The sequence below is a fragment of the Chinchilla lanigera genome, unplaced genomic scaffold, assembly GCF_000276665.1.
Source record: "Chinchilla lanigera isolate Chin_1 unplaced genomic scaffold, ChiLan1.0 scaffold00141, whole genome shotgun sequence".
NCBI classification, from domain to species: Eukaryota; Metazoa; Chordata; class Mammalia; order Rodentia; family Chinchillidae; genus Chinchilla; species Chinchilla lanigera.
In genome coordinates, this window is record NW_004955542.1 from 1084426 (window position 1) to 1153859 (window position 69434).

General features: G+C 53.4%; 2 protein-coding genes and 1 long non-coding RNA gene across 3 annotated transcripts; 2 read left to right on the top strand and 1 right to left on the bottom strand.

Annotated features, from left to right (window-relative positions):
• Window positions 1–13075: 13075 nt before the first annotated feature.
• Window positions 13076–33285, bottom strand: LOC106147310. The gene is made up of 3 exons (XR_001232148.1): window positions 32955–33285; window positions 16053–16172; window positions 13076–15516 (listed from the first exon to the last, which is right to left on the bottom strand). It is a non-coding gene; the product is annotated as an uncharacterized LOC106147310 (long non-coding RNA).
• A 10325-nt stretch (window positions 33286–43610) lies between these two features.
• Window positions 43611–45020, top strand: Otos (otospiralin). Its single transcript, XM_005411167.2, has 4 exons — window positions 43611–43718; window positions 43864–43951; window positions 44081–44104; window positions 44622–45020. Exons 2-4 carry the CDS (start codon window positions 43894–43896, stop codon window positions 44804–44806), a joined length of 267 nt encoding a protein of 88 aa, XP_005411224.1. The 5' UTR covers window positions 43611–43718; window positions 43864–43893; the 3' UTR covers window positions 44807–45020.
• Window positions 45021–46684: 1664 nt separating this feature from the next.
• Window positions 46685–51446, top strand: Myeov2 (myeloma overexpressed 2). The gene is made up of 3 exons (XM_005411169.1): window positions 46685–46792; window positions 48649–48721; window positions 51179–51446. Exons 1-3 carry the CDS (start codon window positions 46730–46732, stop codon window positions 51214–51216), a joined length of 174 nt encoding a protein of 57 aa, XP_005411226.1. The 5' UTR covers window positions 46685–46729; the 3' UTR covers window positions 51217–51446.
• Window positions 51447–69434: the final 17988 nt, after the last annotated feature.

Below are 69434 nucleotides of genomic sequence, written 5' to 3' on the forward strand. Positions count from 1 at the left end.
CTCCTACTGCAGGCATGCCACCAAGAAAGGCACCAGAGACAGGTGTGGCTGCAGACGAAGCCTGGTGCAAGGTAGAATTCACTCCCTCCTGGCTCTCAGTGCCATGCGCACGCAGTAGGAGGGCATTTGGCTTTCTACACTCATACGTTCACTGTGCCAGGCTGTGTCTACAGAGCACACAGACAGACAGACAGACAGATGGAAGGCCGCAGGGCTGCATGGCACAGGCATTGTTTCTGCTCTTAACACAGGGGTCTCGAGACTCCAGCAGGCGGCTCGGGGCCTGCGTGGGGTCTTGCAGTGGAGGTGCTACTCTAGTGAAGTTTCACAGCCCGGAAGGGACCCAATTGCCTCTGATACACGAACATCACAGAGGATGAACATCACAGACCAAGGGAACAGAATGGACATAGGCTCAGAGGCTGGCGTGTCTCGGCCACTTCTGTGAGGAGCTGTGTGATCTGACAGGAGGACAGCACATCACAGAGGAAGGAGGGACTTTGCCCTGACCGTGTAGGAGAGACATGGAGAGGTCTGCCCTGGAGAAAACTTACCCTTAGAATGTGGGTATATGGGTAAAACACATGCATTTAACATATGTATTTATTTTTTCCTTCTCTTTTTGTTTTTTTGAGGCAGGGTCTCACTATGTAGCCCAGGATGGCCTCGAGCTCATGGCAATCCTTCTGCCTCAGCCTCCTGAGTGATGGGATTACAGGTGTCCACCATCATGCCTGGGTCGTTTACTTCCTTTTTAATCTCTTCTGAAACCACACTGACACGGTAATAAAGGAATTTTTCAAAATGTATAAACCTACACAGACCATGAGAGAAAACATCATAGGTAGATTCTTAAACCAGGAGAAGGGCTGGGCAGTCATCCCATAGCAATCTTTTTTTTTTTTTTTTGCTTGAATTCTATTTTATTTTTTTATTTTTTTATTTTTTATTTTAAAGATAAAAGGAGGGAAACATTAACAGACATACAACATTTTACAACATATCACAAGCACAATACAGACAATACAGAGTTACAAACAAAGTGGTAGGGAATTAACAATGGTGGTTGTATTACATATTGATATCTTCAAAGTGGCTTCTCATGAAAACAGATATAGACATGCAATACTGGTCAACCAAAGACTCATTGACAGTTTCTTTCAGCATAGAAATAGAAGACAGAAGAACAACCATGTTAACTATCCTGTATATACATACATACAAAATTTCTCCTTCTTTCCCTTCTCTTTTCCCACCCATAGCAATCTTTTAAAAAATGAAACCAACAAGTGGATTTTAAAATTTATGTGTAAATGTAAAGATCTGGAATACACAAAGCAATCCTGAAAAAGAGCAGAGTTAGGAGAACACATAATGTCTTGAGAGATTTACTCTTGGGCTGGGGGCGTAGCTCGGGAATAAAGCCCTGAGCAGCATTTGTGAGGGCCTTGGGTTCAATCCCCAGCATTAAAAAGAGAGGGAGCGCTACTATAAAGTTAGAATAATCATCAAAGTGTGATGTTAGCGTAAGAATTAACAGCTATATTTAGGGACAGAATTTAAAACCCAGAAATTGATTCCACTTTTTATAGGCATTTGATTTTCAACATAGTCAACATGGAAATTCAGTGGAAAAGTCTCTTGAACAAATGGTGCCAAAATAACTGAAATTCATAAGGAAAAAAATGGCCTTTGACCTCCATCTGCCAACCTTCTCGAGATTAATTTGGCCTGGTTTGTAGGCCTAAATGAGAGACAAAACCACAGTGCTTTTAGAGGAACCCATAGGAGGGTAGCTGCATAAACACGACCCAGATAAAGTTTTCTTAGATGAAGCACAGAAAGGAACAAGTATAAAAGAAAAAAAGATAAATTTTTGTTTTAAAAAGTTAAATTTGACTTTATAAAATTAAATATTTCTGCCTACTCAGAGGCAAATTTAAAGTGAACAGGCAGGCTACACACTGGGCAAAAATAATCACAAAATATACAGCTGACCAAGTGCTGGTATCCAGGATATATAAAGGACTACAACTCAAAAATAGGAAGACACCTGGCCTCAGAATAGGCAAACTACAGAGACCTCAGAGGGGGAAGGGGGCCGGACATCGAGTCACCAGGCACTCGGATGTAGAGTCTGCAGTCATGAACAGTACTCGGCCACTAGGGCGGCGACAACGTCCAGGACCAAGGCAAAACATGGGGGAGGAGAGGCTGTGGAGGAGTGGGTCACCCATTTGCTGCCTGTGGAAGTGTAAAATTGCACACCCACTGGGGGGAAATTTCTAGAAGTTTCTGGTCATATACACCTGTGCTATGACCCAACAATTCTCCTCCCTGGTGTTTCCCTAAGAGATATTAAAACACATGCTGACCCAAAGACACATCCAAAGACGTTCCCTACCATGTTATTCGGAGTGACAGAGGACAGAGGCGCTCTCGGTCGCCATCAGGGATGGATAAACAAACCTGCAATGGTCACATAAGGCAACTTCTCCCACCCCCCAAAGGAAATTGTTCGTCTATGCAACGCGGTCAGCTCCAAAGCGTGTGCGGGGGCAGGAGCTAGCTACAGCACACGTATCATCGGGGCTCAGGACAGTGAGCAGCAAGGAAAAGCCAAACCAAGGCCCTGAAAACGCCTGGGTGTGGTGTAGCTGATAGGATAGCAGGGAGGAGTCAGGAGGTACTGTTTCACTCACGAGCACAGCCCCATCTCAGAAAGGTTTGGGTGACACGGTGCATTCCTTTGTAAGATCTCAGTACATGTGCACTTAACACAAATGCGTCTCGTTTTATGTGAACTTTACTTCAACAGCAAAAAGTAACTAAAGTATTTAAGTCTTGAGAATGATGTGCATGCTGACGTGTTTTGGGAAAGTGTACTGATGTCTGTAATTTACTTTGAAATGGATCAAAAACAAGTTGGGTTAAGGGCTGGTAGAAGGTGGGCATGTGGGTAGAAGCATTTCTAGTAGAATCTTGGTGGCAGACATGGGTGTTTACTGAAAATTTTCATAATAAAATGTTGAAAACCAAAAGACAGCAGACAAGCAAGTTCTCTGAAAACAGTGCCTGGATGTGTGTTCTTGGTGACTGCGGGAGGAGGTGATCGGCTGGGGCAGAGTCAGGCTCTGGAGGATGTGGGGCCAGGGTGCAGGAGAACCTGAGAGAGGTAGAGGGGCCGGCGGGAAAGGGAGGGAAAGGCCAGATCTGGCGGGAAGCTGTGCTGAGGGTGGAGGGAAATTCTAGGAGGATCTCCAGAAGGTGACGATGCAAATCTGCCATGTTTGGATGGAAACTTAGATGGTTGGGAGAGACTGAGGCTGATTCGGTGGATATACATAGAAAATTTAACAAAGAAAAAGAGAACTCCATCAAAAGTAGAACAAAAAATGTGCATGAAAAGAAAGCAAAGTATCATGGACTCTTCGGCGTGTCTACGGGTAAAGCCGACAGCTCGGTACAGTGGAGGCACAACGTGCTGGTCCGGTCACGTGGAGTTAAACTGAGAGAATGGAAGGAGAGTAGAGTGTGTGCACATGTGTGTGAGTGTGCATGAGAGAAGAGCCAAAGTAGAGAGCACACGTGTGTGCGTGTGCAAGAGCACGGCTTCTTCGTCTCCCCTCGTGAATGCCAGCACGTAAAGCTGCACACTGAGCATCAAAAAGCAGCAACACACGCGAAGAGCAAAAGGGCCCGACGCTGCGCCTCTCGGACGAGTATTTTTCATTACTGTGACAAAGTGCCTGAGAACAAAGACGTGCTCTGCAGTTCTGGAGGCAGAAAGTCCAAGCAGCGGGCGCAGGCTCTGGAGGGCTCTGCTGGCTGTGTCCCCGCATGGTGGCTGGGGTCATGAAGGTGGAGAGCACGAAGAGGGATCACACAGCCAGGCAGGGAGCTGAGTGCACTGGTAACGGCTTCCTCTCTCTGGGACCAGCTCACGGTCCAGGCGACCGACCTCACTGCTCTTCTAGGGACCCAGCCACTGCCGCTAGCCCCCCTCAGATGAGCCCTGACCCCTTTTTCAGACATAGCTTGTGTTCCTGCCACACACGGGGACCCTGCTCCCACAGGAGGGGAGACAAGCCACACCCAGACCAGGGCCCCTGTGTGACAGGACACTGAGGAGGAGCAGTAACTGCTGTTTCTGTAAGACTTGTAGGACCATTTTCTCTAAACCACCTGCATCTTTGCCTTTGCTGCAGCTGGAAGCAGGCCACCTGGCTGCTGTGTCCCCTGTCTGCTCCTCTGAGGAAGTACAGATGGGGACAGAGAGCTGGGGGATGGCAACTGGTGACGGCCTTCTGTGTTGTGAGGCGCGGAGAAGTTGGGTGGATGGAACACCTGTGGGAGGCAGGTTCTGCGGAGGTGGAGACGCCTGGAGTTTGGGGATGTGAGGAAAGGACATTCAGCTATAAAGGGTTTGTTTACGTGAGTTCTGGAGTGTCCAGAATGCTGATGCTCTCATTTGAATTTTTGTGCCCCACTTCTTATGCTGAAATTTTAACGCCAAAGTGATGCTTTCAGTAGGTGGGGCCCCTGGGGTGCTGATCAGGTCAAAGGGTGAGCTGTCACCCCTTTTTCAGTGAGGACTGAGAGAAGATGGCCATCCACAACCCAGGAATCCCTCATGGACCCCAAGTCTTGGGTTTCCGGATTCCAGAGCTGTGAGAAACAAATGCTGTTGTCTTAAGCTACCCACCTTGGCATTTTGTCGTAGATGTTCTTTGTACTGCTCCTGTTGCTCTGAAGTTTTAACAATAATCAGGGATTTGGCACTGCTTTTGTACTCAGATATTTTAAAAATGAACTTGTAAAAGTTTCCTTACTCAGTGGGTTTTAGCTCTATGGAGACTCCATCCGGGTTCTTGCAGGAAGAACCGCCCCCTAGCTCCTGGTGGAGAGCTTCAGGCAGGCTCTGTGCAGGTGGACATGGAGGGACATGGAGAGACACGGTGGGGCACAGTGGGACGCCCATTCTTTGTTCTCTTCCCAATAGCTCCCTTTGCTGAGGCTCCATGGACACGTGAGGAAATGACCCATCACCCCAAGAAGCCCTCCTCCACACTAAATTATTTTCCAGCAAACAAGGAAGCAGTCTGGGTCACATCTAACACCCATTTTCCCAGTTCCCACACAGAGTGAAATTTCTGGAGCAAGTCACATGTGGCCAGCATGCTTACTTCCCACCGTAAACACTTCGGTAATTAGTACAAGTTCACCATCTATTACCTACAAACAAAACATTATAGTCATGAAAAAAATCCTGCTGTGTGCATTCTGGAAGTGGATCTCACAAGCACAAAGTGGGAGAGAGGATGCCAGGCACAAGGGAGGGAGCACCATTCGACCCCACACGGGTCCCTAAGAGCCCCGTACTGCTTAGGCAGAGGAATGGGCAGAGAGGCTCCTGCGCCCGGCCGCAGGGCTGGCAGGGCCGAAAACCTGCACATGGACGCTCAAAGCAGCATTAGTAGCTAACGAGTGGAAACAACCCAAATACTCACCAGGTGATGGACAGATAAACAAAATCTACCACTGGTCATGACCCAGCTGTGACAGGCACCAGGGCATGGATTCAGGAAGCAACAGGGTGAGCCCTGAGGACCTCTCCCGGCACGAGGACCACATCACATGCGGCAGGATCCCACGGACATGGGACAGGAGCAGGGACTCTAGAGACAGAGAAGGGGGTAGGGAACTGGGTGTGGGGTGAGGTGGAGGGTGCAGGGTGGCGAGGAATCCCAGGGTGGACTCTGGAGGCGTCTGCACAGCTCTGTGAATAGACCCAGAACCACTGAACCGTGCACTTTCAACCAGTGGATTATGTAGATGGGCATGGGGACGTGTCTCAGTAAAGCTGTTACCAGCCGCTCCAAATGTTTCCCCAGGATGAAGGCAGAGGCAGGGCTTTGCAGGGCTGCTGGCTGCTGGGTGAAACGCTGACACTGGAGATCCCGAGTGTGAGGCGGCTGGGTCCTGTGATGAGCCCAGACCTCGAGGCAGATGGAGCACTTCTCATGAACACATCCCTGGAGGACTCGGCAGGCTGGCCCACCTCCACGGCCCCATGGGGCCTGTGGAAACACATATTTCCCCAGTCTCGCAGCGGCGGGTGCTATGGTTTAGATGCAGAAAGTCTCCTCAGAACCTCCTATGCCTGGAGGCAGGGCTTTGGGAAGGAGAAAGGACCAAGGGAGCAGCAGCTGGCTGCTATTGGGAGGTGGGGTCTGGCCAGGGGAGGCGGGCACTGGGGTGCGACCTGGAAGGTGCATCTCTCTCCAACTCCTCCCTTGTCTCTGCTTCTTGAGTCCCAGGGCATCCTCAGCCCTCCTCCCCCTGGGCCTCTCCATGGGGCCCTTGCTGGCTTTAGTGCCTGCGAGTATGGATTGAAACCTCAAAAAAAAAGAAAAAGTGGGCTAGAATGAGCCTCTCCTCCTGGTGTCAGCCATTGTGTTTCAGGGATGAGAAAGTGACCATGATAGATTTTGGCAGCAGGATGGGTGTGGTCGCTGTGACTACCTGACCATGTGATCAGAAGCCTTTGGAACTGGCTCCTGGGGGGAGTTTGGAGGGGTTTGGAGACACCAACTAGAGAAGCCCTAGAATGCTGTAAGGTGAGATCCATGGGAGAGAAGGACTCCATTGGCAGTTGTACTCAAGACCATGTGCCTTATGCTCTGGCAGAAAATTACTCTCCTGAAACTTTGCAGGAGACAGATTAAGGATGGTGGACTAATTAATCTGGTAGATGAAATTTCAAGGCAGACCATTGTTTAGGCTGTAGCATGGGTCCTGCTTGCTGCTTTTAGCCAGATTTATTTTGAAAAGCAGGAACAAAAACCCATGGAAAAAGTTTTCAATTTCTTCCAAAAGGAAAGCACCTGCAAAGTTGGAGCAGAGGACCTTGTGGCTGCTGAAAAGATTAGCATTACAAAGAGGGCAAGCATGGGGCTGGGAATTTAGCTCAGTGGCACAATGCCTGCCTGGCAAGCTTAAGGTCATGAGTTTGATTCCTGGTACCGGAAAAACAAACAAACAAGCAAACAAAAAAACAAAAACAAAGAAGCCAAGCACTTCACATTGGATAATAGGAGAGATGGCTTGAGGGCATCGCAGGAAACAGCACCCCCGCCAAATGTTCTGGGGTGCAAAGGAGAAAGATTCTGCTTTGAGAGCAGAGCCCCAGGGTACCGGCTCAGGAAGGGCCACCTAAGCCCAGAAGGGAATGCGACAGAGACAGGTGGCATGGAGGCTGACCTGCAAGCTGGGCTTTGTGGCTCCAGAGATGCTGCACATTGCCTTCCTCGGCCTGCTGCCGGGGCCCTCTGTGTGCAGCCCGGTGTCTCTGAGTAGCCGCATGGCTTCTATGAGCTCCTCAGGCACTGTGGGGAGAAGGTTTGTTCTGCTCTGCTGCCAGCCTGGCTCTCCTGGTGCAGGCGTTTCTGGTCCCCTTGCCGCCCATCCCTGTCCAGCCCTGCAGGTCAGGGGAGCCAGGCCTCGGTGGAGGCCTGAGGTGAAGGAGAGGTGGGGGTCCCCACAGGCCCCGCCTCTGGGCATCTGAGGGGCAGTTTTGCTGAGCACCTGCTACCTGCACAGCCCTGGTGTGTGTGACTGATGTGTGGCGTTGGTCCTAAGGGACCATGGCTGCCTGTGGCAGCCACTCCCTCTTGGGTCCTTTTTATCCTAAGCAGGATCCATCGCTCTATGCATTTCCTGTGTTCTCAAAGTCCATCAGGGTTTCAAGCAGTAACAGCCACCCCAGTGGGGATTCTGATCTCTTTACGGAGGTCCTGATGTGCCAGCTGCTCTCCGAGAGTAGAACAGCCTCACCTGGCTCTGAAAAGCCTGCCCTGGGGCGGCCCTCTGCTGTGGGCTCTCGTAGAAGAGGAGCGGCCAATGTGCAGGACAAATCTCGGAGGGCGGCTCCGGGCCCCAGTGCCTCACAGCGGCAGGAAAGGAGCCTGAAGAGCTGGTGCCTGCTGTCTGCAGTTAGAGCTTGGCCCAAGTCACAGCGTGGCTGCCGATGCCCTTAGCAGGGACAGCTTGGCATCCTAGGACGGGCTGCCAGGCAGTGCCCCGGGGGCAGGACTGGGTCATCTAGAGATGAGCAGCTCTGTGAGGTGTGTGCAGACATGGGTGTGGGACTCCTGGCCTCCAGCCCCATGCGGAGGCTGCCCTAACTGCATACAGCAGCAGTGGGGAGCCCAGTAGGGCCCTGGGGGTCTCCAAAGAGGGAGCTGCTGGGCTCCTTGGCCAAGGGGGAGGTGGCACGTTTCCATCCCAGGTGAATCTGGGACCCTCAGGTGGAGGTAGGCTCTCTGCCTTGGAGGAAGGTAGCTGCAGGTGCAGCTTCAGGATTGCAGGCCCTGGGCCTCCCTTGATCCCACACACCTCTATCTGTGGGAGCAGATGGCTGGACCCAGGATGGACACAGGGACAGAGCAGCGTGCTTCTCTGCCTGGGCAGGACCCAGAGGGGACAGGGTCTGATCCTCCCCCTGCATGAGGCAGATCCTGGGCCCAGGGAGCCATTGCAGGGGTCAGGGCCAGGCGCTTCATGAGTTTGATTTGCCCCAGGAATGTTGAGGGCTCTTGCCTCAGACACACCCCTTCTCACATGTGGCACTTTTAGGGCGATCTAACAGTCAGAGGATGCAGGCCAGCAGTGACAGGACCAGGGCACTGTGCCTCCCCTCGGCCTGTAGCTCTGCTGGCCTCTTGTCCATGCTGTGTGGACGACTCTGCCCACAAAAGCGAAGTTCCTGGGTGGGGCGAGGGCACACAGTGGGTGAAGTGCAGGTTCCTGAGCCGGGTGACAGCACTTAGCCCCCCGGTCCCTGCGGGGAGGCGGAGAAAACTGAGCTCCCCTGTGGGGATGCGGCGCACTTGCATCTGAGTGCAGCCATGCCTGTGCGGCTGGGGGTCACTGCGTGTCCCACGGTCTGCCCGGTTCCAGCATGTGATTGTCATCCTTGCCTGTCACAGAGCAGGCAGGTTCCGGCATGCGATTGTCATCCTTGCCTGTCACAGCAGGCAGGTGAAAGGCAGGAGTATTCAGCGCACAGTCCCTTGGCTCGGGGAGGAGGGCGTTGGGATGATGGATGGATGGGGGTGCCGGGCTCAGTCCGTGCGTGTTCATGATCAGGGTCGTAAGAGGGGTGTGCGCACTCCGGCTCTGCCCCTCAGTTCTGGCCCCGCCTGGACGCTGGACTCCTCCCCAGCCGCCTCTCCTCTCTGGCTACCCTCTGCCCCATGCGGCTTGCAGGCCAGCTCTGCCACACAGGGCTGGAGTCTGGTGGCCCTGGGGTCAGGGCCGGGAGGACACTGGGCCCACGGGGGGCTGGGCCTCTGAGGGGTGGTACAGGTGCTGTGGCCCAGATGGAGGGGGCGTGGCTGGAGCTCCCGCATGGGCTGGCTGGGTCGCAGTGGCTGGGGCTCGAAGCCTCAGGCAGAAGTACCTTCTCCAGAGAGCCCCGGTGGTGGACCCCTGAGGGCCTGAGGGAAGGTCCATTTATGGCCAGGCTCTGGGAACTGTCCCCTCCTTCCCTGAGGCATGAAGCTTCTGGGCCCCTGTTGAGAAGTCCTGTGGAAGGACTCTCTCCTTCCTCTAAAAGTCCCCTGGACCACTGCTGACTGTGCTCTAGAATTCCCCAAATTTCTATCCTGTCCCAAGACAAGGCCTCAACTCTCAGCTGAGGGTGGAAGGGAGGACCCAGGCTGGGGTGGGTTTCAGGAAGACTGTCCTCAAATGGGGGTGACACGGCTGCTGGTCATCCAGCAGTGCCTGTTTAAGGGGCAGAAGTGCAGGGGCCCTGAAGGTAGCGGAGGCCTCTCCGGCCTGCACAGGCACTCCCGTGCCCACAGTCCTTGGGGCCTGGCAGGGGTGTCACTGCTCAAGTGGCACCGGGCCCAGGCTGCGCCTGAGCGCCTGTGCCTCTGAGGACCACAGGCACCATTGATAGACTCACCACCCAGAGAACCTGGACCCAGCTCTGAAGCTCGGCAGCCTGAGTCATCCCCAGGGGGGATGTGGGCTGCCCGGCCAGGTGAGGTGGCAGCAGAAAGCCGCGTCTGGTCCTGCACAGCGCTTTGGAGCAAGGCAGGCCTGGGGCAGTTGCAGAGACCCCAGGACTGTCCCTGGGCAAGAGGGCAGTGGGCACTGTCCCCAAGAGAGTAATGATCCGCCCAGCGGCCGTCGCCCCTGGGACCTCATCCGCAGCTCTCCGAGGTGGCCCGGGGTCTCCTGGGAATGAAGGAGGCTACTCACTCTAGGACCGATCCCGGCACTGGGGCTGGGGTTGTAATCCGCGTGTATGAAGTGCAGCTTCCTCTAAATCCCAGGTTGAACTCCAGGAGGGATAAGCACATGTATAGGCTTATGAATTACGGATGTGAACTACATCTCATGCTGTGTATCAGCTGCTTGTGAATTATACAGATATAATTTATGTATAAATTATACATCACATTTATATATACATAGTCTTTTATCCATATTTATGTCTCATGTACTTATATATTAATATACTTACCCTGCCCTTCTGCTTTCTGGTTTCCCTTAATAATTGATGCTGAAATCCTTCCACGCAGGGCGTGCGGGCCCCCTGAGTCTTCTTGGTGGCTGAGCCGCAGGCTGCAGGGAGGGTGTCCTGCTGTTTGCACACCTGCTGCACCCTCCGAGGGCACCTGGCTCCTGCCCAGTGTCAGTGCTGTGGTGTCCTCCAGTGAACGCACACTTTTCTCCTGCCTTCTTAGCATAGGGACTTCACAGATTTCTTACCCTTTAACCATCCTTGAATTCTCTGAGAGCATCATGCAAGGATTTTTTTCCCAATGGACTAATAGTTTCTACTTCCTAATATTTTGCTTGACCTGTGCATATCAAAAGCATAGCTTTTTTACCCCCTATAATGTGCCTGGCAGATTTTAGTAGAGTGCTGTTTGGGCTGCAAAACCCCCCATGGTTTTCTATTCCCAGTGAGGTGAGTGTGTCCCCACTGTGCTTGCATCAGACCACAGGAGGAGACCACTGAGACCCCTCACTGTCCCCTCAGCAGGACTCGGGTCTGCTCTGGACGTGTTCCTGTCACATCATGACTGCACGTCCACACCGTGCGTTATAGATGATGGTCTGTAAAACGAACATGTATGCGTAGACTGGGGAGCAAGGTGGAAAATGTTGAGACACCTCCCGTGCACCACGTGAGGTATCTTAGTAAATATCTTCTGGGTCCTTAAACAAGTGTATTTTCTGTCCGTGGGATTTGTACCTGACACACAACGTTTAATTCTTTTTTTTTTTTCCTGGTACCGGAAATCGAACTCACGACCTTGCACTTGCCAGGCAGGTGCTGTGCCACTGAGCTAAATCCCCAGCCTCAATTCTCATTCATTTTATCCTGCTCATATACTGTGTTCTGAGTTATTTTAATCCACTTGATGCAGTAAGTACTGTACCGAGGGACCCCTTCCACTGCTGTTGGGTTTCTGTGGATTTTCTAGGCCTTGTAGAGGTGGAATTGGGCATCTGTCACCTGATACCCAGCCCGTGAGGCCCCAGCACAGGTGAGCACACTCTGAGAAGTGACAGTGGGGCATGAGGACCGGGTTATAGTGGCCTCACCGTGGGGCAGGATTCACAGACATCTCCCTGGCCTGAAGGCGTCCTGAGTCCTGCACTGTCCACTCTGCACTAAATACAAAGGAGAGGCCAAGATTAGAACCTTCCGGCCTCGGCGCCACTGCTGCTCCATTAACAGTCATCAACCATTTTGCACAGTTGGAAGAGCTGCCAGCCAGGCAACTCTCAAAGCAGCACACCAAAGTAAGAAGAGGAGAGGCCGGGCCGGCTCACCGGCAGGTGGGGCAACGGGTCTCCGCAGCGTCCCCCTGGCGGGGCCAGCAGGGCGGGAGCAGGGCTGTGAGCCAGCTGTGCTGGGCAGCAGAGGGGAAGGGCTGACCTTGGCGTCCTCCTGACCAGAGCTTGGGGCCTGTGGTACAGGAAGCCCTGGGTAGGAAGGCGGCACCCGCTGGCCATCAGCTGTCCCAGCAGCCAGGGATGTGGCCCTGGGGCTGTCACCAGGCTGAGCCTGGCATTCTGCTGACACAGGGTGCAGGGGCCTGTAAGCAGGTGTCCAGACCCCGACCAGCCAGACAGGGCCAGCCCTGCACCAGAGGCGTGTCCCAGCGTCCCCTCGTGCTGTCCCCACCCCAGCTCCTGTGTAGGCATTGGACACCCCTCTCCGCACAGCCCAGACTGTCCTGTGTCTGGGATTTCACTTACAGGCGCAGAGCTGGGCCCAGGGGACTCTGGGACATGCACAGCCAAGCAGGGAGTGGGGAACAGGGAGGACAGAGGAGGGGGTCCCCGTGCTAATTAAGAGAAAGTCGGCTCCTTGGTGGGGAGTGGGAGAGGTGTCAAAGCGAAGGATTCTGCCTGAGTTATCGCCAATCTAATTTTTATGTGATTAACAGTGCACAGCGAGACTAATAAGATTCCAGGCGCATCTCCGACTAGCATGGCCCCTCTCCTGTAGGTCGCGTGTCCCCAGGGACGCCCCAGTTCTGTCCTGACACCAGGACCACAGCTGTGGCTGAGGGCAGAGGGGGCAGGGCCAGGTGGCTCCAGGAGGATGAGGGGCCCGAGCATGCTGGGCAGGCAGTGCTGGCCATGGCCAGCTTCTCCTTTGTTAGTGTCCATGAGGCCCTTGTGTTGTGGTTTGTGTCTAGATGTCCCCTGAAGCCTCAGAAGTCAGGTGGGTTTTTAGGGGTGGTTGAATCTAGTGTGTGATTGATTCACGGTCCAACGCTGGCATTAGGGGTGTGAGTGCTACACCCACCCTCGAGTGGCAGCCTGCCCGTCTGCCCGAATAAACTGCTCTCTTCTTGCTTGCTCTTGCTGTCCTCTGCCGCTGTGCACTCTTGCGCCTCTGCCTTGGAGCCAGCTGATTATGAAATGAAACCTCTGCAAACTAAGTAAGTTAAATAAACCTTTGTCCCTTTAACTTTGGGCATTGGGTATTTTGTGTCAGCCACAAGAAAAGTAACTAAGACACCTGGCTACCATGGCTTACAATTTAATAGCTCCTTTGCGGAGCAGGCTTATTGTATTTACAAACAATACTTATTCACTATAACTTTTAGAAAGTCATAGCTTCAGAAAATGCAAGAGAAAGAGATAACAGAATCACCAGAATCTCACCATCCCAAGAGGACCGCGCACATTTCCCTGCGGAGTGTGGCTGGACAGACACCAGCTCTCCCTAAGATCCTGCTCTGCTCTCAGTATCTGCTGGGCCCAGGGAGGCTCCGCAGGTGGAGTGGATGGGACTGGCCCTTGCGAAGTGGGTTTCCCACCCTTGTTCCACAGGAGAAGAGGGCTGGCTGGGACAGAAGGCAGCAGATGGCCGGGGGCAGAGACCCAGGCACTGGGTCCTGCGGTACTGCTGAGCTGGCTCACAGAGCCCCAGCTCTGTGCTGGATACTGCAGAGCCCTGCTGGGGGCAGAAGCTGCTCCTCTAAGTGTCGCTGTGAGGCTAAGGTGGGGTCATCTCTGGGGACAGAGCAAAGTCTGTCACCCTGGGCTGAGGAGGATGGCTCTGAGGGAGGGACAGCGCTGGGCTGGGTGGCCCGGGCCTCCCCACTGCTGACCACTAGGGTTTGCACAAGCCACGCGTGTGGGGTCCCAGGGCAAGGCTGGGGAGTGTGAGGAGCTGCATGTCACCTCACATTGTTGCGGAGTCATGCCCAGTTCCTTCTCACCAGCTGACTCGGAGTCTAGGGTGAGAGGAGGAGCCCATGGGTCACGGGGACCCTTGGTGATGCAGGGCGCAGCAAGGGTGCAAGGCAGCAGGGACACAGGACGCCCCTGACAGGTGCTCTTGGTGGAGGGGCTGCCCGGGCCAGGACACCCTCCCCTCAGTGTGACTCGCAGCATCGTCTCCAGTAGCACCAGACGCTGACAGCCACGGCTTTAAAATGGAGCTGGGCTGGCTGACCTAGAAGTGGCCAGGGCCACACTTGTGGTCACCTGCCCAGTACAGAAAGCCACACTGGGTTGGCACAATGCATTGGGCACCTTTCCTCCTCCACAGTGCCGTGCGAGTTGGGTACTGGGCTTGGTGAGAGACACTGTGCCCCTAGCTCTGAGGTCAAGTGTGGCCGGGGTCTGGGCAGGGTGCTGGTGGGCACAGAGAGGAGTTGGCCTAAAAGGGGGCCAGACAGCTGCAGGAGGCAGGTCGGGTCCTAAGGAGCCAGGAGGAGGGGAGGACCCAGGGGCCCCAAGTCGAGGGTGGGGCCACGCTAAAGCCTGGCTTCTGTTGAGGACACGGTGGGCTGGGTGGGTGGCTCCAGAGCAGCAGATGGATTTGCATTCCCACTGCCAGCAGGGCAGGCTGGGCGCCTGCTCCTCCCCAGCTAAGCTGAGGCCCTGAGCTTGAGCTGGTCCAATCAAGAGGGCCTCAGCCCGGGTCCCCTGGGTCTGCAGTGAGTGCTCCATCCACAGGTGTGTTGAGAGCCCCATCATACAGTAGTCCTTGCCCCACGCCACCCGACACCAGATGCACCTGGATGTCCCCAGAAGCAGCAGCAGAGCACAGTGGCCATCTCAAGTCCCAGCCTCAGAGAGGGATGCAGGACAGCAGTGTGCAGCACCCACATGGGGAGTAGAGGGTGCTTGCTGACTGGCTCCAGCACTTCTCCCGCCTTCCGCAGGCCACAGTCCCAAGTGAGGGTGCCAGCGGGACGTGCACCCTCTGGGAAGACCCTTCCCGTGGTTCCCAGCCTCTGGAGGCCCTGGCCTCCTGGATTGAGGCTGCAATCTGCTTCTGCCTGCCCTGGCTTCCCTGTGTCTCCCCTTCCCGCAGACACTTGTCCTTGGCTGAGGGACCACTGTAGACCTAAGGTGATTTCATCCCAAGATCCTCAGCCAATGACATCTGCAAAGGCCTTGTTTCCAAGCAAGGTCCTATCCTTCTGTTGCTGGTGGACACCACTATTCCACCCACTGCAGGGACTGCCTGGCCGGGAGAAGAGTCCTGCAGGGGATGGCCATAGCAGAGGAGATAGGACAGGAAGTGGGAGTTTCCTCTTCTTTTGGAGACATTTCTAATGCAGAAAATCGGAGAGGATATGGATAGAATCCTAAACTCATCAGAGTAATAGGCATGTAGAAGCCTGGCCTGCAGAGAAACCTATTTCAAACCCCCTAAATCCGGCCTGTCACGTTGGGTGAGTTTCCGGGAGGCTAAGCACGAATGCTAACACCACTTCCAGCACTTGCAACCCAATCTTAATTAAATCTGCCCCCACTGACTTGCTCTAAATGTGAATTTCCAGCAGAAGGTGTTATGAGAAATGTGTTCCCCCTCCTTACTTTAATCAGATTTCATGTTTTCTGGTGGACAGGCTGGTGGAATGAGAGCCTGCTCAGACAGGAGGCTGGAGGAGGCTTCCTGAATCCCTTCCCTGGTTCCACGAAGAAGAGGAGAGGTCTTTCGGAAGGCCATTCATCCTGTGGGTAAAGTCCGTAATCAGCCAAAGCGAGAGAGGAGATGGCCCCAGGTCACACAGTGCCAAAGGATCTGTTAAGCACAAACCAAAACCAAAATCCAGGTATCCCATGGGGGCATGAGGCCTCCCTTAGACACTTCTCAGAGAGCAGGCGAATTCTGGGGCCATCTGTGGGCAACTAAGCACTGTCAGCTACAAGGCCACTCTTCCCACTCCTGGCTGTCTGGCCTCAGCTCACAGCTGGCCCATGGTGGGACAACTGTCCTGGCTAAGTCGAGGCCACATGGGGGCTACACTGCGTGCTGGGGCAGACCAAGGCCAAGGGGCATGAGCATGCAGTGGGCAGTGCTGGCCCTGTGGAGGGACTGGCTCTGGGGTCAGCTGGGACACTCTCCTCCCAGGGCTCCTCCCGGCCTCGCTGCTCCCCGACCTCCCCATCCTGAGGAGCCTGAGAGCAGGATCCCGTCTCAGGCTCTGCTTGTGGCACCTGCCCCCGGCCATGCATTAGACCTTCAGCACACCTCCTAGGATACTCACCATGAAAACAGAGCCAGATCCCAAACCCCACGCCAAAACCAGAAACTGACAAGTGCTGGCGAGGATGTGGAGAAGTCGGAAGCTGTGCACGGTGGGTGGGAAGGTCTGACGGTGCCGCTGCTGTGGAGGACAGCATGGAGTTTCCCCAGGAGAAACAATTAATATGGTTGTGTGATCCACTGCTGAACCCTCACCCCAAAGCTGGATGTGGGGGCGCGAACCGGTGCTGGCATGCCCACGTGCACGGCAGCACCATTCGTAAGTGTGGAGAGCCTGCTGTGGATGGGGGAAGGCTGGACAGCGGGCGGCCGCCCTGCCACGGGTGTTATTCCACCTCAGCAAGCAGGGAAACCCGACCCAGCGACTGCGTGGGCAAGCCCTGGAGATGCCAGGCTGAGTGTGACACCTCTGCCATAAGGCTCACGTGTGATGCCACTGAGCCAAGCTCCTTGATCAAAGAAGCAGGGAACAGCATGGCGGTGGCCAGGCTGTGTTGACGGCACAGAGGTCGGTTCTGGAGTCAAAAGCGCTCTGGAGAGGGATGGTGCTGATGGCTCCCAGCAGTGTAAGCATGCTGAATGCCGCTGAAACGCATGCTTAAAACGGCAAAACTTACATGATTCACTTTTTACCACAGTTAGAAAAATTAAAACGCAGAAACATAAAATAAAGCTTCAATTCCACTTGCCCAACAAATGAGGCCAGTTAAAAAGGCTGGCACGTCGCCTGCTGCAGGGTTTGGCTCTGTGCGTAAGTCTGGGGCCACACTTCTGAGTAGACCCCAAGACAGACACATGCTCCTGGGCCCCAGCGTATACCTGCACGATCGCCAGTGGCTACAATGCTCCCAGGTGACCCAGACAGGAAGCGAGCTAGAATGGAACTCCCTCTCTGATAGCTCAGGGAGCTGCCCGGCAGAACACGGCAACAAACATGGGCAGCAGCTGCAGGTTTCAACAGGGGTGACTCTCCCATGCAGAACAAATATGGCATGAAGCCATTTACATCGAGTCCAAATATACTGCCCTACTGTTTAGGGGCACCAACCACAGTGGCAAGAGCTTAGAAAGCGAGGGCATGGTTATCTCAAAGGTGAAATGCTCAGAGGTTGGCAGACCACTGCCAGGAGCTCAATCTGTGGGGCGGGTGGGGCCGGGAGGTCCACCAGGGGCCTCTGACCCTCTCAAGGTATCTCCGTGCTGTTTGCTTTGTATCATGCTGCACCTTTGCATCTCATGGACTCTTCTGTATTTGTCATCTGAGCAATGAATTCTGCTAGGACAGTTTTGTCCCAAATGACTGCCCTGGCCGATGGCTTATCTTTATAGCTTTCATTTAAGAAACTCACACAGGTCTCTCTGCAGCAGATGCACAGCATGGTGACACATATCCGTAAAGGTTGCTGTGCTCTGGGGTCCACACAGGGTGAAGCCCAGGGCCCGTGGGACCTGCAGGGGCACACATGTGAGCTGCAGGCAGAGTGGCCTCTGAGGTGGCCCAAGGAGGCTGAGGCTCTGGGGACCAAGGGACAGCGGGGGTCTGGGCTTTCAGCTGATGCACAAGGGTCCACTCGATCCTTGGCACTGTTTCAAAAATGGTGTTTCAGGAAAACACAAAACTGGAATTTGCAAGAACATGGAAAGGCATGGCTTAATTCCTCCCCCACACGGATTTCCAGGAAGAGGAGCAGAGGGGCTGGCAGCTTGCAGTGACACGGTACGGAGGCAGTAGTGTTGGGGTCTCTCTTCCAGGCAGCAGATGTCACAGGTGCCGGCACGTGTGGGAGTGTCCCCTTCGCGTGGGAGTGGGTCTCCTGCCCTGTGGGAAGGGCTCCCACACCCAGCTCTGATGCTCGCTGAACAGACGAAGGGGGAAGAAGGGAGGTGGGAAGGGCAGCTGGCGCTTGCTCTGAGCTCTGCACCGGCAGGAAGGGAGGCTGAGAACAAACTGGGGCTGCCGTTGACAGGTGAGAACAAGAGATGAGGACAGTGGTGTGGGCTCCGCGTGGTCTGGGGCTCAGGAGGGGCCTTGGTCCCCTGCCCTTCCTCCCTCCCCTTGGCCTGGGCCAGCCGGCTCCCAGCTGGGACGTCGCCTGGTGGAAAGCCTTCCCCGCCCTTCCCAAGCCCATGGCACCCACACAGCACTGTGATCTCCGCAGTGCACGGAAGCTGCCCGTCTCCGCTCTGAAGTCTACAACTGGGACCCTGTTCTGCGGAAGTCACCGTCAGCGAGCGTGGGCCACGGGAGTGAATGCGTGAGTGCACAAAGGCCTGGTTTGGCCGCCTGGTGACTCCACCTACCTAGAATCCCTGCTGACCCTTCCTGGGAGGTGACCCAGAGCCTCTGTGAGGACCTTAGGCCCCCGGCAGGGGGTAGGGTGCTGCCTGCCTAACCTGCACCACAGCTCTCAAAGCCCCATCCGGTGTGTCTGGTCCAGTTTGCCCGAACACATTCTTAGAACTTTCGGTTCTCACTGAGTCGGAGAGAACACCCAAGAGCGGCTTCTTAAAGGCTGTGGTGCTCACTGGCGCGGTGGACCCACATCGTGGGGCGGAGTGCAGTTTCCAGGCTGCAGTCACAGCCTTGGCCCCTGTGTGTTCTTCTCTCCCCAGAGAGGCTCAAGGGCTGCCCTCCAGGACTGGAGGGAAGCAGGGCACCCAGAGCAGTGCTGGGTCTCCTAGCCAGCTTCCCTGACAGCCCAGCATGCTTGGGTCCTCCTGCTCCATCACTGGCCAGAAGCTCTGCTGTGAACATGAACTTGAGTCCTGGCAGCCTCTGTAGGGACAGGCATGGGAGACAGCCCTGCAGAGAGAGGAGCCAGTGCCTGTCCTGCACACTTTCACAGGGTTCTGAGGGGTGCTGGGGAAGCCCGCTCTGAGCTCTGACCGAGGTGCCCCCTTTCTTCCACCCTGCCTTTCTGCCCCCAAGCCACCCACATCCCCAGGCCTGGCCAGCTGCTGGACTGGCCTTGCTGAATGAAATCACCACTGAAACTTCCAGGCTGCTTGGAAGAGCCGCTGGACTCCTCTTAGCAGCTTTGCCGGGCTCTGGGGCTCTGCCCTCAGGGACAAGATGGGGACCTGGGGCTCAGGTCGGAAGTAGAAATCTTTCCCATCAGTAGTTAAACAGTAAAAACACCGTAAATGTGGAGATGCCAGCAGACATTTGCAAAAAGTCAACATTTATTTTGGGTAAAATGAAAGAGGACAAAATCTTAGCAAATGAGGGAGGGAGGGAACTTTCTTGGGGATGCATGAAACTGCCCTGCGGCAGCAGCGAGGGTCGCACTGGCACCGATCTGAGAAATAAGGGAACAGTGGGCAGAACAGCACCAGGCCCACAAACGTCTGAAAAGTGTCCGTGCCAATGCCGACACTCGGTCTGTCTTGTGGGAAACAGGCGAAGCGGAGGTATGTCCAGGTAGAAGCAGCCAGAGGCCATTCACTGCCGGAAAGTTGATCTACGCCTGCTGGAGACCACCAGGCAAGGCGAAAGCAAGGCACAGAGTTGTCCGCTCAGGCTCTGTGCTTCTAGAAGAGCACAGACACAAATCAAGCAGACGGGTGGTCAGAGATAAACCCGGCCCGCGCACAATGATCAGAGCTTGGGCGCCATCTCAGCGAATAACAGATAAATCATAATGAACCACTGAAATAAATCCAAGGAAGCCGAACTGTGGAAATGAGATTGATTGGGAAATTGCTCATAAATCTAACCCAAGAGGAACGATAGCCGGTTACAGAACAAACACGGGTGTGTAATTACAAGCATGGGAGCCTTGTTTGCAGAAGGAATATAGAACACACCCAGAAGCTGCTGGAAACTGGCATGGTTTAGATCTCAAATGCCCCCACCACCAGAGCCTCCTGTGTTCAGGGGGGCTTTGGGAAGGTGACAGAGCCATGGGGCGCTATTGACCCACGGATGGCTCGGGAGTTGATTGGCTGTTAGGAGGTGGGCCTGTGGGCGTGGCTGGGGGTTCCTCTCCCTCCTGGATCTCGCTTCCTTCTCCCCTTCCTGGGTGCTGTGGAATGAGCGGTATTTCTCCACGCGTGCCCTTCCTCTCTTCCTGCCTTGGAGCTGGCCAACCATGGACTGAACCATCAGCCAGTGACCCGAAAGTGACTAAGACAGGGAGTCTCTGGGGATGATGTTATGGGTGTGCTTTATTCTTTTTCCTAATTTGGTGGCTGAAATACAGATCTCACAGTCACCCCTCGTGTCAGGCCTCTGTGCCTCAGTGCCCTCAGCAGACAGATGCCCTTCCCCAGGGCTGACCTGGCACAAGGAGTGTGGAGGGAGGAAATGGGCTGCCTGGTGGCTTCCGAAGGTCCGTGGAGGGTCAGGGGCTTCGAGCTCACACAGAGTGGGGGGTCAGAGGGACATCCTGGCATACAATGGGCGGGAGAATTGCTGAATTGTGATCATGCCCAGACGTCAGCCAGGGACCTGGCACAGACTCCAGTGAAGGCCTGAGACCCATCTGGCAGTGAAACAGGTGAGTTTAAGTCAGATCCTGGGGCCCAAGTGGCCCATGGCCAATGGCAGTGGGTTCTCCACCTTGGAATATCCAGAGCAAAACCAGCGAAAGGGCCGTTACCCCATCCACCCTCCAACATGGCCACGGGCAGATGGGCCATGTCCTGCGGCTGGTGGGTGAGGGACAGGCCGAGGCAGGAGGCAGCAGGAAGCAGGCTGCAGTCTTGCTCCTTCAGGGTTAGATCGACCGCTGTTTCTTTCTTCTGCTTTGTTCTTACTGCAAAAACTGATACAGTAAGAAATCTAATTTCAAATTCTAGCCCAGATAGCGAGCCAGGGGTCTCGGTACTGTTCACCGCAGTGCCGTTTCCCGGGTGGCTCTCCCCCGGCTGCCGGCTTGCGGTCCTTCCCTATCAGAGGTTCTTTCCTGGGTTGACTTTGATCGGCTGTCCAGTGGTGCGCTGAGGTCACTGATGCCGTGCAAGGCCCCTTCTGGAGTGACCCGGATGCTGCGGCAGCACCGGGGTCCCCTCAGGACTTTCCTTGTGAAGCTGGAATGATTGCTTTAACCTGTATTTGCTTTACAGTGTTGCTTTGACACCCGTCTTCGAGTTCACTGGGGTAACAGCAGATTTGGCTAAGATGCTATGAGCAAATTCAGAGAAGGATGAACGTTTTTATTGATTTTGGAACATGCCTCTAGCACACCTATGCCTTTGCACTGTCTTGAAGTTGCTCTGTAGGGCTGAGGGAAGACTTCTCCCCTGACCTGCGGGTCCCTGGAAAGGCCCTACCCACTGTGACCCTGGCTCAGCGATCAGAGGGCTGGTGGGGGAAGGGTATTCCACCGGCACCTTGACTGTGACTGAGAGCAGAAGGGCCCAGGCCCTGCCAAGCCGGCTTCCTTCTGGGCCACCGTCTGTAAGCAGTGGACCCAGGAGCCCAGTGCGCTGGGCTGCCCTTCTCATCTCCACCCCTAACTGCTGCACTAACATCTCCAAAATTCCTGCTCCCCTCCCCATGCATCCCCCTTTGCCCAGCCCCCAGATTTCTGCTTTGCTCTGGGGAACAGGTCTGGGAGGCCCCTGTGGGCTGTGGCAGCAGCAGCAGCAGCTGGTGCCTCATTTCTGGAGAGGCGGTATGGGTGGCGTGGGGGGTGGGGCTCTGTACCAGTGGGGTCACCTCCCTGGAGGACTTGCTCCTGGGGTGGGGGGCTGGAAGCCACCGAAGGGTCCTGCATGGCAGAAGGTATGTGCAGAACCTCGTACCATAGCCCCATATATGCCACGGCCCCTCCCTCAAGGGCCCCCAACGCTGTTTCCACTTTGAGGTCTAGGAACCTGTGTAGCCATTGCTGCATTGCTACTTGTCCCAGAATTTAGCAGCTTAAAACACTGCACACTTGTTCTGTCACTGAGTCCGCAGGCACCTGGGGCTAAGGGCTCTCCGGCGGCTGCAGGGAGTTTTGTCAGGGGTGTGGTTTCATCCAAAGGCTCTCCTTGGAGGGAACCCCGCCCAACCTCCTGCCCACTCGCAGGACTCCAGTCCTCCAAGGCCTTTGACTGAAACCCCCTTAGTTCCTAGCTCTGTAGGGCCACTTAGGACCCAGCAGGAAATTTGCCAGAACAAGCAAGCGCCTGAGCAGAGGAGAACAACGGGGTCACCTTGGCATAGGCTCTTGGCTGAATGTGTGAAAGGTGTTGAAATCAGGATGGAGTCACCCGTGTCAACCCTAACAAAAAGTAAGCAAAGGCAGAGGTTACGAAGCAAGTGCTCCTGCAAGGGACCACTTCGTAGTGACTGTCGTGAAGAGCTCTGCTGGAGCCGCGCTGCCTTGCAGAGGGGCCACACGGCCTCGCCAGACACACGGCCTCGTCCGACGCACTTCTGCAGAGACGCCACCCGGGAGAGGCAGCTCCCACTCAGCCGACGCTGCCTTCCCTACAACCGTTGTGGTGAAGATGGCTGTTTCCCCGCATCTGATGCAGCTCTTCACGTTTCTCCCTTAGGGTCCCCGCCTCCACCTCCTGGAACATGACCACGTGTGCCCATGGCTACGCTGAGCTTGATTTTCCCTCCATTTTAGCCCTTTATTGCTCTCGGTTGACAGAAGCAAGTCAAGCCTGAGCATACCAGGGGTAGGGGCTTCCAGAGGGTGTGAGCCATGGGCGTCGGGGTTCAGCCTAACACCCCCCGCAGCAGTCCCGCTTAGCTTTGGAGGGGGTCCCTGATGGACGCTCTGCATGATGGGCTGGGCCTCCCCAACATCCTCCCCAGGCTCCTGTCTCAGAACCTGCTGCGGATCCCCCTTGGTGCTGGCAGTGCGACTGCGCCTTGGTGAAATTCTAGCGGAAGGATTTCCAGGGCTCACATTCCTCACCACAGCCACGCAGCAGGTGTGAAGATTTTCAGTTTTCTTTCTAATTAGGGTGGCATCCACTGGGGCAGACCTGCCAGGCCATTGTGAGGAGTGCCCGACAAGTCCAAAGTCCCAGGGAGACTTAATTAAGGATGTGAAAACACGTCGGGGGCCACAGTGATGACAGCCCCAGAGCAGCTGCTTGCAGGCACGAGGACAACCCAGCACATGTGTACCCAGGGCTGTGCGCCCGTTCCCCTCCCCTCCCCAACGCACTGCCTCTGCTGGCCCATGACACCCCGTTGTAGCCCCACCCATGCTCCCAGGCTGGTGATCCACCCCTGCTTCCCAGAGGCATCCTCTGGGTTGGATGCTGTCTCTGCTTGGTTCATCTCAGAAGCCGGGCTGGTGTCCAGGGCACTCCTTGCTGGACCAGGGCCCAGCTTAGGGTGAGGGAGGTGTGATGCCCCGGGTAGAGAGGGATGTGGTGAGGGCTGGGTGGAGCCCAGGTGCCCACCGGCAGGGGTGTCTGTGGTGAAAGGATGAACTGGAGGAGTCTGATGATGACGTTCCCCATGGCCCAGGAGCAGTCCCAGTGTGCAGGCTCTTTGGTCACCAGCTGCTTTTTCTTTGGTCACTGTGCAGGCTCTTTGGTCACCAGCTGTGACACTGGGATTGAATTTTGGTGCAGGATTAAAGATGTGTTACCCGCCCTAAGCAGCCTGGATAAGATATAAGGGATAGAAAGAGCTGTGGTCATCCCTTGTTCTTTACTACTTTCTACCTGCCATGAACTGTTTTTCCTCTGCAAAGTTACCCTGCTTTGCAGCCAGTTGATTATGGACTGAAACCTCTACAAATTGAGCTAAATAAACCTTTCCTTCTTTAACTTTGGGTGTCAGGTATTTTGTCCCAGCAATAAAGAAAAGAAACTAAGACACCAAACAAGGCCTTGAGTGCTGCCCTTGGGAATTGTGTGTTTCCACTGGGTCAGGAGGAGAAAAATCACGTTTCCCAGCATTGGCCCAGAGCCTCCTGTCCTGCCAGAGCTGGTGACATCTACAGCCCCAGGACGTGTTCCTGTAGCACAGTCCAGGACCAGAGCCAGGGAGAACTGCACTAGCACCTCAGGGCCCACTGCACAGCCCCTGCTGTCCCTCTGAGGTCACCCCTGGTGCCCTGATCCTGCTGGGATCCTGCAGGGGCTCTTTATACCACACTTTGTCTGCACTGCTGGAAACCACGTGAACTAGCTGGCTAAAAGTATGCCTGTTCCCAGGAGGCCCCAGGTGGGAAGGAACCAACCTCTGCTCCTCAGGGCTCCAGAGGGACAAAACTAACTTGAACCTCCTGGATTTCAGGGTCTGCCTGGGTTGTCCTCTCATCAGCCTCAAGTTGGCCTTACCCACTGTAAAGCCCAAGGTGCTCTGAGGCCCACAGCCACCCAGGAGTTTGGAGGCTGGGTCATGGTAGAGCTGGGGCCCTGGGGCAGAAATGCTCAGGGATCCTGACGGGGGTGGAATGGGGTGGTTCCAGGTGGTAGGCACTGTGGGGTGAGTGTCCCAAGCACCTACAGAAGCCCTTCACCAGAAGGGCCAGACAGGGCCACTGTTGCCCTGCCCTGCTTCCTGGCTGCCATGAACTACACAGCTGACCTCTGCCACACCCTTCTGCCATGATGTTCCTGCATTTGGAGCTGGCAGACCATGGACAGAGACCTCTGAAACCATAAGCCAAGATAAACCTCTCTTCCTTTGACAAAAGGAAAGAAAAGAAAGAGAGAGAAAGAGAGAAAGATAAGGCAGCCAGGAGAATTATATAGTCTACACAGAACAGGCCAAACCTAGGCTCGGGGAGGCAGGAGGACTTCCCAGTGTCCTCAGGCACTGACCGGCTCCTTCCATGGCACTGTAGCTGCTGCTGGTTTGGATCCTGTGTTCCCAGCCCCCTACTGGGCAGGGACCCCCTCCATGTTCGCAGGGTTGCACCCAGAAGTGTTCACAGATGGAATCACCGCACTGCACTCTCACCCACACACTGTGGGTGCACCACAGAAATGAGGCCTGGAAAACTGCCATAGGGATGGGTTCCCTGCGGGGTGAGGGGCGGGGCAACCCAGGGGAGAGCACATCGTTCCACCAGGGTGGGGGCAGTGGGGAAGGCTGGCACCAGATCTGCACTACCGAACATGGAGGAGTGAGAGCATGGGGGTCCACGAGAGAGGCAGGGCATCGGGCACGTGGGGTGGTGACCTCAGAAGACAAAGTGGGCTCGGAGAGGCCGGGTGACTGGCCTTTGAATACCAAAGAGGGTGGATAGGGTTCCCTCAAGGCTCTGCCTGGAACCTGGGAAAAAGGCCATGTTTGAAAACAGCCATAGCAGCTGTAATTGGTTACATAAGGTCATTGATCAGGGTGGGCTCTAATCTGTGACTTGAGTCCTTAGGAGAAGAGGGAAATTTGGGCACAGGTACAGAAGTCAGAGAACATGTGAAGACAGAGGCAGACATGGGGGCGATGTTTTCACTTGGCTCCACAGCTCCCAAGAACTGCCAGGACCTGGGAAGAGCCATGAGGGCCCTCCCTGCACCCCCAGAGGGAGCTGGGACCCCTGACACCTTGACTTCAGACTCCTGGCATCCAGCACTGTGAGAGGATGAAGTTTGGTTGTTTTCAGCAACTCAGCTTGTGGCAAGTCCTCACTGCAGCCCCAGGAAACAAACCTAGTGCCAAGGTGGGGTATCCAGAGAGAATCACACCCAGAAGATGATGGGGTACTGGACAGGCAGCCAGATGGAACCCCAGTCCCTCTGTCACCTAACCCAGGCAGTTGCAATCCTATTTTTCAGAAGTCACTCTACAGCGTGTGGGTCTCACATACACACACACACACACAGGTGGGGTACCCCAGCAGTACCACTACAGGCCATCTTGCAGGTGGTTCTAGGGTCGCAGGAAGTGGGTGATACATAGATCAGGGTGTCCATACAGTGATCTCAGGGAGCAGGAGACACATTTCTTCTTAAACAGGAAGAAAAAAAAAAAAGAAAGTGCACAGAAAAGAGAATCAATGTAACTCTGTCCGCAATCTTTTCTTCAGTCAATATTTTATGGATTCTGGTTTTATGTGGTTCTTGCTGGTAGGAACTGCTTTCCATAAATCTTTGCATTACCCATCAGAGTGCCAGCAGTTCCAGCCCATGCCTGGGAGAAAACATTTGTCCCGGCTGGAGCATGTGGGATGGGGTCTGCACCTTCAGGGGCGCAGGGGTGGGGAGCTTCCCCTGCCCTGGACCTGAGAAAGGAACTCGCTCCATCCTGCAGGGCTTCTCCTGGGCTGTAGGTGGCGCTATTAAAAGCCAGGCCAGCACCGAGTGCTCTTGTTTCCTGGACACTCCTACCTTGGGGTGCACCTCACAGTCCCAGCTCATCCTGGAACCTCATCCTGTGAGCCTGGAGCTAGTTCAGCAGCACAGAATCCAGGTGGCTGCACCTGGGAAAGGTTTCTTAGCCCCAAGCCCACCTATGTGGGTATCTTTGGGTGTCTTGGTACAAAAGACTCCGTCTAATTGGGACTAAACCTTTGCAAGACCTTAGAAGTCAGGCCATGCCCGTGTGTGCCGTCTTCTTTCCCAGGGGTCCCATCCCATGGCGACCACCTAACAAAGGAGACCCCAGAGCTGTCCAGTCAAGGGCCCAGCCTCCTCACTTCTCTCGGGGTCGGCCTTGTGTTCTGAGGAAAGCACCCGGCATCCTCCCAACTGGTTGGCCAGGCTCCCCCGTGAAGATGCTGGGCACGAAGTTATTCCAGAGGAGCAGGGGTGGAAGAGAAGGGAAAGTCTCCACACGTATTTCTTGCTATTCACATTCTTCTCCTATGAAAAGCTCTGAGGAGAATGAAGAAGGTGAAAAGCCTAAAGGCACTAGCTGTTCTGAAACAGCAGCCATCCTTGGAATGACTGTCTGTGCCCGGAGTTGATTAATATCATTCTGGAACCCTGTGGTGCCGCCTCCACCCTCAGTGGATGTGGTGCCCAGGCTCCGAAGCCCAGCTTTCCTCCACACACACTTCTCTGGTCTGTGGTTGCTCCTCGCTCCCCAAGGCTTCTCCACATGAAGTGGGCATCTCCCTGGTCATTCGCTGAAGCCCTACTGCAGTGGCTGGAAATGCTTCCAAGGAGCCAGCCAATGGCTCAAGATCCTTTCAAGGCCACCTGGAACCATCAGCAGGGATTAGGAAGATCAATCCAAATATATAAACTTCTGGGGGTGTAGCTCAGGGGTAGAGCATTTGACTGCAAATACATAAACTTCTGCCTTTTCTCACTAGCTGACAGGTGGCAAGATAAGGAGAAAGATGTATCTATAGACAACTGCGTGGAAGGTTCTAGAAGGGCATGGTTTCACATCTCTACATGGTAGTGAGACAGCTGAGGTAGAAAAGACCCAAGAGATGCTTCCTTTCTGCAATCAGTGGGCAGTACGTGATCTGCCCAGGTGTGAATGTCTGAGGAAAGGACTGGGGACACCTCTCATCTGCCCCTAGAATTCAGGTCCCTTGGACATAGGACCATTTTGTCTTGTCCTTGACATCCCACCCAGGAGCTCTTGGGGTCCCTCCACTCTGTCCAGACATTGACAGATACCAGTGGAAGCACCTTGCATGTAGATGCTTTGGAGGATGAAGAAGTTGCTCTCTGGGGAGGACAGGAGAGCTGGATACCAGCTGCGTGTCTGACTTATTTGCTCTTCTGTCATGTGGTGGCTTTGCCGCCATGAGGGGGAGTGAGAGCAGAGGGAAGGGCAGAGCCAGGGTGAGATCGGTGAGGCCGGCTGGGGCAGAGTCCCCTCGTGGGCTCCCACGGTGCCCAACAGAGCCTTCGTCACAGGTGTCACTTGGCTGAAGGGGCCACTAGGCCCCGTGTTTTGGCAACTGCAAACAGAAGTCATTGTGCAGAGACCACGCATACAGAGGACACCGCAGGAAGGGGAAGGCCAAAGAAGAAAACAACAGAATTTTTTTCTAGGGAAAAGCTTGGTATCTAAGAAAACACAAGTCTTCCTAGTGCTACTAGGAAGAGAGCTGAGATGGCCTGGGAAACTGAGGGTCCTCACACACTTTGTGGGAGCTTGAGCTGTGTGCGCTTTCTGGAAGATGAGCGCTATAACAAAACAGAAAGACGTGGAGAGCTGTGCGCACCTCAGAGAAACACGCAGATGCCACGCCACAGCAAGTGCATGGAGATATTTGCTGCAGCGTTATGTATGATACGGGCAGAGGTGGAGGGGTCTTGTAGCCATTTCAATACTCATGTCTTTCAGTATAAAAACCAAGTAAACAGAAAACCAGCAAAGACTTAGAGCACTTGAATGTATCAGAAAACTCTACTTGGCTTATGATGCTCCACCCAACAAGAGAATGAACACTTTTTTCATGCGTGTGTTTGAACCATATTTGGGGCCACAAAACAAGGCTCAAATGTAAAAGGATTCAAGAAATACAATGCATAAACATTTCCTAACAAAAACAGTATTAAAGTAGCACTCAGTAACAGAAGGATATCTGCAAATACACAAATATTAGAAATTAAATAAAACACTTTTAAATAACTCAGGAATCAAAGAAGAGAATCAAAAGGAACATAAAGAAATTTTGAACTAAGTGGAGATGAAAATATGGCATGTTAAACATTGTAGGATACTGCTAAAGAAGGACTTTTTATCAGAAAATTCTGTATTAGGAAAGAAGAAAGGTTTTAGATCAATGACCCCATCTTCCACATTAAAAACTAGAAAAAGAAAACGGAACTAACCCAGCACAAGTAGAAGAAAGGAAAGAACCCAGATTTCAGTGGAAATCAATGAAATAGAAAACAAAAAATTTAGAGAAAATCCATAAAGCCAAAAAGCTAATTCTTAGTCTAGATCAATAAAAGAGGTAAATCACTGGCCTGATCATCAGGGCAAAAGGGAGAAGATACAAGTTACAAATATCAGGAACGAGAGGTGACATTATGATAGATTCAATAGACATCCAAAGCACAGTAAAGAAATATCATGAGCAACTTTTTTCTGAGAACTATGACTCCTTAGAGGAAAGGAGCAAGATCTTGAAATTGCCGGTCTCACTTAGTGCAAAAGTACAGACCTGAACGACCATGTGTCTGGGTAAAAAATTGAATTTTAGGTAAAAGCTTTCCCACCAAGAAAACTCAAGGTCCACATGTCTTCACTGATGAATTTAGCCAAACAAGACCTTTTTACAACCATATATACAACATATATACAACAACTATAACCAGTACTATCTTCCACACAAGCTTCCAGAATACTAAAAGGAGCACGCTCAAGTCATTCTACGAAGCCCATGTTTCCCTGCTACTAAAATCAGACATAAGAAAGTGACAGACAAACTACTGTCTCTCATAAACATAAATGCCACAATCTCAAATTTGTGCCAATTTGATCCAATAATCCATAAGAAAGATAGGTCACTATCACCAAGTGTGGTTTATCACCAAGTAGGTTGCTTTAACATTTGAAAATTAATAATTTGAATAAGAAAAACTAACCATACGATAATCTCAATAGATGCTGAAAGTGCGTTTGACAGACCTGGTATCCATGCTCATTAAAACTTGCAGCAAGTTGGTAATACAACCCCACCTGCTAAAGGAAATCTACAAAAAATAGCGAACATCATATCTCATGGTGAAAAACTAAATGTTTTCTAACTAAGACTAGCAATGAGGCAAGGATGCTGTCCCTTCTACTTCTACACAGCATTGCCTGGAGACTCCTCAGTGCACTTAGTCTAGGTTGGAGGAGAAATTAAGGAGGTGTAGGTCGGAGAAGAAATTAAGCTATTTCATTTGGAGATAATCTTATCTATGCAGACAATCCGATGGAGACCACAGGAGTTACTAGAAGAAATAATTAAGCCTAGAAAAGTTGCACAGTGGAAGACTACCCCACTTGAAAATCAGCACTCACTGCCTCCCCCCCCCACTTCCTCTTAGCTGCTTTTTGCCCAACACGCGCACTAATCTTCCATGCTATACTCACTTTTTTGCAAAGCTCTCTTCCCCCTCCCCTATACACTTAAAGCTCCACAAGCGAGGCATCTGATCCCGTCTCCTGCTGCACTCCCCGTCCCAGGTTGTTCGCTTTTAGACACTCAGCACCCAGGTGGTGAATGAATGAGCAGCACTCCTAACAAGTTGCTCCTGGGCTGGGTGTCTAGAAGTGCATCCCTGCATGGTGCGACGTTACGTAGCAGTGAGACGAGGGTGGAGGAGCTATTCACGGTGCCGGTCCTGTAGCACAAATGGGGCTCAAGGAAGGCTCCATCTGAACAGCATCTCCAAGCTCCCTGGTGGATTCCTTTGGCCTTAACTCGAAGGGGCCTCAAGAAGGATGGGGGATTCTTCCAGCAGCTCTGCTGTGTCTCCTGAAGCTCTGAGGTCTAGTAGTGTCTCTGCAGGGCACGACCAGGAAGCAGAGCTCTACTGGTGCCTCCCCAGTGCATGACCTGGAAGTAGAACCTATCCTTCTTCCCCTCCCCTGTACCATTGTCCTGAAGGTATTAAGTCAGAAACAGAGGAGGTTGGAGAATGTGGGAAGGATTTAATTGATCATCATCTTAATTTCCACTGACTTTTAAAGAAAGTTTTAGGTAGGAAAGTTTCAGGTAGAAATGTTTAATAAATCAGAGAATTCTGGCTTACTCTTGATACATTTTTGAACCTTGAACATTAGCAACATGAACAAAATTTGAATGAAAAAATTCCCAGAGTTAGGTGAAAAATTTACTTTCCTATTTGTGTGTGTAATTAATGCTGAGGACTGAGCCCAGGGCTTTGCGTCTGTTGGGAAGTGCTCCCCGCAAACTCCGTCCCCAAGCCCTATCTTCCTAATTCTCATTTCAACTTCAAGTCTAGTTCATGCCAATGTAGAAGCTTAAAAAACTGTCACTAGACATAGAAAGATGTCTAAGAAATGCTAAGTAAATTAAGGAACAGAGCAAACACAGACAGCAGGCATTCAGTTATATAAAATAAATTGTACACATACAAGAGAATGTATTGGCAGTTGTTCAAATGAATGTCAGCACAAGGGTGGAACTGTGGAGGGGTTCTGTTTTTATGTTAAGCACTTCTATAAAGTTTGAAGATTTTACATTAAATGTGCATGTATTATATTCACAGTCTCTGAATAATCACAGTATTTTCATTTTAGGGGAAATCCCATAAAGAAAATGGAAGAAGGAAACATTTGCTGTTATTTTGGATCTTTTAAATATTCTAAACAGGCAACTTGTACACATAAATTAAGAACTAGAAGATTCTTTTGTTTTTCATCAAACCACCTTATTATTATAAGAATACTTGAAAAATAAGTACTGAAATCAGCTTTCCTAACCCTTCCATCCAGTGTGCATTGTTTCCTCTTGGCAAACACGCATTTGCATGACTCTAGCCAGGCTGGACAAACGCATGTGTGTCAAAGATAAGCTCAGGATCAAGGAGAAAGCCGATCCCTTTCCACTGGGAACCGGGAGGAGAATGGGGAGACACAGTGATCTTGCTCAAGGGCATCTTTCTGCAGCAGCGTTGTTTTGGTTGATGGAATTTGTCCTGTGAATGAGGCCGCCCAGGGAAGTGGGATGTGCCAGGCTGCAGACCGTGGTGTGATGGGAATTCTTGGAAGCCCACTGACCTGAACCCTGCGTGGTGAGGATGCTTGAGATCCCACCTCAGAGCCTCACTCGGGCAGCAATGAAACGCTGCTGCAGGAGGGCTGGCCCAGCGGCTGTGCGGGTCTGATTAGCTCGTTTCCTTTGAGGCCTGGACAACCTGGAGGAGGCATTTGAAGCCATGGTACTGCCCCATATGATTAGCCATGCCGCTATGGCCAGGGCAGCGGTGGCACTGCTCAGCGTGGATGTGGCAGGGGTGTTAGCTCCCGCCTGTCTTGCTGGCTGAAAACACCCCTTTATTTTACTCGAGCCACCTCTCTGCCTGTGTGTGACACAAGTGAAAGTGACCCAGTGCATCACACCCTCGGGTGGGGGCTCACAAGGCTTTCTTCTGGGTGACACAGTGTGTACCGTGATTATATTACGTCACATGAGAAGACTCAAGTCTTAGTCCCCTAAAGCCAGAGAGCTGTCAAGGAAGTGAGTTCCGGCCCCACCCTGTGTGGGGGGAAGGAGGTTCTTCCCGGGATCTCCTGTGCAGGGCACGCCACAGGAAGAACACAGAAGAACAGGAAGAACACAGAAAGATTTGATACAGATAGGCGGCATCGGCAGCGGGAGAATGGCCCTTTCTCCTTTAGGAAACTTTTGTGGGAGATGGACATCAGATCCTGTGGCAGGCAGAGCCCTGGGTTTCCCACCCGGTCTCTACAAGCGCACCCTCGGGTTGTACAGGCCGGGTGTCACCTGCCAGGACAAGGCCCTTGCGGTCACCTATTGTTACATAAAAAAGGTCTTTGTATTTCAGGCACAGCCCAATTAATGACATAATTTTCTTTTAATAATCAAAATGAGGCATCACTGTTTGATTTAGTGTGGCATGATTCAGGAAAATACTACCAGAATCCAACCCAGCAACTGCAAAGTAATTTGAGTCTTTAATCTTTTAACCCAATCTAAGTTAATGAAATGTGCTGTTAATAACTGATCCATTTTTTCACTATTAATGTAGTTATATAAACAAGCTTCTGCATCAGCCTGAAAATCAAATTCTCAACGCACTCGATACTGTTGGCATAATAAAGTAATAAAATATATCTCAACTTAATAAACAACCTTGTAATCACATTTTAACCACTTTCCTCTTGAGACTGCAGGAAAGCAAACATTCTGCATCCTCAGAAAATCTGTGATCCCTGCCCTTCATTTGAAGAGGAAGGAAGAGACGTGGGTCCTGGGAGAGTTGTCCAGGGCAACACGTCCCTCGGCCGCTGCCTGGGGCTGAGCAGCAACTTTGAGAAGCAGAATGCGACTAGCGGAAGAAGGGATGTCGGGGAGAGAGGGCTGGGTGACTCCGGGCCTCTTACCTGGACATCGCAGCTCTATTCCAGGTCCTGGGTGCCCAGGGACGCCATATAACTAACTCATCAGCCACCGAGTGCATGTTTGAAGGGCGATTATTAGTATACATGCCAGGACTGCAGACTTCCAGGGACCAGGATGTGGGCTCACCCTGCCACTGCGGGCTAAGAGGTCCATATTCCCATCCGTGGGGCTCCTGCCTATGTCCTTGTGTCCCCGGCCTCTGTCTCAGTGTGTTGATAGCAGCACCAACAGCTGTGTTGGTGGCAGGTATTGGTTTCACTCTGCGGGGGAGAGATGGAAAAATATAGTGTGGGTGTGTCTTCACCCAGGACCTTGGGAGGGCCCCGAGGGGTCATGGAGCTCACATCAAAGGGCACAGTGCTGATGGTAGCTCTGTGAGTTCCCCATGTCCAGGCCTCCGTGCACACCCTGTTGTCTATGGTGGGACACAGGGCAGACAGGCTGGGGTGTGCCAGGCTGCTGGAAGGCACAGGTGGCCTGCTTGAGGCCAAGCAGTGGGTCCAGACACATGAGCCAGGTCACCTCATCCTGTGTCCACAGCCCTGGGGACACATGGGCATGTTCTCCTGGAGCACAGACTAACACAGTGAGGTCAGGTGCATCTGAACCCTGGAGCGGTGGTCACTTGGAGTCACCACCATGGGGCTAGTCCCACACGTGTCCTGAGGGGCAGGGGCAGAGCTTGAGTCAGGGACAGTGAGCCTCAGGGAGGAGGCAGAGGAGGCTCAGAAGCAGAGGCCAGAGGGAGAGACCAGGGGCCTGACAGTTTGTGTTCCCCCAAATCTGTGTGTTGGAATCATCATCCCTGAGGTCGCGAAGTCTGGAGCGATGCGTTAGGCTCTTGTGCAAGGGCTGGAGAGCTGCCTTGCTTTCCACCGTGCTCAAGAAGGCATTGCCCGAGAACAGGAGGTGACTCTCACCTGCACCTGCTCCGGGGCCTGCGACCTGGGACTTTCCAGCCCTGGCACCGTGAAAAACAAATGTCTACTGCTTACCCCAGGTTGCGGTATTTCCTTTGCAGCAGCCTGAACTAAGACACCAGGGAGAGGAGGCAGGCGGGGAGCAGCTGCCCTGCCACTCACGGTGGCTGAGGTTCTTCCGGCACCTCAGGGCCAGGAGAAGCCCGCGTTCTTCCAGCAGAGGTCCTCCGCAGGGCCTCTTTCCCACACACAGGCTCAGTCAGGTCCCTGGGTCTTCTCTGTCACCAGCACCACGGGGATCGGAGCTCTGAAGGTGACATCGAGGGCCCCACATGCTTCTCCATGTCTCCTCCTGGTGCTGCAGGGTGCCGTGTCCTTCCCTGGGCTCCAGGAATCTGCCCAAGGCCACACAGCCGAGAAGCGGCAGGCTGGACGCTGGCTGGGGCTGTGCTTTTGGCGGGGAGCCCCAGGAACAGCCAGACACGGCCCCGCGGTGCCAGCCTCGCTGTGCAGCCCGTCAGCTTCCGCTGCACCCCCACCGTGCCAGGGATGCTTAGTCCTCCACGTGCCAGCCCTGGGTCCACTGCAGACGCCATCGCAGGAGGTGGCCTGGCCCATGCCGAGCCCATCCTGGAGCTGCCAGGGAGAGGCCAGACCGCAGCAGAAGGGCCAGGCCTGTGGTTGGGCTCCTGCACACTCTGGCCGCCCTCACCCCCTGCATTGTGACCCCAAGGGCTGCCCTGCCCCCAGCTGCTCCCAACCTGTGAGTCCCCATGGCTTGAGAGGATAGGAGGAGCAAGTCCTACTCCGTCCAGACGGGGGCCATGGCGGGCGGCCAGGCCACCCCTCTGCCTCGTGCCTGGAGACCACACTCACACTTCACTGTCGTCCCACGTCTCAGCCTGTCGCCACCCTGCACTGGACCCTGCGACATCCGTGGATCGCTCCTGGGAAGGCTCCTGGGAAGGGGCGCAGTTTCTCATGGCTGGGAGAATTAAGGGCATGCAGGGCACTCCGCACACCGCAGGCGCTTTGGGGTGACAGCCTGTCAGATCCAGACTTACCTAGGAGGGGCGGTCTGTGGGCAGAGGGAAGCCAGGGGCAGGCATGGCGGGTGCTGGTGCCCAGCCTACCTGCTGTGTGGCCCCACGCTCACTGCTCTGACCTCCTGTGACCCATTCTGCTGCAGTGGTCTGTGGGGACAGTCGGGCGCCCAGGGCATCAGCAGGCCGCGGCTCCAGCTGCTCCTGTGTGCTGTGGCTCTGCTGGCGTCCTTGCCGTGGTGCAGCTTCGTCCCCGTCAGGAACCGAGAAAGCAGCACATTACTCTGCCAATCAGGGCCATTTGCATTTTAAGGCTGGCCGAGACACCACTGATCTCTGCCCCTGGGACTGGAACCACAGCCGACCACACAGGACTCACTGGGAACAGTCCTCCTCGCCTCTGCACTTTGGATCAATGGCTTTCCTCCCTCCTGGCCCCGGGCCAGGAGAGCAATTTCACCTGGCAGCATTTGTGAGGCTCAAGGCTGCTTGGAGACGGAGCCATTACCAGGTTCTGCTCCAGAGCCGAGAGGGCCCAGCATCAGGCCCCCCGATGGCTCCCGAGTGGCAGCAGCCTGGAAGCCACACTTCGGGTCTGAGGTCCATTCGGGGCTCTTTCTGGGACATTTATTGGTGGCTTTAGGAAAAGCTGCCTCTGGCGGGGGTTCTCACAACACCTGCCTGGCCCCGATTCTGTGTGCAGCAGGCCACCACCACACCGGGGGGCTGACCCTTCCCTCCATCCTCCCCAGCACAAGGGAACCCCGGGGCCCTGCCCCAGAGTGGGCAGGAAGGCGTGGGGCGCCTAGGCCAGGCAGGCCCTGCACTCTGGAGCTCTCTGAGGAGCACGTACTGTATTGAAGGCACCTTATCCGAGCCCCGCCGGGACAGTGAGTTCAGCACATCGCTGCCATTCGAGCCCTGGGGTCATTAGCTTTGCTAATGCTCCCTTCTAGCCAGATGTCACCCTGGGTCCTTGCTACACGTGGCGGCAAGGTGATTCGCAGGAGACCAACGACAGGAAATGTGCACAAGCTGCGGGGTGAGCCTGGGCGCGGGGCCTGCGATGCCAGCCAGGCAGAGGCCTCTGCCCACATGCATGCCCAGCCCTGGCTTCTCTCCACCCCGCCTGGCCCCTGGGAGTTGATGAGGCCGTTAGTCACCATGCCACCCATCGACTCCCGGCAAATTGGTCAAAATCAGTTCCCTAAAAAACGGATTCTGTGGCCAGGTGAGCGAGGATGGGCCGAGGCCTGCCAGCCCCCCAGGCGGGAGGGAGCCGCCCTCCACACAGGGCAGCAGGCTGGGAGGGAAGGGCAGCGGGCACAGGGCTCCCACACAGCCAGCCTGGCGGGACTGGAAGGACTGAGGAAACCCGAGGGTGGTGGGCGGTGGCCCTTGCTGAGGCTTAGAGCAGGCCCTGGCCTTCTAGCAGCAGAAGACCTGGAGCTTCACATCTTCCTGCCCAGAACCCCTGCCACATGCCGGGGACCCCATGTCAGCATGCACCCCAGGGCACACATACACCCTGCTTCCCACTGGCCTCTGAGTCTCCCGAGATCTCGGGGGCCAGCCCCGCCCACCAGCCCCTCTGTCCTCCCTCCCTGGGAAAGGGTCTGGGGTCTTGGGGCTGGGGAAGAGGGCTGGATGGGTGCTGGGGCTTCTCTGTTCTGCCCACTGCATGCTGTGCCAGGCTCTGAGCTCCGTTCAGGCTTCCGGAGGCTCTGGAGGCCAGCTCCTCCTCCAGCCATCTCCCACCAGGATGGGGCAGCCTCAGTTTCCCTCTAGGACCTGGTGGGGCAGCGCCTGTAACACAGACCTTGCCTTTGGAGGGTCGTGACAGGTTTGTCAAGGGTCTGCCTACAAACACAGGGGTTCTGAAATTCTGCTTTGCACATTTCCTTTCTTTTAAAAAGGAAAACATGGTGTATGCTGCATTTCTAGTTGTGGACACGGCCGGCCCTTGCAGACCCATCGTGAGAACCACATCCTCCATGCCCAACGCTGTCCAGAGTGGCTCTGGACCGCAGGTCCACCCTGCCCCTCTCAGCCCAAGCACTTCTGGTACTGTGAGCTTTGGACACCTTGGCAAGGTGAGGTGACAATGTCCAAGGGGAGTGGCATCGTGAGCAGCCCCGCTCCTGGAAACCCACTCACAGCCTTGGGGGACAGCTCCGCCCATGGTGGCTGCAAACCTCACATGGGTCCCCCAGAGTCCACACCAAGTGCCTGGTGCCAGCCCAGACTGGACATGGCGGAGGCAGGTGGGGCTGCAAAGATGGTAGGCTTCACTGGTTCCCCTTGTCAGGGTTCTGTGTTGCGGGGGTTAGGTTTTGTTTTATTTTGCTTTGCTTTGGAAGATTTGGGAGTGAGCTCCCCACTGCGCCTTCTGGAGCCCTGTGCTTCCCGAGCTCGGGCCCTGCCAGGCCCCGCATCCCCCGTTGTCAGAGTTGATGCTGTAGAACTGAGACCAAGAGTTCGAGACACACTTCCTGATGTTCACACCGAGGCTTAGGGTGCTACCACTCCCCGGGTCCACCCAGAGGACAGCTGAGGTGTAGCGTCTGGAGCTGTGACCCTGCTGGGAGGTGCCGGCTGTGTGAGGCCCCTGGAACACAGGGGCTGTCCTGAGCCGGGAGGCCCTGGCGTCTTGTGGGGCAGTGCTCGCAGTGCTGTCTGGCTCCCTACCGCGCGGCTGGCTCCCTCCACAGAAGATGGTCGGCCAGGGCTGCAGTGGGAGGTCCAGACCCGAGTCAGTGTCCTCACGTCACTCAGTGGGAAAAGACAGTGGGGACGTGAGTGTGCCCTGGGCTGCTTCGACAGCAGAGCCAACACTGGCAGCCTGGGCAGGGTGGGGACGGGTCCTGTCCAGCCACCATTCCTGCTGAGAGTCACTGGAGAGGGCAGCGGTGGGACGCGGGCGGCAGACCTAGAGTCTTGTCCCAACCCCCCAAGCTGTCTCTCCGGCTGCGGGTTTGCACATGCTTGCTGTTCGCTGGGCCAGCACTGGCACCAGCCTGGGCCTAACCCATGGTTCCACTTTCCAGGCCGCGGCTGGAGAGCAGCCCCGCAGCCGTCCAGGGAGCAGATTTAGCACAGGCTTTATTTCTGAGCCGTGAGTCTTGGCCTGCTGGGGGCAGCGTGCGCTCCTGACTCCCCACGCTCCGGCTCTCAGAACCACTTCCCGGATGGATCAATGGACCCAGAATCTAGGACAACCGGCCCCGAGTGAGAGGGGCAAGCTGCTCTCTCTCTTTCATCTCTCCCTTTCCACCAAGCGCCAGGGAAGGACAGCCAGAAAGTCAGGGGGCAGTGGGCGGCGCGTGGCCTGTCGGGAAGCTACCGGGGCTGGGGCCAGCCCCCAGCAGAGCCCCTCAAAGGCCCAGGGCGGCGAGACAGCCACGCTGCTCAGCATCTCAGCCAGGCTGAGAAACACGCTGAGCCCCAGTTCCCATAAATTGGGCTTTTATGTGGCAGTGAATGGGGCAAACAATGGATCTATTTCAGGCCGGGGAGCTGGCCCAGCCCGGGGCTCCTCTTGCAGTTAGAGTCTAACCTGATGGTTCTGGAAGCCTGGCCCTGCCCAGGGCCAGAGGGCTTTCAGGAGGCTGACGGGGACTCAGACCTGCTGTGGGTACCCCCACGAGCCACAGGCCAGGCTGACCCTGCACCACTGCCCCACGGTGTGGGCAGAGCTACCTTTCACCCAAATCGTGTCTCCCAGTCCCCAGGATGCAGCGCCCCAGCCCAGGGCACTCCACCGGCCATCTGCCCAGATCCCTCTGCTCCTGAGCCTTGGGCCCTGGAGGACGGGGTCCACAGAGGACTTCTCTGGTATACCGCACCCTCCCCCCCAGTGTCTCTGCCTGGCGGGGACAAATGTGCTTGGTTCCCACTCAGGGCCACCTGCCTAGAACCCCCAGTGCCCGAGCCTGGAAAGCGCTTGGGCGATCTGCGCCGACCTCGCCTTCCCCCCGGGGCACTGGGGGCAGCGGGTCTGCTGTCAGGTGAGGATGCCACCTGAGGACTCTGCAGCCTCTCTGAAGGCCAGTGGCATTGTGCTCCGGTCTGTGACAGACCTGGCTTTCTCTGGTAACAGCAGAGATCCTCGTCTCGGCAAGCACCGCGCCCTGTGCAGGGTCCATCCCTACTGCGACCTAGGAAGGGATCAGGCTACACTGGCGGGAGTCCAGTGGGCAGTGTGCTGCGGTGCTTGGCCAGGCCCTGTCTACCAATCAGACCCCGGGGGCAGGAGAGTGTCCTGCACAGACAGCAGGCAGGCCCACATGGGACCTCAGCCACCCACACAACGCACTCGTAGGACTCCACGGTGGGGATCCAGGACTCCCTTCCCGCAGGGCGAAGAGCCATCTCTCTCCACACTTCGCCCCGCCCTAGTGTGTTTCTGGAAATGTGGTGGGCAGAGCACTTGGGGTTCAGAGGAGCAGATTAGAGGCTACCTTAGTGTGAAATAGGTTCTCCAGCCTGGAGTGCAGGGACCAGTCATGGGGTGGACGGGCCCTGGCCATCCCCTTCCCTGGGGCCTGTGTCTGGTGCCACCCCCAGCTGCCCTCTTCTCTGCAACTCCCCAGCTGGAGTCAGCAGTGGACTCTGGACCTTGGAGCCCTTCTGGAAAGAAGGGTGGGTCTCAGGGCGGTGGACGCAGCATCCAGGTGGGGAGCACCACGGGGTTGGGACACCTCTCAGGGCCCACATCAGCACTGACGTGGCCTGCTGAGTTAAGGATCCCTGGGAGCCCCACCCTGGGCCGGCCCCATCCAGAGGAGTAGGGTCTGCCTGCAGAGTCTGTCGGACAACCTCTGGACCTGGTGAGCAGGCCTCCAGCTCACTGACCAGGTTGTTCAGCCTGGTCGCCCTGTCCGCGTGTGACCTTGAGGCTCCGGGGGCAAGCACCGAGGAAAAGGAGCGTCTGCCCTGTGCCTCGGGCTGTGGCTGCGAGGGTGGTCGATGGGAGCAGGGGCCCCTTCTCACTGCCAGGCTGGACAGAAGCCTCGGGTTGTGGCCAGGCCTGGGAACAGAGCCATGGCCGGGCAGGGCCTCTGGGCTCTGTCTTGCACAGCTTTGCCAGATTTAGCAAATGAAGATACAGTGAAAGTGGGATTTCAGTGAAACAGGAATTAGGTTTTGGTATAAGCATATCCCTGATGGTATGTGAGGCAAACCAGGCTAGAAAAGTATTAATTATTTGAAGTTCAAATCTAATGGGCATCCTGTATCTGCCAGGCCTCCCCTGGGCGCCAGCTCAGCCCACCCAGGCCAGGTTCCCTCTCGATTCAGGAGCGCCCTCTCCTGGACTAGACTGGTTCCTACTTGGAAATTCTCACAAATCAGTTCAAGAGAGAGATTGTTTAAAAAGAACCATATGTTTAAACACGCTAGCTTTCAGATCCTAAGTGGCCAGGCTTGTGATTGGGGCAGGGACTTCTCTTTGACCACCTATTTCTTGATTTGAACAGGACAGGGCCCAGCAGTGCTGGCCTTGAGCATGGCGCCCCCTGGAGCCCACTCTCAGTAATGCGCAGACCTGATGCCCCGTTCTGGTTCCTCAAAACACAGAGCAAGAGGCAGCGGGGCGTGTGTGTCCCAGACCGCAGCCCCTCAGGTCTTCAGATTTCCACTGCACCTCCCGCCCTTCAAGGTCGCCACACCACGTCTGACGTGGCCATTTTCGGCAAATTTCACCTTCACTGGTTCTTTCCAAGTCGCTTTTCATCCAAAAGTCTTGTCATGTTCCTTAGATGTCATGATACTTGACTAAGTTATATGATTAAAACAGCAAATACGGTGGGAACCTGAGAGCTTGAGAATAAACACAGGTGACATTAAGCGAGGTTCCTCCCCGTGAGGGAGCAGAGCGGTGCTTCCCAAGGGACCCAGGCCACTTCTCTAGGGGGTCTGGGGGGCATGGAGGACAGCGGTCCACGCTGCTCACAGTGGAGGCTGTGGGCACCATGCGACCTGTGACAGCTGAAAGGGACTCTGCGTTTCAGCCCTGCTCACCGGCTGAAGGCAGACAGCCCACTCTGCCCACTGTGTGTCCAGTTGGCACATGCCCACCGAGCGAGGAGCTGCTCGGGCCTGGGACATCCGGGCAGGAGGCTGGGAGCAAAGCAGGGCAGGAGGCCCTTGTTGCCTGTGGGGTGGAGGACACGGCACAGAGTGCGGAGCTGGGAGACCGAGAGGGCGGTGAAGGTTGCGGAAGCTCGCGGGCCGGCAGGCAGGGGCTGGAGGCAGCGAGCCAGGCCCCGGTGCGGACGCAGGACATGTTCCAGGGGCAGGAGGGGGTGTCCCAGACTCAGCTCCGGCTCTACAGAGGTCACGCCGTGGGAGCAGCACAGCCTGTCCAGAGCACATCAAGGGCAGGTGACCTCGGGAGCAGGGACAGGAAGGAGGATGCAGGAGCCACTGTGCTCGGGAGCAGCGTCCCGGAGGACCCTGGGCCTCGGGACTTGGAGTTACAAGGGAATGTCTATGCTCGTGTTGGGAGCGGGGCCGGTGCCCTGGAGCGCAGAGCAGCAGGACAGGCTCCTGGGGCACAGGTCTGGGCTGTCCCACTCGGGGACAGGCCTTGCCTGGTGTCCTGGGAAGGCCGGCAGGGGGCGGCAGAGACCTCCTAATCGCCCAGTGCTGGAGGTGCCCACGGCCATCCTGTCTCTCTGTCCGCCAGGGCTGGCCTTGTGCACTGTGGTGGCGCCCCCTCCCAGGCAGGTGGCCCTTCCCTGGCCACAAAGGCGTCCACACGGTTCTGCGTGGGGCAGGGACAGGGGCTGGAGAGCAGGGGCTGAGCCCAGGCAGTGGTGACCAGCCAGCCTTCAGAGCGGCACTGGACAGGTGTGAAGCCCATCAGAACGTGGGCCTGCTCTGGCTCATACGTTAGAATCCCACCCGGGAGGCTCAACACCGGGTTATTCAAAAGCGCCCGGGTGGTGCAAATGTCCACCGGGGTAAAAAGCTGGGCATGCAGGAAATGTGTCGGAAATGCAGATCCCTGGGTCCACCGGAGCTTTTGAAGCAGGGCCAGCAGGGATCTGTGTTGTACCGGGTCCTCTGAACACTTCCAGCCCCGCCGAGGCTAAAACTCTGTCTGGCCTTGCTGCCCAGGCCTGGCCCCTGGTCCTTGAACGGGGACCTGCGTTTGAACAGGCCCCCTGGTGACTCCTAAAGGTTGAGAACTGGAGGAGCCCCTCACCAGCAGGGACACTGAGCCCTGGAGCCTTCCGGGAGGGCTGCGGGAGAGAGTGCATCGTGGCCGTGTGGGTCCTTGGGTCCACTCAGCGGGGCGAGCAGTGCAGACAAAGAGGAGCTGCCGGTGGTGTTGGACTATTCTTAGTGTTTCTTTCCTTGCATAAAAGTAATAAAGTAGGGAAAATTCATACACCCAGACCAAAAGGCAAACAAACTCAATCCCCCATACCATTGCTGTTATTATTCCTAGACCTTTTCTAGTTGTCTTTTATGGGAAAATAGTTATGCGGATACAGAGCATGCCATGTTATGAGGCTTTCCAGCATCACAGGCGCATTCCATCACCCGAGGTCTGCAGCCATCAGGGTGGACAGGGAGCCACTGCCTGGGGCCCTTTCACAGTGCATGCTGGGAGCCCTCGCTGGCTCCTCCAGGCGTTGGCCAGGTCCCCCGGCCATTGCAGATCTCTTGTGGTAAGCAGTGGCCATGGGCCCTATACTGTGCACTTTCCTAGTGAGTCATGGGGCTGGGGTAGTTTTGGGGACCCCAAAGCAGCCGCCCCAAAGGAAGCCACAGGGGTCAGATTTCTGGAAACGAAACCCTGAGTCCCATCTGGTGGGTGGCTGCCTTACGATGCAAACCGAACGTAGAACCTCTCTGGGTCTTCGGTAGAATTTTGGGCGCTGTGTGGGAAAGAATGAGTCCTTGCTCACTGGGATGGGAACACAGGAGGGGATGAGGGTAAAGCTGGGTTCTCTGCGCTACAGAACCCCAGCGCACAGAGGCGAGACGTTTCCCAACTTCAAGGAGCCCTAGAAGCAGGAGTGACGGCAGAGACAGCCACCGTGGACTCGGTGCCTTTGGTGGGGGATGGGAGCCTCAGTGGAGGGCCACGAGGCCACATCCAGGTGAGCACTGGCACAGCAGTGTAGCTGGTCTGGGTGCTGGTGCCCCTGGGGCTGAGATCATGACCTGGTCCATGACAGACCTCAGGAGGCCGTGTGGGCTGCGGAGCTCTGGCCTGGAGACAGGGTCAGGCCGGCCCTCGCTTCCTGCCTGTGACTGCTCAGCAGACGTCCCGTGGGCCCGGTCCGACCAGGGGCTGCAGCAGTTTCCCTGGGCATCCCTGCTTGCTTGTCTCCTGAGGCAGCCCTGGGTTACTGGCTCCTCTCTGGCCCCAGTGTCAGACTCAGAAATTCTCTCCTGGCGGAGAATAACTGGGTTTGTTGTAAACACGGACGCTGAATTCAGACCCTTCAGCCCTGGCCTGTGGCCTGTGGAGATGTTTTTCTCTCCACTGGATCTTCAGATCAGGTTCCCACAAGTGAATCCCGTGACTGCCGGCCGGCAGGGTGACAGAAGCCCACAGGCTTGGGCTGGGGTTGAAATATTCAGTCTGACGGCTCAAGCGGGTGACGCTTCCTTCCTGGCTTCCTATAAAGAGCAGCTCAGCGCTGGCAGCGATGCCCTCCCCTGCACACTGGGCTGCGTGACTGTGGCGAGCCACTCTGGAGGGTGAGGCCTGTGCCCTGGGTGGACGGGCACAGTGAGAGTGAAGTCTTTTAAGGAGTCAGAAGTAAGTGCGGTCAACGGGGGTGTGGGTGTCCCTCAGATACAGACGGAGGGCACTAGCACACTCACCTTCCGAGGGTCACCTGCTGGGGCAGGCAGGAGAGGCCGGCTGGGCCGAGTGGTCTCAGCCCTTTGGGTCCCTGCTGCAGGTGGGCCTAAGCGTGCTGTGCGTGGGGAAGATGCAGGCCTGCATGGTGCCAGGGCTGACCCTGTGCCTCCTGCTGGGGTTGCTCACAGGTGAGAGGCCGCCCTGTGTCCACAGCCCTGCTATCCTCCCTCCTGCATGAGCCCCTCCTGCTGCAGAGTGGGGGGCCCTGAGGGCCTTCTGGGGTGGCCCCAAGTGACAGTGCTCCTCTTCTCTTCCAGGGGCCAAGCCAGTGCAGGAGGACGGTAAGGGTTCTCCCGCTGCCCTTCTACTTACAAACGACGGGGCTTCCAGCTGGGACGTGGGCCGGGCTGCCTGCTGAGCGGTGCCTGCTGGGAGCCAAGGGGCAGGGGCAGCCTGACATCCTCCCCCACAGCCTTGGATCGTCCCCGGGCCTCCCAGGACCCCTAGCTCAGTCCAGTATCACTAGTAGTTTTTGTCCAAGTTCCAGGTCTCTGTCCTCGGAAAGCCCACCAGGACGCTGCCTGAGCCCCGGTTCCCTCACAGCACTGCGTCCCTGGTCAGCATCTCTCTGGAAAGGCCAGGCCTCCCCCTCCTCTCGCCCCTTCCTTTGCTTCTTCCCGTTTCTCAGGACACTGCCTCTCTCTGTTCCGGGGATGCCCCGGATGCCCCTGCTCCGAGCCAGGAAGGTCACATCACCACAGGCACTGCGGCTGCCACGCACCTGCGCCCAGTCCTTGGAGGGCCCGCTCCGGCAGGGCGGTGGGGACAGCCCCTGAGGCAGCATCCCGTGTCTTTCAGACCCCTACGCTGAGCCGCCAGCCATGCCCTACTGGCCTTTTTCCACCTCTGACTTCTGGAACTACGTGCAGTACCTCCAGACCCAGGGTGCCTACCCCCAGCTGGAGGACCTGGCCCGCACCTTCTTCGCACACTTCCCCCTGGGGAGCACCCTGGGCTTCCACGTCCCTTACCAGGAGGACTGAGTGGCACTGGCCATGCCCCAGGGCAGGTCCGGAGTCACCAGGGCCACTGGTGAGGGCTGGCCCGTGCCCAGCGAGCTCCAGCAGACCTGTGGGTTTCTTTAAAACAGCTGTGCACAGCCCCTCCACTACTTCACGAGAGAACCCGCGTGACTCTGGTTGCTGGTGAATATGCCTTCAATAAACGTGCGCAGTTTCAGTCCACGAGGCATCCACACACCTCTCACACTGTTCTTGTGATGACCCTGGGGAGGGCCTGTGGTTCCCCCAGGTTGTAGCGAGGAAACTGAGGCAGAGACTGCAGTGAGGAAAGTGAGGCTGACTAGCTACAGCCACAAAGCTGGCTGGAGGAGGCAGCTCCAGTCTAGGCAGCCTGGCCCAAGGCCACGGAAGTGGACAGTAGTCACTCTGGGCCAGGCGTCCACACTTCAGCACAGCTCACCTCTGGGAGGAGCAGAAGGGGAGACGCAGGGCCGGGCTGTCACCCGGCTGTCCTGCAGGAGTGAGAATGTGTTGGTGCAGGCTCTGAGCAGGTGGTGACCGCCACCCCACACGGAGGGGACACTGGCGACCCTGACCCGCACCTGCTGCTGGGAAGCAACTGACTGCATGGGCAGCTCTTCGTGGCTGCCGGCCCTTCGGTTCCACGGGTCTGACCTCCCTTAGTGCCCCGGGAACACGCACAGACCTGGCACCTGACCCTCGGCCCGAGTGCTCGCTCTCTCCTCTCCCTGTGCCCTGCACTGCCGCTCAGCCAGGCTGCCCCTGCCCACCTGCAGCGGCCCTCGCCCTCAGCACCACTCTCCCTTCCAGCGGCCCAGACCCAAGCGCACCTCCTTCTCAAAGCTGTGACAGAAAGCGAGGCTCAAGGGCCCCGGTAAAGCCGGGTCAGGAAGATCCACTCGGGACCACCGGGATAGGCCTTGTGGCGGAGGAGACTGGGCTCAGCCCCCACAGCTCGGCAGCGGAGGACGACCGAAGGGTGGGGCAGGGTGGACAGCGGCTCAGTGACTCAGGGCAGCCTGGCCGGGCAGGGTGGTCCTGATGAACCAGCCCCTTGCGGAAGGCGGACCGTGCGCGACATCACCTGGGACGGCAGAGGGGATCCGATCTCCGGGGTAGGGCGTCCCGGAGGGCGCTGGGCTAACGCTCCGCCTGCAAGGACGGGCAGGTGGCCTGGGCTCAGGGCCGGAGACAGGCCGGTACCCAGAAAGCGTGTCTCGGGCTCCAGCCCTCCCTGACTCTTCCTCTCCCCTCCCCTCTCCTCCGCACTTCTTATCCGTACTTGTAAAAAGTATTGTGAAGTAGTGCAACATAAAAGTCCGCCTTAGCCTTATTTAGGCGGCAGTAAGCACACCGCGCTGTCGCTGCCGCGGCCCCATCCATCTCCGCAACCCCGTCACCCTGCGGACGAGCTCCGATAACGGGGACCGCTAACCCCGCTGGACACTCCCGGCCCGGGCCCCCGGGCGGCTGCGGCGGCGGATCACACAGGTTGACTGCTTCACCGAGCTGCCGCAAGGCCCCGCTCCGCCCCGGGTCAGGAGGCCCTGGGCACTGCGGCACGGCCGGCGCGAGCCCGTGCGCCCGCGCACCCACCCAGGCCCGGGCGGCGCAGCCTTCGGCTGTAGTGAGCGGCGCGCGGCGAGCCGGGGGCGCCAGCACCTCCTCCCCCGATTTCCATTCTTTCGGTGTGGTCCAGAAGTGGCGTGCTTTCCCGAGCTTCCCACCTGGCCCTGGGTTAGCGGCAGCCGTGGCCGTCGCTGCGGCGCAGCCACGCGGGAGCCAGCCGGGCTCCGCGGTCCCTGTCCCGCGGCGGGGCACCACCGAGTCGCGGTCCTCCGAGGCCCAAACCTGCCGGGCGGGCGGGCGAGCGCCGGAAGTGAACGCCGAGGGCCGGAAGTGGGTGTGGATCCGCGGCCCGAAATGAAGCCGGCCGTGGACGAGATGTTCCCCGAGGGAGCCGGGCCCTACGTGGACCTGGACGAGGTGAGGCGGGCAGGGGGCGGTGGCCGAGCGAGGAGTGGGCGATGGCGGCGTCCGGGGCCCGCCCCGGAGTGCGGGTCCCGCTGCGGGGCCTTCCGGGTCAGCTGGGCCGCCGGGCCCGGATACCGGCGGGGACCCGGTCCTCGGAGGAGCCGCGTCCTGGCCGGGGGTGGGGCGGCGCCGCGCGGGCCGCGGGCTCCGACAGCCCAGGCTGGCGTGGGGCCTGCGCGGGGCCCCGGCCCCGGGTGGGTGCTGCTCGGCCGCCGGCCGCTGTCGGGTCGGGCCGCCCCGTAACCTTTATCCAGAAGAAGGGAGGCCAGGAGCGCGGCGGCCAGCGGGGCAAGGGGCAGCGCCAGCGCCCGTCTTCTTCGAGTGGAGCGGCTTCTCGGCCTTACCTGCTCTCGCCGTGGTCTGGCTCCTCTCCGCGCGCTGTGCGGAGCGTGGAGTAGCCCTGCTGCGCTGGGCTCATCCCGCGCGGTCGCAGGCTGAGCTTGTCTAACGGGGCGATCCGCCCGCGGTCCGGGTCCGCGCAGGGACGCCGCAGCCCGGCTTGGGCCGTCAGGCCAGCTGTGGGACGTCGGAGCACACGTTCTGCTTTTCAAAGTTAGCGGGCACAAGATGGACAGACGCGGCCCCTGCCCTTAGGGAGGTTGGGGATGGCAGAGAGAGACTGAGCGCGCCTGCTGAGCGTAGTAGAGAGGTAGGCATCTGCGAGGCAGCCTCTGGCGCGGGGGCTCAGCCTGGGCTGGGGAGAGCAGCTGAGCTGCCTCTGCAGCCGCGTGCTGGGTAGTGCGTTGGTGCTGCTGTGTGGACAAGGACGAAGGAGAAAACCCTGGCAGGAGCAGACCCCTGCGGGCTGATGCCCACTGAGGGTGCAGAAGGGGTGCTTCTGTGAGTCCCACCCTCGAGGCACTGTCCCGGCTTCTCCGTCCTGTTCAAAGTTCCTGTGGTAGGCAGCGTGGGGTCACTGGAGGGCATTTCCATGCAGAAAGACACTGTAGTTTGCAATGTAGGATGGTCACTTGGGGGGCTTGGAGGTGGGGGTTGGGGTGAAAGACGAGGAAAATGGAAACGGAGAGAAGGGAGACTTGAGGGTCTGAGTGAGTCGGCTGGAGCAGGGAGGAATTCAAGCCAGGGTTTAAGTGAGAGAATGTGCCTGGCTTACTGTGGGGATGGGGGTGGGGAGGGACACGGGAAGGGACGAGTCTAGGAATCCCGAGGGCAGCCTTGAGAGGGGACACGAGGTGCTTGTTCTTGAGAACCAGAGAAGGGTGGAGCAAGCAGCCCTGAGGATGTAGGGGCCCGGGCAGAAGCAGGGGCCTGTGCCCAGCCGACCAGGGCACTGCCACTGGAGACTGCTCCAGCCATCCCTGGGTGAGTCTAAGTAGGTGCAGAGTTTGAGCGCATAGGATCCGCCAGCTTTGGTCATGGCCTGATTTTACCACTGCTGAAGAGTTTTGGCGGTGGAGGGTTCTGTGATGGCAGCACCTCCCGCCCCAAACCGCAGGGCCGGGGCAGGTCAAGGTCCCCAGGGAAGTGGTTGTGTCCTCAGGAGAAGGTGGGCTGGTGGCAGGAGCAGAGAAGTCATGCTGGCTGTTGCACATGTTTGTGGCCTTTGAGGCAGTGCCAGGAGGGAGTTGGAACGCTCCACTTGAGACCTTGAGAGACCTTAAAAATAATTCCTCAGACTCGTTCTTCGCACACACCTTCTTTGTCTGGAACTGAAATTCTGACACCGCCTGGAGCACATTTCCCATCACCCAGCATCCTGTTCGGTGGAGGTGGGGCTGACGCTGTGATGAACTCACCTCCTATTTGCAGAAAACATTCCTGATGTAACCTTGTCTTTCATTTTGCAGGCGGGAGGCAGCACTGGGCTCTTGATGGACTTGGCAGCCAATGAAAAAGCAGTTCATGCAGACTTTTTTAATGGTAAGGACACAGGGACTGGGGCTGCTGGGTTTAGTCAGACAGTTTCTTCTGCAGGTTGGCGCAGTGGGGCAACTGTGTGACATGAATAATTTGGATCACGGCACGGTGAAGCCCAGGCCCTGTGCCGTTTCAGTGCAGAGAGTGACAAGGCGGTTAGCTCTGGCAATCAGCCCTATTTTTCAGAAGAAAATTAACATGAAATTGCTCCCTGTTTCATGTTGCAGAGGTTGAGTTTGAGTGGCTTTAGCACAAGCTCATGGACACCTGAGATTATGGCAGGATCCTGGTTGTTTCCCCGACCTGGGAGTAGGAGCCAGCCTGGCTCTCTGGTCTGCTCTCTCCTGATGGCTGCTTTTGTTTCCTTCCTTTACCGGGCCCACACCTGTTTTTCTCCAGCTGGATCTTTTGCCTCCACTGTCTTTGTGGAATAACATGCATGCTCTGGCTTCAGCCCTTCCTGTCTCTGAAGTCAGGGTACAGGATATGCTTCCTTCTCAAATTTAAGGGCTTTCAGACCAGGTACCAAGAACATGAGGGAAGTTTTACTCAATACACAGTGCAAACCTAACTTTTGTATACATCTTCAGAGACAGTAGGGCACGTTTCTGGCTTTCTGATTGTTGAGTGCCTTATCCCCGCAGGTTATTTAACTCTCACTTCCTCACTTAGGGTTCAAACAGTAAGTGGAAACACTAGATATATTTCTTACTCAAAGACTAAATGGTGTTTTCCTCCCTTTCCTGCCCTGCTTTAATCACACAGTGTTTTCTCCTACAAAGAACTTTTGTTACTTGTCGGAAGCAGCTGAGACTTGATCTTGCTAAGTTGGTTTCTAACTTACCAAACAGCCCTGAAGCCCAGGTCCACGCTGGTTTTTCAGGCTAATGCCCCGGCAGCCATTGCCCTGAAAAGAAGGTGGGCTGCTGACTTAGGGTGCGGCCTTTCCTGCGGGCCTGGCTACTCCTCTAAGGCACGATCCTAGAGGCCTCCAGCTGGTGTCTGAAGCGGGGTGCGGAGAGTGACATTGAAGCCAGCCCTTGAGGTCCCAGTAGCCTTTCTGTAAACTGTATGGGAGCAAGCGGTGCAGAGGTGCTCTCCAAGGCTGCCTTGATGAGAGTGGCAGCTCACACAGGGTGTCTTGGGAGGCCCTCACCCCACGGTGGTTTCATTCTTAGTGCTGGCATGTGGTCACATGCATTTTGATGATCTTCAGTCCCATTTGTCCTCTGCTGGCCCGTTGGATTAGATGTGATCAGGGTGTTCCGGGGACAGCCCTCTTCTGAGGAGAAAGGTGTCTGAGAGAGACCCAGCCCTTAACCACACAAGCTCTCCCTGTGAGTCATGCTGGCATGGAGCAACAGAGAGGGCCTCTGCCCACTCCTGCATGCCCACTGAGCTCGGGAGCATGTGCCCGGTGTCCCACAGGCTATGCCTACCCTGGGCGCTCGGGAAGCCAAGACAGGCGTTTGTGGGCTTCTCGGGGGCTTCTGCCAGGCCTTTTGGTTAACCAGACAGATGGGCTTTAGGGGCTGGGCAGGGCGTTCTAGTGCTGTCTTTCGCTGCTGTTTGACGAAGTATGGGAGGATTTGGACAAGGCTTCAGGTGGGCCGGGCCCACCAGAGTGCTGGCAGGCTTTGTGGGAGTATGCCTGGAGCACATCACAGAGGTGACAGGCGTAGAGGTTTGGGTGTGAAGGGGTTCTCCGGACTGGGAACCAGATGGGACAGGCTCTGAGCAGCAGCACCACAGTGGAGGCCAGGCGGCGGCCAGGATGTGGAGCAGTCCCTCTCGGTGGCCAGAGACGTGTTAGGGACTTCACCCTTCTCCATAAGCCAGGTGTGGGGCTCCCGGAGGCTCCTCCCCGTCTGTTCTGTGGCATCACTCAGGAGGTGGCACTTCACATTTTCAGTGCACTGCCCCAAAGGGTGGGGCTGGCTTGTTCTTTGCCCATTGTGGAAGTGACTTGTGGTCTGGAACTTGGAAGATGAGTGGAAGTTACCCAGAGCCGGGCATCCTGTATTTGCCGTACATCCTCCAGCAGGAGCAGGCCCGGTCTGTGGGTGGGAAGCTCAGCTTGGCCAGGCTTCCTGAAGAGTGGTTCTCAGCAGCTTGGTCCTTCTGCTGCCGTCCCCAGCTCCCTGTCACTTTCACTCTCATGGTGCAGAGTGGGCACCAGCATGTCCCCAGCTCAGCATGGCTGCGAGGTGATTGTCCCCATGTGCACAGCACCCAGTGTGCTTTTTCTGAGGATTGTCTTGTGAATGAAAACAACGTAGAGAACGCTGTGCCCTGAGGTTTTGTCTGTGCGCCCTGCCTGGATAAAGCTGTCTTGTCATTGGGGGGGGGGGTCCTTTTCCCACTGCGCTGTTCACTGTTCTCTGTCTTGAGCTACTGTAGAACTCATTGTGAAGTAGTTCCTATTGCCCTGTGCCTGTTAATGCCTGATTCTGTCTGCAGATTTTGAAGATCTCTTTGATGATGATGATGTCCAGTGAGACCCGGCCAGCCGTACGCACGGCCCTGTGCAGCATGCCAGTCAGCCTGGAGGACAGTGGCGAATGGCTTTAGAGGCCTGTGGACATCACTGGAAGTTAGGGCCTGGCCCACCGAAGGAGGGAGGGAAGAGGCTGCCAGAGCCACCAGGGTGTGCTGTCATCTCTGACTGGACCAGCCTTTGTCCTTGTTTCCAGTAAAATAAATATGCAGGGTGGTTTTCGTTCTTGTACTTCTGGGTGAGCGTTCTAATTGCTAAAAGCCTCTCTCTCTGTGTGTGTGTGTGTGTGTGTGTGTGCGCGCACACAGAACCATGTCTGTCGGCATAGTGAACACCTGCTGTGCTGTTTTCTGGAAGCAGCTTTGGATGACTGGCACGTGCAGGTGTCCCATGCAGCACTCTGAAGACCTGGCCGTGGTTCTGCCCTCTGCGTGTGGGCTGGGCCTTGCTGCCCTCCTTGCACAGCGGGCCTTGTGGTCTCCAGCCTTACCAGAGCAGCTGTCACAGACCCGTGGCCTAAAGAGTTAGGTTAACTGATTAGAGACTTTAGAGAGATGCTTCTACATGGGAGGTGCATACGTTGGTCCATATCAAAGAGGAAGGTAACATCTATGAGGAAAAAGGGTTATTTTTTTTCTTTATTAAATAGGTAAGTAATTGATAATAGCTCTAAAAAAAAAAAGTAAAGATTACTGCCTGATGTGCATGCCTGCGATCCCAGTATTTGGGAGGTTGAGGAGGGAGGACTGCAGAGAGTTTGAAACCAGCCTGGGCTGCCTAGTGAGTTAAGAGCTAGTCTCAACTACATAGCGAGACCCTAGCTCACAAAGATTTCTATTTCATATCATCCTAGCAGTGAAGACTGTTCCTTAGCCCAAGACCTGCCCACACTTGGCTTCCTCATGGCCTAGAAAGGAGTTTGGACTCCGATGCCTTTGGGTTCTTGGCTTTCTGGTTGTCAGCAGGAAGGAATAATGTTCCACGGTGAAGCAAGGAACGCTGCTGTAGAGCAGCTGGCACTGTGGGCTAGACCAAGGCTGTGAGCCTGGAAGGCTCTGTTGGCCTGAGGAGTTTGGACTTGTGCAGTCCAACCAGCTAGGAGGGGTGTGTGCGTGCTTGTGCACCTGTGCATGCTGTGGATGTCTGGGGCTATGATTCTTCCCTTCGCCTTCACACAGTCCTTACAGCTTCCTCAAAACCATGAGGCCAAGAATTTCCACCTTTTTCCTTCACCGTAGTTGAACCGTCAGGAAGGGTCAGCGCTTGGTGAAAGTACCCTTGACTGGGTGTGCTGCCTGTTGATGCATGCTTTCTCTCTCTGGTGTCACACCTTCCTTCCAGAGGGCTGCTTGAGCACTTGGGGAAGGCTCCTGACTGATGACCTGTCAGGTCCCACCCCTAGCCAGTCAACAGCAGCTGTGCTTCTGCTGGCCAAGATGGCAGCCCCCACCCAACCCCCATCCAACCTCTAGTAAGCTGAAAAAGGGCCTGTGATGGGGGCAGGCAGCAGTGGGTGACCCCCCCACCCCACACTATAGCAGTGCTTTATTTGGAGAATAGTTTCTGCTAACTAAGTGTTTTGAGGGGTCCTTGTTCCGCTTACTAAGTGAGAACACATGAAATCCAGCCCTTTCTAAGCTGCGGCCTGCCAGCCATCTGGTGGTAGGGGTCTGGCTCTGGAGCCTTGGAGCCTGGGAGGTGACAGGAGTAAACACTGCTTTGGTGTTCAAGCTGAGTTTGGGCAAGGACTTGAAAAAACACCCCCTTTCCCTGCCCTTGCCGTTTGCTCCTGTGGTGGGTGGGTACCCCCTTCTTTGCTCCATCTGAGTAGGACACTTGCAGCCTTTCCTGGGCCTCGGGACCTCTAGAGAGAGGAGACAAGCTTCTGAATTCTTGGACAGAGAAGCTGAGCCAGTGGCATTTCCAAAATGAGCCATGTGTTTAGAAAAGGGACATGATTGATAGAATTCCTACTGCTGTGATTAGTACTTGAAGCCAAGAGAAGAAAGTACTGAGGAAAGTATGCACAAGTAAAACGCCCCTTTGTTCCTCAAGAAGCCAGCGCTGGACACCGAGGAGCTGAGCTATCCCTTGGCTACCGAGCGCTGAGAGGCCTCATGGTGCTGACCTCAGCCCAGAGTGCAGGCAGCTGGGCCCCTTGGGAGCTTCTCCCTGATCCCTCTCCAGAGAGCAGGGTTACACACTGGGCCACACATCTTTCTAGCGTCAGCCCCAGGTCAGCTCTCTCAGGCTCTGGAGCAGTATTGAGTTTTCACAGCTGCGCTGTGAGTTTTGTGGGAGTGTTTCCTCCAGTGAGTTACAAAATGCTGCTGATCAGTACAATTTTAATAGATCTTAATGATTACTGGGTAATTTTTGAGGGGCATGTGAGTGTTAGGCAGTCAGATGGCCATCACTCCATGGCACAGCGGCAAGCAAGTCCAGAGAGTCGCCTGCATTCTCGGGAAAACCTGGTCTGTGTCTAGCATCAAGCAGCGTCTGGCACATGGGAGGTGCTCAGCAAGTGTCTGCTATAAATAACATGTCTGATGTCAAGGTATCAGGTTAATAATATCCCTTAGTTATTGCGGGCTGAGCAGGTCTGCAATCTCCCGAACAAGTGTGTAGTGAAGGCTAAATAAAAAGAGGCGAGTGGAATGATTTCAGGAGGATGAAAGAATCTCAGAACTTGAGATTCTTTTAGGGCTAAGACCAAGACCTTCTCTGGGTGGCCTGTATTTATTTGGTTATCAGAAGTAGGGAGGGGAGTATTCAAGAAGGGTAGAATCACTCAAGGACTTCTCCAAGGAAGGTATTAAATTAATCCTTAATAAGAATTAAGTTAATCCACCCAAGAGTGAGATGCCTGAGGCTATAGTCTTTATCTAGCTGAGATTGGATGCAGGTGTCCTTAGCTGTGATCTTGTCTTATCCACTGAAGCTTTCTAGCTTCATCACCACCACAGGTTTTAGTAGGGATTAGTGACGCACAGAGGTTCACTTACTATGGTTCTGCCATTTCCAGACAAGGAGCCTAGGCCTTGGACAGATTCACAAGTGAACATGAAAAACCAGTTGGTTAAGTCCTGCTCAGGTCTGCTTCATAGTGGTCTCCATCACAAGGCAATCTGAAAATACTGAAGTCCTGGGTCCTTCCAGAGAAGAAAGAAAACCAACCCAGAGAGTTACTGAGCAGTGGCCCGGGACTACCTCATGGTGGCTCAGTTTCCAGAATGCCTTGCCGCAGGGCTGGCCAGGGCATGGTGACAGCCAGATTTTCATGAATCACCCAGTCGTCAGCATGGGAAATGGGTGGGCATGTGCTTGAAAGCCTGAATTTTTGTTTATTCTAAAGCCACACCTGGCTGGAGACTTTTGACTGAGAGACCCCTGACTGAGAGACCTCTGAGTGGGACAGGTCAGACTACTTGAGCTGAACAGGTCCTGCCTGAGAATATGACTGAGTGGCTCTGCTCTTGGTCTATTTTTGGATCTGGGTCCTGCCTGAGAATATGACTGAGTGGCTCTGCTCTTGGTCTATTTTTGGATCTGGGATGCTTAGCAGCACTTTGTAGAGAATTCCTTGTTCTTCCTTGTAGACACCAGACCATACGGGAGCCCTCCCTCACACTACCCAGCAGGCTCACCCCTCATACTGATGCAGCTCAGTAGCCTGGGAGAGTCCTGGCCTGCAGACCACACTGGAGAGGCAGACCCTATGGTCAGCTAGGGCCCCAGAACTGAGCTGGCACATCACTGTGACCGGTTCAAGCTGTGGACAAGATAAGTGGAAGGGAAACCAGGCTGAAGGCCAAGAGAAACCGGATAACCATGCCCCAGGGCAGAGCGGACCATTGACGAGAGTCCACATGCCTGGAAAGATGGACAAGGATGTGCAATGCTTGAAGATATATGGCCTCACAGGCCCAACCCCCTGTCACGGGACTCCAAGAAATCAGGGCCCTAACGTCAGTCTCTATGACCTAGACTCTTGCTTGGAGCTCTGACAGCCTTTTATCTTAGGCTTTAAGGCTGCTATGACAGTGTCACAAACCAGTTGGCTTACAAGCAATAGACACTCATTTCTCTCGGTTCTGGAGGTTCAGGATTAAGGTGCCAGCAGAGCAGCGTCTGGTGAGTGCCCATTGCCTGGTCCATAGGTGGTGGTATTTCTCTACGTCTTCATGTGGTGGAAAGGGCAAGCAGGTCTGGGGCCTCTTAAAGCATTTGTGAGTGCTCTGCCCTGCTGACCTAGTCACTGCCCAGAGCCTCTGCTCCCAGTGCCATCCTGTTTGGGGGTTGGGTTTCAACATGAATTTTAGGGAAACATAACCATCCAGATAGTGGACTTTGGAATTGGAGAGTGTGCAAACAGCCCAGATGAAGGGGCAGCCTGCCATGCTACTCCAAAGGGGACAAGGAACTGTGTACCTCCATTTGTGCTGCCTGGTCAGGTGTGTGTGTGTGTGTGTGTGTGTGTGTGTGTGTGTGTGTGTGTGTTGGGGGTGGAGGAGGAGAGACACTGACTGATAGGGTCCATGGAGCTCTGTTCCTGGGTCAGTTGTTCCTAAGTGTACCTGTAAAGTGGGGTATCAATGACACCTTCCTTGAGCCATCAAAGGGAATCAGTGAGCTAATACAGATGACACTCAGAACAGCACCCTGGTTGTGGCAGCCCAAGTAATACAAGAATATAAGCTATTATGAGAATGTTTGTGTACCACAGGCACTCTATGTCGTCATACTTTCAAGTTCCTGAATCTTGTAGAATTTCCCATTTTCTCATTGGACACAGTGATTGGCCTCAGACCACTCAGAATTCTGGAGGCAAATGGGCCCTAGTCTGGTGTTAAGAGCTGCATTCTCTTCCCAGAGGCCATGAACCAAAGGAGAAGACAAGTAAATTTGGAAGGAGTACTGGAAACTGGTCACAGGCAAAGATCTGGGTGTTAATGTTTAGTAGATGTGCACAAAGCGATACATTAGAAGATAATCAGCACAGAATACAACCAGCAGCTTCTGGAGAGCCAACCCAAGGTCAGGGTGCCAACCTTCTGTCACGTGACAAGCACCTGCGATGAAGGAAGGAAGGAAGGTTTATTTGGGCTCATGGTTTCAGAGATTCCAGTCCATGTTCATCTGGCTCCATTAATCTTCGGCCTGTGGCAAGGCAGAAACATGGTGGGAAGGCACAGGGAGGAAAGATGCTCACCTTGTGTCAACCAGGAAGCAGACAGAAAAAGAGGGAGGACGGGGCCATGGGCCAGATATACCCTCCCGGGTTATGTCCCCCGTGACTACGTCTTTCATTAGGTCCAGACTTCTAAGAGTACATTCAGCTGTGAACTTGTCAGGGATGCGGTCAGCACCTCCATGATCCAGCCATGTAAAAGCCTCAGCTCTGCATATATGAGTCTTGTGGGTGGGGAATTTGATCCAAACCCTATCAGTAAATATTTAAATGTACTCAAAAATCACAAGCATTTGGTAAAATGATAATTATGCTAACAAAATATTGCTAGTGGAGCAGATACTGTGTGATGGACCACCACCCACCGTTGGTGCAGAAGGAAGATATAACAGTTATGTGTGCACTGCACCCAGCGTCTTTGCACCTGCATAAACAAAACTCTGACAGATTGAGGGGAGACATGGCAGTGCCATAAGAGGAGAGTTCAGTACCCCTTCCAGCAACAGCCAGGTTGTCCAGACAGGAAATAAGGAAGGAATGGACTTGGACGACACTATTACTTGGACTTAGCAGACATGCAGAGCACTCCCCCTGACAGTAGCAGAAGACATTTTCTTCTGTTCGTGAAGGAAGTGTGCTCATTTACAGCCTCTGAAAGCAATATGATAACAGCTGAATGCCGGGGCACATTTGATTTCTGACCTAGCAGTACTATAAAGGGGTGTTCATGGCTGCATTTCCCCTCCATAGCAACAAGAAAGCATGGAAACAAAACGCATGCTCAGTAGTTGGGGAAATAATGGTGTGGCCATACCAGGGGATTGTGCCCCAACTGGACAGTGAACTACAGGGGTTACTCAGGTTCTATGGGTAGGAAGGTGGGGTGCAGATCTGTGTGTTACCTGACTTTTTACTAATTCACTTGCACATAGATTACACATTTTGTTTTTGTGTGTGTAGAGATACTAGTACATGCTTTTTAGGAGAGTATGTGTGTGATATAAACGTATGGATAAAATTCTACACATCTCCACTTATAGAGCCCACCTGAGCCTAAGGGCTCTGCTCACACACCTGCGTATATGACCATACATGAGTGTGTGTGAATGTTCCCTGGAAAATCACACTTGCAGCCCTGTGGAGAAGGATAAAAATGAAGAGCCATGACAACGCTGTGTCAAAGATGTGAGGGCAGGAACGTGGGCTGCAGGTGGTGGGCGCAGCTCCTGACCCCACTCAGGAAAGCCTGGCAGCCGACCTCACTGGGAGAGTATGGAGGAGCCTCAGGAGAGGGTGCACGTTGTGAGGGAGACAGGAGGGCAAGCTACCGTGCTGGGGTCCCCAGCAGCAGGGTCTACCCCAAGCTGGAGTTTTGCTCCATTTTTTTGGCTCTGTTTGGAACTAGCAAAGACAGGAAGTCTGTCCCTCAAGGTCAAGGGCCACTAGTAGCACATGTTTTGAAAGAGGGACTGACTGACTTGAGGAATGTGTCAGGGCCCTGGCGGGACTTGTAGCTAAGGAGGGCTCTGCCAGGAGGGTGAGGTGCACCCCGCTGTCCTGGAGATGGTGTCCCCCTTTTCACATGGAGGTTGTTTCTGGACCTCAGTGTTCTCTGCTCAGTTGAGAATTGCCTATGTCATGCAGGATTAGTGATGAGTTTCTGTGATGTGAAAGCCGGTTGGGGGTCACAGACTGAGGCTTCTGTGGGGCAGGGATGGGGTAGATGGTTTGATCCAGCAGTTCTTGAGTGGTGACTTTGTTTGTTTAAATTTTTTTCTTTTGGCTAGTCCAACCTCACAGTTTATTTTGCTAAGACTTAATTTATGCTGTCAGCAGGAGGGCTCACCTCTGCGTCCCAGCTGTGCTCAGCACAGTTCAGTAATGGATGTTGGAAGAGCCTGTTAGAACTCTTGCTGAGGCAGGAAAGGCCATGAAAATAACACTTGGAGCAGTTACATTTATTATTTAGCATCTTGTTAATGATCAAAATAATCCCAAAGCAAGCCTTTGCTGAAAGCCAGTGTGGGTCCTGTATCTACACTGTCACGAAGTCCGAGGAGCGTCCCCAGCAAGGGCGTGGCCTGCTGCTTTGTGGTTAAGCAAGTGAAGCTCGCTGTGATGAGACTGCTCACTGCGCCTGGCCCCATGAGGAGCGACAGGAGCGCTTTCCCTCCAGCAGCGAGTGTCCTGTTCCTGCGTGGGAAACGCAGTCCCTCGGAGTTCTGCCCTGCGAGATATGCGACCTGAGCAACTCTCTGAGCTCTCTGCCAGTGTTTTCCTGTCTGCACTAATGAGGGTCATTATAACACCGACTTCCAGAACTAGTTTAAAATTTGTATTCCAGAAGATACTCTTGAGGAAATGGTCAGCTCAGAGAACAGTCAGTGTGTGTGTCTAACAAAAAAGACTCCCTTTTTCAAGAGCGCTTCATCCAAACTCCTCTAAATTAGCAGTGAAAACACACAGCTGAATGAAAAAGTGGACAAAAGCTGTTTTATGTATATAGCTCATTTACACTTATTTATAACTGATTGTATACAAATGGCTAAGGAACACCTAAAAAGATCCCAGTGTTGTCAGCTACCAGAGAAATGCAAATGAAAGCCACAGTGAGATCCATTTCACTTTTATTTCAACAGCCCAAGTCCCAAAAATATAACACAGAATGCCAGCAGGGAAGTAGAGCTACTATTGGAATGTCTGGAGGAGTTTAAAACATTTCAGCCACATGCAGAAACGTTTTGACAGTTTTTAAAATTAAACTTACATGTATCCTATGGACTGCTTCTGTGGATTACGTTTTTAAGTGTTTGCCTAAGAAAAATGAATACATATATGTACACGCATGTACACACACACACACACACACACACACACACACACCTCGAGGATGTTGAGCAGCTTTACTCACAGTAACCACAAACTGAACGCAAACAGAACACAGAGTCCAGAATGAACCCACCCATGCTGATCAGGCACTAGGGGAATTCAATAAGGAAAATCTTTTCAACAAGTGGTGCTGGAAGAACTAAATATTGACAGTGAAATATAAAATCATCCAACCCTTACCTCACACTGTGCATAAAAATTAATTTGAAGTGGATCATTTTTGTAAAATGGCATATTTTAGAAGAAAATTACAGGAACATATCTTATAGCCTTCATAGCAGTAGGCAAAGGTTTTAGGACAAAAAACAAAACAAAACAAAAAAGCAAAACCATAAACCAAAGAAAGAAAGGGAAGAAAAAGAAATAATTGAGTCTCAGCCAACCCCCAGAGCCACCTGCAAAGAAGGCACACCCTGAGCGGTAACCGGTGCGGCAGTCCACCTCATTCCCACGTGCTGGCCACAAAGACTGCACACCTGTGTCTGGCCACACTGTTGTTCTTTTCTTAAGTAAATTCTCTTATATTTAGTTTGTCTAAAGTTTTCCTATCACTCCTGTTAAAATGGAAGCCACAAAGCTGACAGTCTCAAGTGTCCCGAGGGTCTCTGGAACCAATGGACATATCTTTCCCAAAGAAATCCTGTGCTACCCGGCTGCTGAGAATGCAAAATGGTACTTTCTCTTTGGGAGAGGTGTCCTCACCAGTAGGGTATGAGTTTATCTCTACCTTCACATGTCTGTGGAGCAAGAAAAACTGTATTTGATAGGCCTGAGGAGCCTCAGCCTCACTTGAACCTATTATGTATGATAAGGTTCTAAAGTGAGGTATGTCGGCACACACCTGTAATTACAGCACTCTGAGAAGCTGAGGCAGGAGGATCAAAAATTTGAGTCCAGCCAGGGAAACTCAGTGAGACCCTGCCTCAAAATAAAAAAGACTGGGGGTATAGCTCAGTGCAAAGACCCTGGATTCAATCCCCACTACCACAAAAGTGCAGAGATTCTACACTTTGACCTGATGTAGAGATGAGATGAGATTTTGTAAAACCGCGGGATGCGAGGAATGTATTTTTTTTTTTTTATGTCTTTTTGAGACAGGATCTCACTATGCAGTTCAGGCTGGCCTTGAGCTCACTTTGTAGCCCAGGCTGGCCTTGAACTTGCAATGATCCTCCTGCCTCAGCCTCCTGTGTGCTGGGATTACAGGTGTGTGCTGCCACGAGTAGCTTGAGGAATATATTTTTCACATGGGAGAAAAATTAATCAAATTAGCCAAACTTGGAGTGGATTCTCCTGGGATTGAGCCTTGAGATAAACACAGTCCAGGCTGAGCTTTCAGTTGCTACCCCAACAGACCTGGAGTCACCAGATTTGCTCAGCTGCTTTGTGTACCAGACCCACAAACTTCAAGGTTGTGGGCTTTCTTTTGTTCAGCCTCTGAGTTGTGGGAGTAGTTTATCAACCGTCAGTAGATAACCATAGAGCTATTTTAGCTCCATTATCTTTCCATATAAATATTAGAATTATTTCATCAATATGTACAAAACGCCCGCTGGATTTCTGTGCAGACTGCATGGAGTCTGTAGCTCAGACTGGAGACAGCTGATACCTTAGCAGTGTAAAGTGTTCCAATTTGTGAACACACTCTATCTCCTCACTTAGACCTTTTACATTTTTATTGATGTTTTATAGTTTTCCACTGCCTTGATTACTTTTCTGTCATTGCTGAGACAAAATACCTGACGCCTACAATTAAGGAAGGAACAGCTTATTTAGCTCACAGTTTGTGGAGGTTTCAGTCCATACTCAGCTGGCTCCAAGGCAGAGTGGCACATGGCACAGGGCAACCATTCATGGTGGTGGAAGACAGCAAAAGCAACAAGAGCACAGGGGAGGAGAAGTGGCAAGCAGCCTCTTTCCCTCCCTTACATTGTATGCAAACTACCCGCCCCAGGGCAGGTGTAGCACTCACATCCATAATCCCAGTGTAGGGCCATGAGTCAGTCATAACTCTAAAAGCCCACCCCATGACTGCATGTGTCTTTGGGGAGACACCCAGACACAAACCATAACATCCTCTAACATATTTTAAACATATTTTGTTAAATTTTCGCTGAAGCATCCCATTTATTTGTAAATGACTTTTCAAAATTTCAAATTACAATTGTTTATTGGTGGTTTGTAGAAAAATAATTGATTTTATATGCATTTTGTATCCTGAGGCTCTGTTAACAGATTTATTTTTCTAGGCATTTTTTGGGGGGGTTAGATTATTAGATATTTCCCAAGTGAAAAGCCATCATGAGATCTTCTTACTGTCATGATATAATATAGGTAAACATACATCTCAATGACAGTAATTTTACCACTTATGTGGCATATTTACAGTATAAATAATTTTTTATGATCATCAAAAGATGTGCAAAAGACTATACATAATAGTTTATGAAATTGCCTCAAAATTGGACTGACTGAGAGGCCTACCAATGGCAGAAGCAATGTGTAATTTGTGGTTTTTTCGACAGTGGACTGCCACACAACAGTGGGGAGAGTGAGTGACTGCTGCATCAACAGCACAGCTGCTCTCATAGGTATCACGCTGAGCCAGATGAGGCTAACCAAAACATGCACACAGAGGAGTCTGTTTGTGTGATGTTCAAAAGGGGCAAAACTAATTTATGCTATGAGAGATCTGAATGGTTACTATCCTGAGAGCAGGGTATTAATTGGTCAGGTGCACAGAAGCAATTCTTTGGTTCTGAAAATGTTTTCTGTTTTGGTGAGGGTGGTGTCTCTTTAGGACATTTAGCTGCACATGTAGTGGGTGTGTATGAGAATGAGGATCCCAAGTCAGAATGGAGGCTCCTGGGGAGACAGTTTGGATAGTTTGGAGGTGTTGGCTGGAGAAGCAGCTCTAGGATACTATAAGCAAGTGTGATGGGAGATTCTGGTCAGCTTAGAGGTCACAGACTGGAGCTCCTCCAAAGACTAGAACAAGTATGGGAATAGTACTACTCACCATTACCCCTAGTGATGCACTAGCAAAGTTTCTCTTCCTGTTCCCACAAGCTTATGCTCTACTGGCCTAGAAGTCTTAGTCCCAGAGGGGAGAAGTCTTATACCAGGAAGCAAAACAATGATTCCATTGAATTGGAAGCTAAGGACTCCCTAGCTCTGTCATTTTGGGCTCCTCAAGCCTCTGGATAAACAAGCTGAAATGGGAGTTTTGGTGTCAGCAGGGATGACTGACCTAGACTATCAAGGGGATATTGTACTATTACTTCACCATGGAGGAAAGGAAGAATATACTTGGAGTGCAGGAGATCTCTTAGGGCCCATCCTAGTATCACCATGCCCTGTTATTAAGGTCAATAGGAAACTACAACAACCCAATCCAGGCAGGATGACAAATGTCCAACAATCTTCAGAAATGAATGTTTGAGTCACCCACCAGGAAAAGAACCAAGACCTGCTGAGGTGCTTCAGAATGCCAAGGGAATACAGAATGGGTAGTCGAAGAAGGTAGCTATGAAATACCAGCTATGACTATGTGACCACTTATAGAAATGAGGATTGTAATTACAATTGTTCTCTCCCAGTGTACTTCCTTTGTAGCATAATGTTGGTAGACTTAATAATGGTTCTTAAGTATTGTTAAATGCGTTTAAGCTATGAAATTTTAGGAGTAAGCTTCACTCAAAGAAAACCTTGCTTTCTATTCTGAGGAGGGAATTAGTGCACTATTTGTACACAGGATAGTTGTGAACTTGTCTTTGTATCTGGAGACTTAGTATGATTTAAGGAAATGTGTCTGGTTGTCAAGTTGACGAGGGGTGGATTGTGCTAGCTCACTGTTGTGTCAACTTGAGTAAGAAATGCCCAGTTGACTGGCTTAGCATAGTTCTGGGTGTGACTGAGTGATGGACTTACTGATGAAGGATGACCCACCTTGGGTATGGATGTTACCAACCAACAAGCTTGCAGCCTGAATGAACTAAAAAGCAAAGGCAGTCTCACTTCTGTTTCTTTGGAGGAGAGAACTTGGAACGGACACACTGGCAGTGAAACATACAGACAATCCCCACACGACTGCTATGCCGTATAGCTAGTGTCCACACAATCCGCTGCCTGCTTTAATTGTGGCCCACAGCTGGTGGCCCCCTCCCCTGGCTGTTCAACTGCTCACCTGGGAGTGGTGAGGGTGTCAGTTTCTTTAGGCCAACTTCTTGCTGCAAGCCACGCTTTAGGCATGGTTAACAGCAGTGTTTTGTCTCTGTCCCAATATCCAGCCACCTTAATTAATTTGGAAAGAGGAGGGTGTGAAATCGTTTGCCTGACAAATAGCTCTCTGTACCTTCTGCCAGTGTTCCATCACTCCTGCTGTCCTTGCTGCTGGGCAAATTCTGCCTATGTGTTTGTGTTCTCCTTCCTGAGACTTTCTGTCATGTCTGTTGCCAAAAGCTGTCTGCCCCAACTGAGCACCTCTGGTCCTTTGAGCTCAGGTACCAAACCACAACAGCTCACCTTTCCAGCTTGCTGAATCATGTGCAGCCCTGGGCTTGGCTTAGGGTCTCCTTTCCCCACTCAGGACAGTGGTGGGTGGTCATTAGGGTTCCCAACTGTCTCAGGTTTTTCTGGTCTCTGGGAAAACAACAAGAAACTTCTTACTCAGTACTGACCATTTAATCTCTCTCTCCCATCTCCCCCATATTTCCAAGGTTGTGATCCACACATCCCTGTCTGTGGCCTGATGCCACCCCCAGTTCCTGGTGGTTGGCCTCTGTCTTCCTAAAGTAGAGGTGGGAGCTTCTCCTGCAAAGGAAGTGTTGTGTGTAGGGAGGGAGGGTTCCCCACTGTTTGGGAAGGCGATGGGGGGGGAGCAGTTCATTTCCCTATTTCCTTGCTGCTCCTGGCTTTCCAAGGGCCCCACTGGCAGTTTATTCCCACAATGGGTCTCCTCCTCCAGATGGCAGTGAGGGTGAGGAACCTCTCCCTGGAGTCTCACCTCTGCAGGCCTAGCTCCTTCCCTGCAGCTCTGTGAATCAGTCCCAAGATGAAATGCTCCCTGACCTCAATTATTTTTTTATTTAAAAATATAATAGAATCTCCACATTGATTTCCACAGTGGTTGCACCAGTCTACCCTCCCACCAACAGTGGAGAAGGGTTCATTTTTCCTCATAGCCCCACTAGAATTTGTTATCGGTTGATTTTATTATGATAGCCATTCTTTCTGGGGTGAGATGGAATCAGTGTTGCTTTAATTTGCATCTCTTGAGTGACGAATGATGTTGAACAGTTTTTCATGTATTTACTTGCCATTTGTGTTTCTTTATCTGAGAAGTGTGTGTTCATCTCAGATGCTCATTTTTGGATTGGGTCTTTGAATTTTGGGGGTCTGATTTTTTTCAATTCTTTATATGTTCTAGATATGAGTCCTTTGTCTGAGGAACAACAGCCTATAAATTTTTTCCCATTCTGTGTGTTGTCTTTTTACTCTGTTGGTGGTTTCTTTCGTTGTGCAAAACTTTCTTCATAAGGTGAGATCTCATTTGTTGATTCTTTGTAGTATTTCCCTTGCAGTGTGGGTTTTGCTCATGAAGTCTCTGCCTACATCTATGTCTTTGAGCTTTCTACCTACTTTCTCTTCCAGTAGATTTAGTGTTTCTGTTTTAATATTTAGATCTTTAATCCATTTCAACTTTAGTTTAGTGCATGATGATAGACATGGGTCTAGTATTAGTCTTTGGCATGTGGAAAGCCAGTTTTTCCAGCACTATTAAAGAGACTATGTTTCTTCCATTGATCATGTTTGGCCCTTTTGTCAAAGATAAGGTGGCCGAGTGTGTTTGGGGATGCATCTGCATCTTCTATTCTGTTCCACTAATCCTCAGGCCCTAGGATTAGAGGTCCCATTTGATCCAGCTATTACCTTTCTGGGTATCTTCCCAGAAGAATTAAAAATATCACACCACAGCAATATATGTGCTTGCATGTTTATAACAGCACAATTTGTAATAGTTAAATCTTGGAAACAACCCAAATATCCATCAACTGAGGAATGGATAAAGAAGATGTGGTTTGTTTTTTTTTTTATAATGGAGTACTAGTCAGCCATAAAGAAGGACAAACTGGAGACTTTTATAGGTAGTTGGATGAAACTTGAGACCATACTCATAAGTGACATAAATCAAACCCACATGTAAACATCATATTGTCTCACTCGTGTGAGAAACTGAATGAGTAAATAAGATCCAAAATGTACAATAGATATTGTGAGTTGGGAAGAAACTGTTCAAAAGAAAAGACAAATTGTGATGGAGGAAAGGGGAAAGGAAGGAAAGGAAAACATGTATTTATATACAAGATACTTAAGATAGTTATACAGATAGTTTCTCTTGGTTTATTGAAAAGAAAGCTTTGTGCTAATATTGTTTGGAGAAGACTTCATGGCTATATCTTGTACTCTGAATAACTGCTATGAAGATAATACTATGCAACATATTAATTATTGTTACTCTCCTACTAGCCTGTTTTGAAACTCTGTTTTATTGTTATTTTAATTTTTTTCTCTTTAAAATAAAAAATTAAAAATATAATAGAGAACAAGGATCAAACTAAAATGTGGTCCTTGAACCTGCAGGCATTCACCCTCCACTAACTTCACTCACCTAAGCAGAGCTGTGCCAGGTGGATTTTGGAGAGCCTGGTGGCCAGCCTCCAAGTGTGCCATCGGCCAGTAGGTGTGGACTGGGAACCTGACACCAACAACCTGACACCAACATAGCAGCACCAGCGGGAAAGCATCCTGTAAGGGCAAAAGGCAAACTACCACCTGTAACCTCAAGCAGTGCTGTTCAGAGGCTCTTAATGTGGCTTGTGTCGAGGTGAACACTGCTGATCTGTGACCTTATCCTCCAGCCTGTTGGAGAATTTGTGTCTCTTCTAATGTCAGAGAAGCTTCACTTGTTAATTTGAAATCAAGATTAATGTTCTCATAATATGGACACTGATTCTTCACTTTTTATATCACAAAATACTACAGAACTTAGGTAAATCTACACTATGTAGTAAAGAGAAACAAAACAACTGTGGCACTTTTACTCTTTCCTAACCTTGTACTGAGGTGGTATCAGGCTCATAAGTATAGCGCTCTCTTCTGCTAAGAAGACAGGATGACAGGGGAAAAAGGACAGGAAAAAGAGAAGGGGAAGGAGGTGATGAAGTGGAGGAATACAGCCCTAGGCTGGAGAGGTGGGCCATTCTTCAGTAGTAAACTCGGAACTGCTCAGAGGAGAGGAACATTACATACGACCTGAGTACTAATCCTGGGGTGAATTTTTGGAGCTCTCAAAGCTGAGGGTACACGAAGCAGATGGAGACCTGGAGGATTATCCAGTGGGTTCACTGGGCAGCAGCACTGGGCCCTGGTGTCTGCCAGTCTCACAGAAATGGGTCTTTGCTTTCACACTGTCACAGCCTTCTGGGGAAGTGATGTGACGATCAGCAACTGCTGTACCCTCGAGGAACCCTTTACTGTGATTGGTGGTGTGTGTGCCATGTCCTGCTTCTCTTGCCTCTACCGAAAGCCACATTTCCAGTCTGTGGTACAGCACCAGGATTCCAAGAGTAAGCTCCGAGAAGGGAGTTATTTTAAAAAGCTTTCTCTATCTACCTTGGCTGGAATTGGAGTTGTAAAATTATGTGTTCATATATTTATTCAAGAATCAACTTTCACCTACTTATGCTGTTGCCCTGCAACAAGACTCCTAAATTAAGAGAATTATAGTCTAAGAATTCCACACTTTGTAGAGGGTTAGGGCAAGAGCACCGTGAGCTAAGCCGGTTCTTGGCCTAACGCAGACTGCAGATGCTGGGGCGTAAAGTAGCAGAGAAAGCTGTGCAGGCCCCTGGGCCGGGCACTGGGGCACCGATGGAGGAAGCTGGGGGTGGTGTGTTGCAGCCTTTCTGGGGGCGAGCGCACAGTGCCAACCTCGTAAGGAGAACAGTGTCTGAGTTTCATCGGTCTTCAAATGCTGCTATACACCTCATAGACTTCTTGCACGGATTAAGCTTTCATTTTAGGTGGAGTAGCATGAGGAGAAAACCCTTTACACTTAGTGCTTTGTCTATCCTTTGTTTCTCTTGGGGTGGCCAGTATCTATTTTACTGAAAAGTTTCTGCACACCTAAAGAAATCACCAGCAGAGTAAAAAGAAAACCCACAAACTTGGAAGAAATTTTAGCTGATTGTCCCTCAGACAAAGGGCTTCTCTCTAGAACATATAAAGAATTAAAAAACATCAGCCTCCCCAATTTTAAAGACCCAGCCCAAAAATGGGAAGCTGAAATGAACATACACTTGTTAGATAAAGAAATACAAATGGCAAATAAATACATGAGAAAATGTTCAACATCAGTAGTCATTCAAGAAATGCAAATTAAAACCACATTGAGATTTCATCTCACCCCAGTAAGAATGGCTAGCATTAAGAAATCAACCAATAACAAATACTGGCGAGGCTGTGGAGAAATAGGAACCCTTCTCCACTGCTGGCGGGAATGCAGACTGGTGAAACCACTGGGGAAATCAGTTTGGAGATTCCTCAACAAACTAGGTCTAGAGGTCCCATTCAACCCAGCTATCCCCCTTCTGGGTATTTTCCTAGACGATCTAAAAACATCGTGTCACAGCAATATATATGCACCCTTGTTCATAGCAGTGCAATTTGTAATTTCTAAATTGTGGAAGCAACCCAAATGTCCATCCACTGAGGACTGGATAAAAAAATTGTGGTACTTTTATATAATGGAATATTACTCAGCTATAAAGAAAGATAAACTCAAGGCTTTTATAAGTAAATGGTCACTAGAGACTACACTCATAAGTGAAATAAATCAGAACTGCATGTGTAAGCATCGTATTGTCTCACTAGTGTAAGACCTGAAAGAGTGAATAAAAACTAGGAGGTAGTTTGCGGGTCTGGCGCAGCCTCGCTGTGCAGGTGCCCGGAAAGGCAGGCAGCAGGTGCCCGGGAAGCGGCGTGGAGACTGGTGCCGGCCCTCGGGCCAGTCGCCGCAGCGAGGGTGAGAACCTCCATGCCACAGAGAAGCACCGACACGATAGGCCTGCCCGGAGACGTGTGTGAACCATCCCGACATGCAGAAACCCCTGGGAAAACATGCCGCACGGCAGGTCGCTCTTGGCCCTGCCCTTGAGAGCCGGAAAGGTCCAGAGTCAGCGGAGGAGCAGCTGATGAACAAGGACTCGGAGATCAGGAGAGTACCAACGCTGGACAACTCAGAGGTTGAGCTGACTGGGGATGCGAGAGCCATTCGGGAGCTGGAAACCAGGAGGACCTTGCACAGCACCCGGGGAGACCCCTTGGAGGCCATTCTTCCCCTAACTGTACAGGCTGCAGTGGAGGAGCTGGTGGAGCTCGGGAGAGGTCTGCACCGAGACTTCATGGATTACATGGGTGCCCAATATTCAGATTCTGTAGAACCGCCTTCATGGGGAAGGACCGTTGTCTCCAAGGAGGAGCCCTGCGAAATCATGACTATAGAGAAAAAAGTGGATGGCCCATTTGCTGGACACTGGTGCTGGTCTCTCAGTCCTTCTTTTCAGCCCTGCCCTTCCTTCCAGCCGTCACACCTCAGTGAGGGGAGTCACCGATGAGGAGGTAATCTGCTATTTATCACAGCCCTTGGGCTGTAAATACTTGTTGGATCTTTCTTGCATATCTTTGTTTTCCTGAGAAACCACTTTGAGGATGCCAACACGTACTGCAGCAGCCATTGATGACTTCCTACCAGTCTGTCCATAACTCTGCAATGTCTGTATTGCTCCTATGCTATTTTGTGAATGGATGTGTGTTTGTTACTATGTGTTCTCAACAACAACCATTGAGAATAGTCAATGGTTATCTGATTGATCACTCATCTGTAGCTCTATTTGTTTTCCCTAGAGACCACTTTGGAGAAACCAAAATACAGTACAACAACCATTGATAACTTCCTGCCATTTTTGTCTGTAACTCACTATTATTTGTCTATTTGTTTTCCTGAGAAATTATCTTGAAGATACTAGTAAGTAAAATTACAACAATTGATAATGTCTTACCACTTTGTCTATAATTTG

Excerpts from the sequence above, each read along its gene's own strand:
- Otos (XM_005411167.2), top strand. The coding sequence starts at position 43,894 with ATGCAGGCCTGCATGGTGCCAGGGCTGACCCTGTGCCTCCTGCTGGGG. Across the intron at positions 43,952-44,080 it reads CCTGCTGGGGTTGCTCACAG|GGGCCAAGCCAGTGCAGGAG; the intron begins GTGAGAGGCCGC and ends CTTCTCTTCCAG. Across the intron at positions 44,105-44,621 it reads CAAGCCAGTGCAGGAGGACG|ACCCCTACGCTGAGCCGCCA; the intron begins GTAAGGGTTCTC and ends CGTGTCTTTCAG.
- Myeov2 (XM_005411169.1), top strand. The coding sequence starts at position 46,730 with ATGAAGCCGGCCGTGGACGAGATGTTCCCCGAGGGAGCCGGGCCCTAC. Across the intron at positions 46,793-48,648 it reads CCTACGTGGACCTGGACGAG|GCGGGAGGCAGCACTGGGCT; the intron begins GTGAGGCGGGCA and ends TTCATTTTGCAG. Across the intron at positions 48,722-51,178 it reads TCATGCAGACTTTTTTAATG|ATTTTGAAGATCTCTTTGAT; the intron begins GTAAGGACACAG and ends TTCTGTCTGCAG.